A 66724-nucleotide genomic window follows, 5' to 3' on the forward strand; every position below is an offset into this window, starting at 1 on the left:
GAGCCTTGACCTGTGTTAGATAGAATCAAGCATTAGCATAGAATTATCATAGAGGGGTTGGACTCAATGACCTCCTTGGGTCCCTTCCAACCCCTAACATCCTGTGTGATCCTGTGAACAATAGAATGCCCTGTGAGGAGAGGCTGAGGGAGCTGGGGGTGTGCAGCCTGCAGCAGAGGAGGCTCAGGGCAGACCTCATTGCTGTCTACATATATATATGCTGGAAGGGACCTCGAAAGCTCATCTGGTCCAGCTCCCCTGCCAGAGCAGGATCACCCAGAGCAGATCACACTGGAAGGCATCCAGACAGTTCTCAAATATCTCCAGTGAGGGAAACTCCACAACTCCCTTGAGCAGCCTGTTCCAGTGAAAAAAAAAGTCTTCTTCAGGTTCACCTGGAACCTCCTGTGCCTCAGCTTCCACCCATAATCATTTCTGTATCTGATCTTGAGTGTCTAGGGAGGAGAATATTGTCCATCAATCACTGGTGCTTCCCTCACTCATCCTGGTGGAGGACTCAGCTTGCAAATTGGTCTTTGGGACCGAGAGTTGGGGGAAGGGTGGGAAACCCCAAGAAATCAACTTCCAGCCATAAATACAATATGGACAAGTCATAAACATTATTAAAGCAAGTCTGTCCCTGCAGGGCAGGTTTTGCTTCATAATGCTCTCCTGATTACGCTTCCGCAAAGCTGGGGAAGTGAATAGTGAGCTGATTATCCATGGACCATGATCTACATCAGTGCAAAACTGTTTCCATTGTATGGGAGAAGAGAACTTTGCATATTTACTGGAAGGGAATAACCATCCTGCTTCTCGTTCCCTTGTCAGATTCACAGTGGGCCTGATCCAAAACACAGCTATGTCAATGGGATGCTTTGTCTGGGCTCTTCTTATGCCCCGCATTACCATTGCAAAACCTGCCCTGTTTATCATCTTAAATATACATGCCATAAATGGATCTGCTCTTGACATGGTGTGTGATCAAACCCCAGACTGGTTCATAGAAAATAGGTAGATCAGTGCATAGGCAACTGAGAACTATTTGTCCAAAGGCTGAATATGAGGGGAGGAAAAAAAAAACCACCCACCCAAACCAACTGCCAAGTGACTGACTCTGTGCCACGTTAACAGAATCGTCTCTAATTGTTCTTTCTTAAAAACCCAAACCCCTGGAGGGAAATCCAAGTCCTTTTACATAATGCTCTCTTGGAGCCAGCCTCCACTTGTCTGGCTCATCTTTTTTTTTGTGAAAGGTTTTGCATGCCATGTGGCACTGCTTGCCTTGAGAGGCCAGCTCTGGTCTTTGATCAATAAGCAGCAAGAACCAGACCCTGCATAAAGATTTCTGTTGGCAAGTGTGGCACATGAAAGGCCACTTAAGCTTGATAGCAGCAGAGACTCCTTCAACAAATGCACAAGGTGCATTAGTTTCATTATTCAATCATGACAGATGTTTTCCCACCATCTTAATTAGCATTCATTTACCAAGCATTAAACCTTTATTTCTTTTCCCCTCCTCCTGTTAAATGTAAAGATCAGTGCTAGGAGCTATACATTCTGAAAGATAATTGCACCATGGAATTCTGCTGCTTCAAGAATTTATACCCCAAGCAGTGCTACAGGCTGGGGATGGAGTGGCTGAGGGCAGCCAGGAAGAAAGGGACCTAGGGATAGTGGTAGATAGTAGCTGAAGAGGAGGCAGCAGTGTGCCCAGGTGGGCAGCAGAGCCAATGGCAGCCTGGGCTGGCTCAGGAGCAGTGTGGGCAGCAGGGCAAGGGAGGTTCTTCTGCCCCTGTGCTCAGCACTGCTCAGGCCACCCCTTGAGTGCTGTGTCCAGTTCTGGGCTCCTCCATTCAAGAGAGATGTTGAGGTGCTGGAAGGTGTCCACAGGAGGGCGCCAAAGCTGTTGAGGGGCCTGGAGCACAGCCCTGTGAGGAGAGGCTGAGGGAGCTGGGGGGGTGCAGCCTGCAGCAGAGGAGGCTCAGGGCAGAGCTCATTGCTGTCTGCAGCTGCCTGCAGGGAGGCTGTAGCCAGGGGGGGTTGGGCTCTTCTGCCAAGCAACCAGCAACAGAACAAGGAGACACAGTGTGAAGTTGTGCCAGGGCAGATCTAGGCTGGATGTTAGGAGGAAGTTGTTGTCAGAGAGAGTGATTGGCATTGGAATGGGCTGCCCAGGGAGGTGGTGGAGTCATCATCCCCTGAGGCAATCAAGCCAAGCCTGGATGAGGCACTTAATGCCATGGTCTGGTTGATTGGGCAGGGCTGGGTGCTAGGTTGGGCTGGCTGAGCTTGGAGGTCTCTTCCAACCTGGTTGATTCTATGATTCTATACTGGAATATTGATGGATATGTTCCAACAATCTCCTTCTCTCTCTTCCCCCCCTGTCTTCACAAGCATATTTCATAATCTTTTAAATATCTTCCCTGAAATCTGCAGTATGAAGTACAAATCCTCTTATGTAATAGAAGTTTAATGCATCTGGATCTGGGTAACCAAACAAAAGCAATCCAGACTGATTTCTCTTTTCACAAATGAAAGAGGTTGTTAATATAAAGCATTGCAAATAGGAATTTATGAGGAACAAGCAATAGCAGAAGGGCATGGCTAAGGAACCTCGAGAAGTTAAGGGCACCACTTTAATGTTAGAAGTACAAAGTCTCTCTTCTGATTTTTCATTAGCATAACTAAGAACAAAAAAGAAAACAACTTCCATTTCCCAATAGGAATTTAATGCTAAATGGCACTTTGCATAATCTCCTTAGGAGAGTCACTCTGTGCTCCTCTTGGCTGTGCTTTGGTTCTGGCGATGACCAAAGACTTGTGGAGTGAAACAGAAAGGCAGTGAGGTTGGGCAGGGGTTGGACAACAGCTTAGTCCAAGTGGGTTTTATGTTTGCCATGAAAATAAAACTTTGTTAAAGCAAATAATGACCTTTATTGAGTAATCAGGTTGTGAATTGATACAAACTCTGCAGAAAGTGCTTGAGTTTGCTTTAGGAGGAAACTGCTGGAAGACTCCAGAGTGCTGAGAGCTCTGCCTCAGGATTCCTTTGACACAGACAGCTTGAGGGTTTGCCTTTAACACTGCTCTTGGTTCCTAGTGTGAGAGCAAAAGGTAAACACAAAGAAAGAGGTGAAGTCTTTTGAGCATTCCCTGCATTTGCTGCAGTGTCCTGTTTGGTTCCACTCTCAGAATGTAGTTTCTGTTGCTGATGACCTGGGTGTGTTGTTCTGCTATCCACTTAGCATGTGAAGCCAGGATGCTTCTCTGCTTATCTGCAGAGCTGTTATTCCCACCTTTGACAGCATTCTTTCTCTTTTTGTAGCTCTTTCCAGCACTGTATCTCCCCTTCCTGCATCCTGTCCTATCTGCAGAACAATTAAGTAGGACTTGGAGAGGCAGCAATCCTGAACCCTGCTAGTTGGCCACGCTCTGTCCTGGAAAGTCCCCTCCTCTGACAATGAGACATAGATCAACCTTTCTTCCCACTCAGCCCCTGACTTCTTTGGTAAGACCACTAAGATGGATGCTTACTGTGATAATGGTGCTGACATTTGCTCCCCAGGAATTGGAGTGAGACCATCATTTCATGTCCTATAGGTCTCCAGTAACAATCAAATGCTAATGAGTGCCAGGCCTTTAGGAGCCTGGCGTGCACTGTAGCTAGTGACCTAAACTGGGCATCCTTAGCCCATTCCCCATTGTATCTCTTAGGTATTGCTGCAGTTTGCCCCACCAGCAAAGATGTTACACAACCAACTAGTGACCACCCAGGGCTATTCTGCTTAGGCTGGGTGCCATCTTTTCTGGGCAAGTGTACAGATCATGTCTTGAGCTGTGCCAGACACACTGCTTGTGGTTCATTTTGTGCTTAGGAGCCTGGCTTAACAAAAAAGGCTGCTATATCAATACATATATGTACCAGTAGTGCTCACATTCCACACAATCTGACCCCAGGAGATGGTCCTTGGGCACTGTAATGAGGCACCCACTGCTATGCAGTGTGTTTTGGCAACCAGCAGGGCTGGCAAATCCCATCCCTGTCTTTCCTTTGCAAGTCTTTGACTTTCTTTTTGGCACATCGATGCAACGAAGCACAAGATGCAAATCCTGCCAGAGCTTCTCGTAGGATAGATGACATTTATATTGTTATGCAGTTTGCTGATCTAAACATACCATTGCCTTGCCTTGATAGCCCAGGGCAAGTGCTAATCAGCTTGTTTTGTGGGCACCATGCCATCTGAAAGGGTGAACACAAATAGAGACAGTATGTGCATCATCTAGGAGCTTTGCAAGAACACGATTCCCAGCTGAGAATATCCAAATGTGTCTGTCTCCTGAGCTTGCATGTTGGCATGTAAAAGATAAGTGACAGTGTTAAATATAATGCATTTGGAATAAATCAAGGTTCTATTCCTTAGCTGCTTCAAGCACGTTTTCATTATATAGGTCACACCATCAACTGATGTAAATTGGCAGAGCTGCTTTGAAAGCAGTGGGGTGCACTGATTTTGATCTGCTGAGCATCTGGCCCCCTGTATGTGTTCTTCATGAGAAGCTTCCCTCCTCATTTTGCCCTCTAGGGCATCCTCAAAGGCTGTTTAGTCTAAAAGGTAACATGTAAGATGAGAAGTTTGGGTCCCTGTATTGCCTTCACAGCTCTGTTGTTAACACACGATGCTGGGCAGTTTGCCCTCTTAGTGTCTGCATGCCTTGCTTCACCTACTGCACCTAAGAGTACTTTACTTAATGAGTAATTTAGTGGTGAGGACTGTAATCAAGGTTTGCTGGAATGGCAAGCATGGCAGAATAGTTCATGTGACTGCAGTGTTAGGATGGATGGATGGAGGGATACAGCACTTTGACAAAGATGTACATTGCATCCTGCTCGGGAGCAGTGTGGGCAGCAGGACAAGGGAGGTTCTTCTGCCCCCGTGCTCAGCACTGCTCAGGCCACACCTCAAGAGAGATGTTGAGGTGCTGGAAGGTGTCCAGAGAAGGGCAGCAAGACTGGGGAGAAGCCTGGAGCACAGCCCTGTGAGGAGAGGCTGAGGGAGCTGGGGGTGTGCAGCCTGCAGCAGAGGAGGCTCAGGGCAGAGCTCATTGCTGCCTGCAGCTCCCTGAAGGGAGGCTGTAGCCAGGTGGGGTTGGGCTCTGCTGCCAGGCACCCAGCAACAGAACAAGGGGACACAGTGTGAAGTTGTGCCAGGGGAGGTTCAGGCTGGATGTTAGGAGGAAGTTGTTGTCAGAGAGAGTGTTTGGCATTGGAATGGGCTGCCCAGGGAGGTGGTGGAGTGGCTGTGGCTGGAGGTGTTGCAGCCAAGCCTGGCTGGGGCACTTAGTGCCATGGTCTGATTGATTGGGCAGGGCTGGGTGCTAGGTTGAACTGGCTGAGCTTGGAGCTCTCTTCCAACCTGTTTGATTCTATGAAAACTGATCTGTGCTTTGTGCAGAGGAGTAGGAGTGGGTGCTAGGAGCTTGTAGGTCAGGATCAGAGGCCCACATAGAGGATGAACCACTCAACTGAGAGGAAGAGTTTAAAAAGTCCTCTACAAAGAACCAGGAGAAAAAAAAATCTTCTGTCACAGCTGCAGCAAGGGAAATCTTGACTGGATGTAAGGGAGTGGAACCCAAACCTGGGAGAGTGGTGGAGCACTCTTAGGGATTTTCAGAGCTCAAGTGGACAACAGCAGAATCAGCATTGAGAACAGCTGCATTTCAAGAAGAAGGATGCTTAGATGACTTCCAGCAGTGTTTTATATCCTCCCTGCAAGATAATGTTTTTCTGTAAACCTTTGTGACTCTCCTGAGCTAGTTCTGGAGTAGCACACAGATAAAGTCCAGCCTCATCCTCATCCTCACTTCCAGTGCCATCTGAAGCACCCTCAGTGCCATCCCTGGCTGGTTTATGTACTGTCCCTCTCCCTTTTTCTGTGCTTTTCTTTCCACCCATTTGCTTGCTTTTATGTTCCTCAGAGTGGCTTTTTCTGGCCAGGTTTTCATGTCTATTGCATCTAAACAATTACATCTGAAAACCTCCAAAGCTGCACCAGAAGGGGATGGATGCTTGCATGAAATAAGAGGGGGCTTTGGATGTACAAGTAGAACTCTAAGAGCTGGCTTGAATTGGTGTTGGTAATCTTGCCCTCATCCCAGCCTCTTTTTTTGAGAGATAATCATCGTTCAAAGAGAGGTTTTTCATTCACTATAGCAAACACTTTATGCTTCACTGTGTAATGTAACCTTCCATACACTCAAGGAAAACAATTTACAGAGCTAATTGCTGAACTCTGCAGATATAATCCTTTCAAGGGTTTATGTTAGATAAGAGATGATGTTAAGGAAGAAGAAATGTTCTAGAGGAAAATTATTGTTTAGGGAACATTGATTTACATGAATTAATGTTTTCACTTTGGCTGGCAGTCAAAAAATGGAAACCTCAGCTAAGCCATGGTTTTAGTGTAACATAAATGCCTCATTAGTGATCAACCCAGGGTGTGAGCTACTGTCACAGCATCACAGGATCAGAGGATGTCAGGGACTGGAAGGGACTCAAAAATATCATCCAGTCCAACCCCCTGCCAGGGCAGGACCACACAATCTAGCTCAGGTCACACAGGAACACATCCAGACAGGCCTTGAAAGGCTCCAGAGGAGACTTCACAACCTCTCTGGGCAGCCTGTGCCAGGGCTCTGGGACCCTTCCAGTCAAGAAGTTCCCCCTTGTGTTGAGCTGGAACCTCCTGTGCTGCAGCTTCCATCCATTGCTCCTTGTCCTATCCCAGGGACTTGCTTGTCCACTGCTTGCTTGGTTGGTTTTTGAGGTCTTCAAACTTCAGTTGGCATTGGGCCACACTATGCCAAAGATCTATTATTTTCCTTTTTAATTGCAATAAAACCACTACATGGAGTCAGAGCTGGGGGTGAGGGGGGACACTTTGGAGTTTTCATGGTCTGGTAGTGATAGGAGAAGGTGCAATGGTTTGAAACTGGAGCAGGGGCGATTTAAGTTGGACATCAGGAGCAAGTTCTGCACAATGAGAGTGGTGAAATCCTGGAACAGGTTGCCCAGGGATGTGGGCAACTCATTAAATAACCTGGATACTCATTAAATAACCTGACTGTCCATCCTTGGACACATACAAGATCAGCCTCCATGTGGCCCTGTGCAGTCTGACTTAGTTGGAGATGTCCCTGCTGAGTGCAGGGCGGTTGGACAAAATGACCTTTGAGGGTCCCTTCCCACCTGATGCAACCTGTGAATGATTCCTTACTTATTCACTTCAGAAAGTCCTCTCCACCCTTATATCTTTGCCTACTTATCAGTAAAACTAGGGGCAGTGCCACTGATCCTACCTGATGAGTACCTGCACGACACAACACTTGTACAAAGGTGGTGTTATTGTACTGGAGAAGCAATCATCTGTCACACACAAGCATCTCTCAGCTGTAAAGACTACAATGAACATTTTGGGCTTGGGAAGTTAAGTAACTTTTGCACAACTCAGATTTGTGGTGCTTGATGTTTTTCTAGACTCATTTCTTTGATTTTAACTCAGGTCTGTAACTGCTGTCAATCATTGTGGCTTTACTGGCCCTGTAGTTTGGGGTTGTAGCACCAAGTGTCTGTGTAAGAGTTTCAGTGCTGTTTGGAAGGTGTTAGTAATGAACTAGACATAATGTTTGAATTTAATTTAAATTCATTTTCCCCCATGTAGCTGAGTGTTGATGACAGATTGAGAGAGAAGGAAGAAACCACAGCACTGTGTTTTACAGCAGCCCAGTGGAACAAAGGGTATGTAGATTTGCTCTCCATAGTTCTCTTTAATCACAGACTCACAGAATGTCACGGGCTAGAAGGGACCTCCAAAGCTCATCCAGTCCAACCCCCTCTGCAGAGCAGGAGCACCCAGAGCAGATCACACAGGAACACATTCAGGCAGGTTTTGACTATCTCCAGAGAGGGAGACTCCACAACCCCCCTGGGCAGCCTGTTCCAGGGTTCTGTTATCCTCACAGGGAGACTCCACAACCCCCCTGGGCAGCCTGTTCCAGGGTTCTGTCACCCTCACAGTGAAAAAATTCCTCCTCATGCTTACATAAAACTTCCTATGCCTCAGCTTCCAGCCATTCTCTTCTGATTTCTTTCTTGCTTCTCTTGATGGGGTTTTAAGGGAGGTTGCAGATGAATATCCATCTAAAAAAGAAGATGATGGGTCTGGGTTTTAGCCAATGAATGTCAAAATGTGAGTTGGAGCTGTCGTTAGTCTGTGGAGTGCTGAGAGCAGTAGGAGTATGACTGTGATGATGGTCAGCAGAGCCTTCAGTTGAGGACTCACAGCTGCTGTGCTAGGAAGCTCTGCTTCTCTAGAGCTAAGGTGCATGCCTAAAGCTCAATGAGTACCTTGAGGTGTCCCATGTGATGTAGGCAGACAGCCACTGGAGAAGGCAGTTTGAAGTGAGAGGCTCTGGCTCTTGGTTAACTGTAGCGACAGGCATGTCCACTGCGGTCAGCTGGGCTCTCAGGCACGTACAGCTGCAGTGAAATACTGAATTCTCCAGGCCTAGACTCACTCACTTCTTAGGCATGTGTCAAACTTTTGGCCCAGGAACAGAGCTGGGCTCTCCAGAAGTCGATGCCTTGGTGAAATGTGGAGGTCAGAGCTGATTCCAGCACTGAGTGTGAGTTTCCTTTTCTTTCAGGGTCTGCCAGTACTGGTGAAGTCCCTTCTGTGAACCACACAACAGAAGCTGCTGTCTCTGTCACTGCTTCCCACTGGCAAGCAGCCTAAGCAGGAGCTGCCTAAAGGTGAGATGCTCAGCATCCAGTCAGCTGAAGTGATTAGCTTTTTGCTCCTTTTTATTAGAAAAGCCTTACCAATTGTGGCTTGAATTGGTAATTAGGAGCTCAGAAGCTTTGCAGCCCATTGCTATATTTGTAGAGGACTTGTACAAAGGCACTAAAAGGCTGCAGTGTATTACACAAGTCCCTTGTTATCTCTTTTTATCCCTTTCTTCCTCTCTATTCTGTTCATTTTTATTCCTTGAATCACCTCCTGTCACATCTTGTGGCTTGTTGCAGCTAAGATTGATCTCAGCTGTGAACTTACCAGGCTGACTCTAAAGGATTGCTGTGTCTCAGAGTGAGGGTCAGTATGGCACTGGCTCTTGTGAGGGTCATTGAAAGCAAATGAAGAACAGCAGGGTGGACTCAGTGTTAAATAATCATCTAACGTGGAGGTTATTCAAACACCTAATCAGAGACAGGAATAAAAGGAAGTTATCTCCTGGAATGCAGAAAGTCTGGTGGAATGAAAAGCAAACCTGGAAATAGTGAATCTGTTTTTCATCAGTAAAGGCAGAGGAGTCCTACCTGGGATTAGCTTGACCATTGTCAGTGCCTGGAGCTGCAGATAACACAGTTTCCAAAGCAACAAACTTTTCACTTGAAATTGCTGGGTGTAAAGGTGAATATCAACCAAAAGATGGACTTGAGTTTCATTGAGATCATTAAAAAGAAAATAGCTTTATTTTATTCTCCACTCACTGTCCTGCTTAGGACATGGAATTATATTTGAAGTCATAGAATCATAGAATCCAGCAGGTTGGAAGAGACCTCCAAGCTCAGCCAGCCCAACCTAGCACCCAGCCCTGGACAAGCAACCAGACCATGGCACTAAGTGCCCCAGCCAGGCTTGGCTTCAACACCTCCAGCCACAGCCACTCCACCACCTCCCTGGGCAGCCCATTCCAATGCCAATCACTCTCTCTGCCAACAACGTCCTCCTAACATCCAGCCTAGACCTGCCCCTGGCACAACTTCACACTGTGTCCCCTTGTTCTGTCCCTGGGTGCCTGGCAGCAGAGCCCACCTGGCTACAACCTCCTTTCAATCCTCCAAGTCCTAAATGAAGGAAGCAAGCACAGTCTTAGGCAGATGCTGTCATCTTCTTCCTACCCCTCCAGCAACAAAACCCCCACGTGTAATGTGCTGCACTGGGCTCTTGAGCCTGTGGGATGGGTTGTCAGTGATAAGCATCTGCACAGCTTGCAGCACATGCCCAGGGACTTGTAATCAGATGAGTCATGAGTTGCATGGGCCAAGTTTAATCCCGGAGAGAAGGTTGCAACACAGGAAGAAACCCCTGAAAATAACAGGAATTGGTACAGTATTTGGGGCGTAAACACAGGTTAGAACAGTCTGGGTATTTGCTTTAATCCTCTCTGGTTCTATTTTGAATTGCAATGTTCCTGCTTGCTAAACCACTTTCCATTTTCACTCTCTTTTACCATGACATAAGGAGGAGGGATGGATTGGAAACTGGAAACCTGCCACTTGCACCAGAATGGCATGCCACTAATTTTTGCAGGTTTTTTGAACTGAGCATTGCCACTCTGAAAGCTCTGTCAGCTTCTTCTTCTAGGATTCCCCACTGAAATCCTCACCCTCCTACAAGGCAGGACATGGCCCAGCTCACAGCACTTCTGTTCCTGTCTCTGCAGGCTGTGCTGCCTCAACTGCATCTATATCAGGTGCTTTGAAATGGTCTAGTTGAGGATGTCCCTGCTGACTGCAGGTGGGGTTGGACTGGATGACCTTTGGAGGTCCCTTCCAGCCCAGACCATTCCATGATTCTATGATTCATTGAATATCTGAGAGGGTGAGGGAGTTTGGAGGGCTCAGCAGGACAGATTCAGTGAGCCCAAACCTTACCAAAAGCTGGGAACTGTGAGTGCATCTTTAGAACCATAGAATCAAGCAGGTTGGAAGAGGCCTCTGAGCTCATCCAGTCCAACCTAGCACCCAGCCCTGTCCAGTCAACTAGGCCATGGCACTGAGTGCCTCATCCATTCTCTGAACACCTCCAGGTTTAGTGTAGACAGGATGAAAAATGACTCTGCAATGTATGGGTGTAGTTTAGCATCCTCACTACTAGTGGAGACAGACTTTTGCAAGGGCCTGTAGTGAGAGGACAAGAGGGGGAATGGACTGAAGCTTGAGGAGGGGAGATTTATATTGGAGAATAGGAAGAAAATCGTTCCAGTGAGGGTGGGGAGACACTTGAACAGGTTGCCCAGGGAGGTTTGTGGATGTTCCCTCCCTGGAGGTGTTCAAGGCCAGGTTGGATGAGGCTTTGAGCAACATGTTCTAGTGGGAGGTGTCCCTGCCCATGGCAGGGAGTTTGAAAGTAGATGATCTTTAAAGCCCCTTCCAACCCAAATCATTCTATGATTCTATTTCAAGCAGAGGTCAAGCTAAAAGCTCCAACCCACCACGAGTCCAGTCTCCACCAAGGCTTTGCCTTTGGTTTTGCAGCAGGGAGGTGGCAAGCAGCCACCTGTGTAGCACGTGGGCTGGGAAGGAAGGAGAAGTGCTTGTGACAGTCCTAGCTGGGAAAATGTCTGATGATGGAGATTTCAGTGGCTGATGTTGCACAATAGTTCATAGAATCATAGAATCAGTCAGGGTTGGAAGGGACCACAAGGAGAAGCCATGCCCAGGGACACCCAACCCTAGAGCAGGCTGCACACAGCCTCAGCCAGCCTGGCCTCAAACACCTCCAGCCATGGGGCCTCAACCACCTCCCTGGGCAACCCATTCCAGCCTCTCACCACTCTCATGCTCAACAACTTCCTCCTCATGACCAGGCTGACTCTCCCCACTTCCAGCTTTGCTCCATTCCCCCAATCCTGGCACTCCCTGAGAGCCTGAAAAGTCCCTCCCCAGCTCTTTTGTAGCCCCCTTCAGGTCCTGAAAGTCCACAAGAAGGTCACCTGGGAGCCTCCTCTGCTCCAGCCTGCACAGCCCCAACTCTTTCAGTCTGTGCTCACAGCAGAGCTGCTCCAGCCCTCTGAGCATCCTCCTGGCCCTGCTCTGGACTCACTCCAGCATCTCCACATCCTTCTTGTAATGGGGACTCCAGAACTGGATGCAGTGGTAAAGCAAATTGAATGGTAGGTAAGAGCTGGAGATGAAGCTTGATTTCAGCCCCTCACCCCCCATATTATTGACTACTACAAGGGTCCTGCTTTGCACCTTTGCTTACTTCTGCTCTGCCATCTGTTTGAGTGTGGTTTTAGTAGGCGTGACCGGTAGGCAAGGCTGAGGGAGACTCAGAATGTGTACAGTGCCATAGCAAAGCCTCTTTTACAGAGTGGTAAACAGATCTCACTTCTACTTCTTTATTTTCTTTCCTTTTCTCTGGAGCTGAACTTCGGGAAAGTCATCTCATGTCACCTAGTGAGTTTTAATGGAGGCTTGGAAGAAGGAGGAAAAGAACCCTCCTGTGTCTGCTTGTTTCTTAGGTACACCACATTACCCACAGCTGGGCACACCACTCCCAGGGCAAGTTTGTGTAAGTCCTAAAATAATTTCATTCCACTGGCCCACAAATATTCCCATTTGGTCAGCCTTATATAGAGTAATTACTGTTTAACATGGCACCACAGCTGGGCTAGGGCTTATTTGGGGTCAGGAGACATAAAAAGCTGTTTGTATATATATATATATATATATACACACAAATAAGAATAAAAAGAATTGACTCTGTTGATCTGTCATTCCAAACAAATGAGTCTAGCAACTTGTTAGTTCCCTTCTGCTTTGGGCTTGGTTTGCTTGAAGGGTTCCTGGGAGCGTTGACATCGCTACCAAAGGTCTCCAACCCTCCCATCCTGGCTCAGTGAGATGCACTTCAATGGCAAGCAATGTAATTGTTGGGTAGCCAGGTGTTGTGGTAGCACTGAGGGAATATTGTGGGGTGGCACAGGCTCAGGGGAGGGCCAGGGTTTAAGTCATGGAGAAGTGAGAAGCTCATTTTCATGAGCAGGTGAGAAGTGGGAAGAAGCATCTAGAAGGAAGGGCCTTGGCTCTGTGCTCTCCTCCAATTATGCCTTTACATTTTCTCTGCCTGAAGTGCTGCAGACAGAGCAGGCAGTTCATTCCCACAGCTGTGATGGGATGGAATTAGCATTTCTGGTTCTTTTTCAGATCATGATGAGTCCAACATCAAAGTTCCTTCTAATTTTCATAACTTTGATAGCCACATACATATATGGATGTAGTTACTGGGTGTGCACAGATGGGTATATGGCTCTGTGTGTGCAGCCAGGAAAGATGCTGGCTATGTATTAACATGTGTCATTGACTTTCTGCTGCTAAAATACACCTGCCTCTGTGGGAAATGAGTTCTTGAGCTGTTTGTTGGGCCTAACAGCACCTAAAAGGGGCTACAAGAAAGCCAGAAAGGGACTTTTCACAAGGGCTTGTAAGACAAGGGAGGAAGTTCTCAGCCCAAAGAGTGATTGGCATTGGAATGGGCTACCCAGGGAGGTGGTGAAGTCATTGCTCATGGAGGTGTTAAAGCCAAGCCTGGCTGGGGCACTTAGTGCCATGGTCTGGTTGGTTGGGCAGGGCTGGGTGCTAGGTTGGGCTGGCTGAGCTTGGAGGTCTCTTCCAACCTGGTTGATTCTATGATTCTATGATTGAAATTTAAGGAGGAGAGGTTTAGACTGGAGATTAGGAAGAAATTCTTGACAGTGAGGATGGTGAGACACTGGCACAGGTTGCCCAGGGAGATTGTGGATGTCCCCTCCCTGGAGGTGTTCAAGGCTAGGTTGGATGAGGTCTTGAGCAACCTGTTCTAGTGGAAGGTGTCCCTGCCCATGGCAGAGGGGTTGGAGCCAGGTGGTCTTTAAGGTCCCTTCCATCTGAACCCTTCTGTGTTTCTGTGAAGTTGAGAGTGTTCCATTCACTGAGGCCATTTCCCATGCAGAGTTGGTGATTCCACCTCAAAAATCTCCATCCAAATCTGTTTCACAGAAGACCCCAATATTTTTAGTAATCCTAGGAAAGAATGCTGTCCACTGGGACAGAGCAAGAGGTTGTGTGGATGAGGACTCAGGGTTTGGTTGTCTTTTTTTCTACTTCCTTTATGACCTGGGACAATTCTTAGCATTCTTCTGTGCCTCTGTTTAATAGAGAAATGGGGACTCATGAGATTGAGTTACCTTGCACAGAACTATTTAAAGATGAAATTGGAGTTTGGAGACCTTCTTATCTCTGTTACCCCCAGGTTGTGCCTGCTAAGTGTTGAAGAAGTGCACAGCTCCATCCTCTTTGCCCCTCTTGCTGAGGCCAGGGAAACTGTGGTGACTGAGGATGGAACACCTGGCAGGTAAGGGAGCAGACCTTTCTCCCTGGGTGGTGGAGTGAGCAGGCAGAAGTGAACTGACCACCATAAAAGTCACAGCAGTGTAGGCTATGGCATATCAACTCTGCCTTGCTGTTAGGTTACTTCCTGCATGTTCATGGTTAGAATCTAACTGGTTCTAGAATCATAGAATGGTTTAGGTTGGAAGGGACCTCAGAGATCATCCAGTTACAACCTCATGCCATAGGCACTATGAACAGGTCCTTCAAGGCCTCATCTACCTCAGCTTTGAACACCTACAGGGAGGAAGCATCCACAGCCTCCCTGGGCAACCTGTGCCAGTGTCTCACCACCTTCACTGCAAAGAGCCCTTTCCTGATATCCAGCCTAAATCTCCCCTCTGCCAAGTTTAAACCCATTCCTCCTAGTCCTATCAATACAAGACCTTGTCAATAGTCCCTCCCCAGCCTTCCTGTAGCCCTCTTCAGATCCTGGAAGGCCACTCCAAGGTCTCCTGGAAGCCTTCTCTTCTCCAGGCTGCACAGCCCCAACTCTCTCAGCCTGTCCTCAGAGCAGAGCTGCTGCAGCCCTCTGAGCATCTTGGTGACCTCCTCTGAACTGGCTCCACCATTTCCATGTCCTTCTTGTGCTGGGGGCTCCAGAACTGTAGTTCCTCCATCTACAGTACTCCTAACAGCTCCAGGTAAATGTCATTTAGTTACTAACAGCATGAAGTAAACAAGTCTGATCCCAGGCCATCAGGGACTGAATATCTTTCCCTGTAGATTGCTTCTTGACTTAGTCTGAAAGAGCTTTCATTTTATTTAAAAGGCTTTTATTGATCAAAAAGGTTCTGTGAGTGGCTGAAGCAGCTTAGCTCATGATAGGAGTTCTTCCTTGAGTTAATTTTTATCATCTTAGTTGTTAAATTTCATGCTTTTCTTCTCTGGAAAGGTAACTGGAAGGGAGGAACATGGTTTAGAGATGTGGGGGGGAAAGGTCTAAGTTTCTTTCCAGTCCATTAAATTCCTTTCATGGAGCTCTGTACCAGTTTGAGTGCACAATTGGGAGGAATCAAAACACAGACATCTAGACTATTACATAAGATCAAAAAGAGAACAGATTTGTTTTGAAGCTGGAGAGAATGTGTTTGTCCAAAGTCATGAACATTTTTGAGAGCTCAGAATGTTCTTCCTGTTCAGCCTCAGGATGAAACTCAGATCATACAAACTGGAGAGAGATCCCAAAATATTTGAAGCCATTTAAATACTACAGACCTAACTCAAAGCCCTTACTGAGGGAGGCCAAGCAGGGACTTGACCCTGATTTTAATGCACACCCTTTTTCTTCTGTTTTCCTCCTTTCAATTTGAAGTTCCACTAAGATTGAAGGAACTATCCCTATGGATGTTGTGGAAATGGATTTATTCAGGCCAGACACTTAGATTAGCTTTTATTTACCTGAGCCAGTGTTTTGTGTCCACCTCCTGATACAAACAAATAGATTTGGCTGTGGAAATTTCCATAGGAAAAATTTTCCTGCCTTGCCTCCTAATTGTATTATTTTGCAACAGTTGAATTCTCCTTACCCAAACCTCTTTATAATGTAAAGGAGAGAGAGCAGATGGATTGCCCAGGCTGGGAAGATGTAGTGCTCAGGGCACAGCCTGCATCCAATGTGTGTGGATCCAACAGCAGTGGATGGCTTTGCTGGGTTCATTGACCTCTTGCAGTCTGTATACATCTCTGTTAGGAACAGGGTAGGTAGAAGCTGGCCTGAGCTCCTTCTGCTGCCAGTGACTTGCAGTCCTGAACAGAAAAGGAAACATCAGTTTTTCTTCCCCAGTCCGGATGCTGACTCACCTGTGTGGTGGAAGAAAATAGCCAGAGGGTTGCTATTTCACCACTGTGCTCTCCTTGGGTCAGTCAAACTGCAGTGCTTCAAGGTCTGAGGCCAGTTCAGTAGTTACACTCATCTTGGTCATGCACTGCTGTGTGGTGTCTGAGGTCTCCATGGCCCAGAAGTTCATTTTATTTCACAGTTTATTTCAAAGCCACTGGCAGTCTCTGGCTGGTTTGCATTGGGCTTTTGTTGGTGCCAGTTCAAGCCCTTTTGGCTTGTAGTTGGAACTGTGTTCTCACTCGCCTTGGGTGCTGTGTCCAGTTCTGGGCTTCTCAATTCAAGGGTGATGTTGAGGTGCTGGAAGGTGTTTGGAGAAGGGCAGCAAGGCTGGGGAGGGGCCTGGAGCACAGCCCTGTGAGGAGAGGCTGAGGGAGCTGGGGGGGTGCAGCCTGCAGCAGAGGAGGCTCAGGGCAGAGCTCATTGCTGTCTGCAGCTGCCTGCAGGGAGGCTGTAGCCAGGTGGGGTTGGGCTCTGCTGCCAGGCACCCAGGGCCAGAAGAAGGGGACACAGCCTCAAACTGTGCCAGAGGCATAAACTGGCTGTTAGGAGGACAGAGAGAGTGATTGGCATTGGAATGGGCTGCCCAGGGAGGTGGTGGAGTGGCTGTGCCTGGAGGTGTTGCAGCCAAGCCTGGCTGGGGCACTTAGTGCCATGGTCTGGTTGGTTGTGCAGGGCTGGGTGCTAGGTTGGGCTGGCTGAGCTTGGAGCTCTCTTCCAGCCTGCTTGATTCTATGACTGATGTGCCTCTTCTCAGTGACAGGACAAGAGGAAATGGACTCAAGTTGTGCCAAGGGATGTTCAGGTTGGATATTAGGAAAAGTTTCCTCACAGAAAGGGTTGTCAGGCATTGGAACAGCCTGATTGGGGGAGTGGTGGAGTCACCATCCCTGAAGGCATTTAAAAGCTGCATGGATTTGGCACTGACAGGTGTTGTTTGGTGGTAGTGGCTTAGCAGTGGTGATGGAATTGTGAGCTCCAGGTGCATGGTTGTACTTGATGACCTCAGAGGACTCTTCCAGCCTCAACAGTTCTGTATTTCTCTGCATCCAGGTCCAAGCCTTGACTTGGGCTGCGGTAGGACTGGGGAGCTGTCCCCAGCTGCTGTGTTCCACTGTCCTGTAGCAGGGGTTTGGTGGGATGGGGACACCCAAGCTGAGAGGGCTGCTACTAGATGAAGGAACCACTGTTCCCAAATTCCTGAAAGCTGGCAGTGACCAAGCAGTGCTGGTTTGGTAGCTGACTGTCATCAGCCATCATGGTTCAAGGCAGGGAAACTTTCTCTGGCCTTTTGAAGTGTTTGCATGCTCTCTGCATGCCCTAGAAGGCCTCCAGACACCTTCAGAGCAAGCAGGTGTCTAAAAGCTTGCTGGAGAGGCCATGACTTATGGCACTGCAGGAAGGACTTCTTGCCTTTCCCTTATTTTCAGAGCCAGCTGCCCTGAGAGTGGCCAAGCTCGAGGCCTGAGTTCAGCCACGCTCTGTGCCTCTGCTTCAGTGCTCAGGCAGAATGCTGATGATCTGCTTTGCAAAGCTGAGTCCTGAGCTTCTCAGGGTCAGGTAGAGGCTGGTCTGAAACTCAGGGCTGGAAGTGCCTTTGCAGACAGCTCCCTGCAGCTATGCTTCCCAGCTGTGAGCGTGGCCAGACCACGCTTATCTGAATGCAGAGCCATGGGCAGCAGGAGCTGGAATGCAAATGTAGCACTGCACAGCCCAGCTCCTTCTCGCCAGCTATTGATTACGTGTCTGCTTTGCTCTCCCCTGATAGTAAGCCACAGGCAGAAGCCAATAGAGTGAGGAGGAGGAAAACCTGTCATGATCAGTCGATGCTGCTGGTGAGCCAATGAGAGCAGAAAGCCTGTGGATTGGGCTGGGAGAGAGCAAAGGTGGGGGAACTGTCTTAGCAACAGCAGAGAGCAACTCTTCCCCCCTCCCACCATGCAGCTATGCTGGAAAGTTCCTGATGATGTTCCTTAATGTTTTTGTCTTGCTCATGCCAAGCCTGTAGGTGATTTCTGTGACCTTGCCCCATCTGCCAGTTTACCACTTTTCTCCATGGTCCTTTGGAAAAGGTAGAAGGGAAATGTTTGGGGTTTTTTTGTCCCACTAAAACCAACTAGTGAGCCCAAGGCAAGGGGACCTGCAAGCCCTGAGAGCAAAAGTGAGGTTTCTGTTGTCTTTTTGTGGTTGGTATCTTCCTCTTGACTTCTTTCCAAGAGTCTGTTGTTGAAACAGTCAATTTCTTACCAGTCTGCTGTGACAGTGGGAGCTGGACACCTCCACTACATTGTCACCTCTGCTTAAGAGCCTTTATGTGATGCCAGGTGAATCCTTACCCCTCCAAACCCACCTCACTCCATCAGGTTGCTGGGCTCTTTGGTCTGGGAGTTAGAAGAAAAGCATTCTCAGCTGAGCCCTCCCTGTGATCTGTGGGCTGAGAAGGCCAGTCCAAGGCACCATACTGCTTTGCCTCTTAATGCTTTATCTACCTTACAGCAGGAAATGTTCTTTCTGTCTTTCTGCCTCTCTCATGGTCAACCTATCATCAGTTAAACCAACCGAAAAGGAGAGAGGCAGCAAAATTTGTCCAAACCTTTTGAACATTTACTGAAACCAAACATTGGCACTTTCAGCACTGCCTTGGAAATGACCTTCTCTGTCCTCCTCTCACCTGCTGCCTCCTCCTGCTCCTCACAGGCTTATCTCACTATTTGCATGCTGATAACAGACATAGATTTTGTTAGTCCTGCATCTGTCCAGACGGCTGGGATGATAATAGCAGCACCGTCGGGACCAATATATATTGGTCTTAGGAGGGTGTCCAATAATGTCTGGGTCAGGGAGCCTTTAACTGCAGTGTCAGGGAATTTAGTCAGCTGTCATCACTTCTTAATTAAAAATAGCTGAGCCTCACTTACATTCCACTGCTGTGTGGTAGCTCATTTGTCATCTTGTCCTCTGCTCTTCAGCCACACACGCATCCCCCACTCCCCACCTTCCAAACCAGACAATGGATAGAAATGCTTGCAGCAGGTAAGAAGACAAAGGAGGAGAGAGCAGGTAACTCGTGCCAGGAGCTGCTCTTTGGGTTTAGAGTTCAGCAGGATCCAAAGGGGATGGGGATACATGGATGGGGGTACATAGCTCTGCAGTATGAAGTGTACTGCGTGTATTCATGTTTTATATGTATATATGTTGTGATGGTTTGGGTGTTACCTGCCCCTCCCACTTGAGAAAATCACCCAGACTAGGCTCAGTCCATCTGGAAATTGAATGAAGCTTTTTATACTCACAGCTTAGCACAAGATACAAGCAGAGATTTACAATATAGACAGAAATAGACAAGTTCAGAAGTAACACAGAAACACAACAGCCCTCCCAGAAACCTGAGTCCCCAGGAGGGGCTCCAGCCACCCTTCCACCTCCTTCCCACCCCTCTACCTTACCCCAGACATTGCCTTATGCTCAGGGGGGCCTAGGAAGCAGAAGGATTAGTCAGGCAGCAAGTTCATAGGCTCACAGGATGTCAGGGATTGGAAGGGACCCAAAAAGATCATCCAGTCCAACCCCCCTGCCAGAGCAGGACAATACTATCTAACAGCGATCACAGAGGGACACATCCAGACAGGTCTTGAAAGTCCCCACAGAAGCCAGCCCTTGCACAAGAACGTGTCAGGAAATAAATCAAACAGTAACTGTCCTAAGCAGTAACAGTCCTGAGGCTACCAGAAAATGTCCTTGTGGACAACCCCACTTATATTTTCCCACCTTGAGTTTCCTGCATCTTCCTCTGGTGCAGTACTCACCATGCAGGTTTGGGTTTTTTTCCCTTCCTATATGATCCAGGCAGACCTTTCCCATGTACATAAGGTGCTGGGATTCCTAATTCCCTGCTCAATGGAATTTACTGGTGTCTGTGATTGCTATCACCTTCCAGTAGACTTCACTAATGTGTTTGTGGTATTCCTAGGAGGACAGGAAGATTGGAGGTTACACAGAGGTCCAGGAGCTGCAGAGGGAAATGAACAGCATACTGTAATATCATTGCAGAGAGAAAATGTATCCCCTTCCCCCCTAAAAAAAAAACCTAATTTATTGTGGTTCTACTTAATGCTTGGAGCCAAGGGACAGGTTTTGGCATAGGAAGAATGTTTCTGGCTTCCTTTTTTCACAAGTAAATCAAAGGTGGAAGGGCATGAAGCTGACTAACTTCCTGGAGTGGAAGTTGCATCCGGATTAACATATTTAATTGTCTGTGATTGACCTATCTTCCATGGATTTCACTAATCCATTTTGGAACCTCCTTCTATAGTTGGCCTCCACGGCATTGGGTGATGATGAATCCCACCATTAAATCACAGGTTGTTTGAAAAGGGTCATCCAGGATGTCCTGTACACTGCTATCAATCTGTCCAGCCAGTAAATGAATGGCTGTGGTCAGGGCTTTAGATTCCCTCAGCCCAAATTGCTGTTAATTCCCCTCAAGACCACATCCATCCCTTGTAGTCGAGGAGGGGAAGCAGCACCAAACCTCCTGTGCTTCAACACCTGCCTTGGGCTGCATGGAACCAGTGTTAGCTCCCACAGAGGGCAGCTGCTACAGTCCCACCTCTAAATGGTGATTTGGTTTTTCCTCATTCAAAGATACTCCCCTCAGGACTGGGCTCCTGCTGACTTGCCTGAAGATTCAGTGATTCTTGCTGATGTTCTAAGAATGTTCTGTTTCCTGCAGAGGAGAAAATTCACTTGCAGCTTGTGGGACATGCTCAGTGCAATTTAAGATACTCTCTTCAATCCAGCCAGTTGTTTTTAATGAGTCCAGTCCAAGAAAGCTGCAGCACAGCTTGTAGGGATAAGCAGGGAAGCCCTCTGGTTCACCTCAATGTTGTTTGGGGATTTGGAGTGATTTTGAGGTGTGCTGGTTCAGAAAATCATAGAATCAGCCAGGTTGGAGGAGATCTCCAAGCTCAGCCAGCCCAACCTAGCACCCAGCCCTAGACAATCAACCAGACCATGGCACTAAGTGCCCCAGCCAGGCTTGGCTTCAACACCTCCAGGGACAGCCACTCCAGCACCTCCCTGGGCAGCCCATTCCAATGCCAATCACTCTCTCTGACAACAACTTCCTCCTAACATCCAGCCTAGGTCTCCCCCTGGCACAACTTGAGATTATGTCCCCTTGGTCTGTTGCTGCTTGCCTGGCAGAAGAGCCCAACCCCACCTGGCTGCAACCTCCCTTCAGGTAGCTGCAGACAGCAATGAGCTCTGCCCTGAGCCTCCTCTTCTCCAGGCTAAAATCCTGAGCAGCAGCAGCAGCTCATCTGAACCCCAAAGCATCAAGCTAAGGACAGACCTTCATGTTAGTAGAGACATTTCCAGACTGCAGAACTGTTTTAAAGATGCAATTAAGCTCTGACGACTTCAGCTGTATTTTCAGCCTCTGATTAAGGCCACGATGCTAATTAAACTCCTGAATTATTAAAAATGCAAATAGTCAGACCTGTGTGCAACAGCAGATTTGTGTTTCCATGTTCCAGGACAGCAGTGGGAATATTTGGCAGAGTGCTTTGTGGCCACTGTGTTTTTTTCCTTTATAGGTCTTTTTGTTTTGGTGTTGGGGTTTTTTTTGTGGGGGGGAGGGGGTTTGGGTTGGGTTGGTTTTAATGGCTGCACTCCACTTGATGCAGAACTCAGTGTCAGCTGCTAGGGTAAATGTCTCAACTGCCTTGCAGAGAGACAAGCAAGTCTGATGAAAACACAGCAGAAACTTGGAAGGAGCTCTTGGGTCTCTTGACATCCAGACTGTGGCATTTCCACTGACTGGGCTGTTGGGATTGAAATACCATTTGGTCCTCAGAGAATGACTCAACTTTCAGTAGCAAAACTTTCAGAGCTGCATTTAAGTTACCTACTTTGTTGTCATAGCTCAAGAGCAGGATAAATTATTTAGACCTCTAGCTGTCCTCCCAGATGCTGTCCCTTTGGCATTCCCTACAAGGAATCCAGAGCAGGGCCAGAAAGATGATCCAAGGGCTGGAGCAGCTCTGCTATGAGGACAGGCTGAGGGAGCTGGGGGTGTGCAGCCTAGAGAAGACTCCAGGGGTACCTTAGAGCTGCCTTCCAGTACCTGAAGGGATCCTTAGTGCCATGCTCTGGTTGGTTGTCTAGGGCTGGGTGCTAGGTTGGACTGGCTGAGCTTGGAGCTCTCTTCCAACCTGCTGGATTCTGTGATTCTATGATTCTAAGTACAACTAAGCTTTGCAGGTGAGATGGAGCCCTGTAGGTTGGGAGCTGAGGGAGAGAAATGCTGCTCTCCCTCTCACTAATGTCACTGTGTACTTAGAACATGTTTATTTTAAAAGGTTTGCTCAGCTCCCAGGCTGAGACCTCTGTCATCTTCTGCAGCTTCTGCATCGCTGCCTATACCCTGCTCAGTCTTTTGGACATTGCAGCCATTCTTCTGGTGAGGGCCTCTGGGTCTCAGAAGTGTCTGTCCCATCCTGTAGCCCTTTTGCCTTGCCAATTTGGAGGCTCTGCTGGATCTGGCAGTGTTTGCAGCCAGTACCAGCTGGGATATGAGAGGGATATGTCAGCAGGTAGTCTAGTTATATCCTGCCCAGAGGGTACTTTCTTCCTAGTGCCTGTTTAGTTCAGAATGAAGACACACATTAACCCCTCCCAAAAGCCCTTGCAGAAGGCACTGTTCAGATGCAGCAAGTGCATGTTATATTTCATAAACTGGGGCCCTTGCTGGTGTGAAGTGACAATTTCTTGGAGTCACTTCCCAGGTGAAAATCTGATCCAGTGCCTACAGCTGAGTCCAGCCAAGGGCAGGTGTGTTGCTAAAGCTATGCCATTTTTTGCTCCCTGTCTCCACTGCCTTTTAGTGAGTTAAAAGAAAGAAAAGAAGTGGTCATGACTTTACCTATGACAGTTCCTCCTCCTGCTATAATAGGCTGCAGGTGTTTCACAGCCAGCCCAGGCTAATAAGGACAGACATTCTGGCCACATGCCAGGATTCTCAAACTGTCCAGGGAGAGAAGAAAAGACAAGGGCTGTGGGTGGAGGGCTGGGAAGGAAAGCAAAAGAAAGCAGGGGAGTCACTCCATGCTGAGGTTTTGTGCTTCTGCCTCTCCTGGAGTGAATACATCAGTCAGAAATCAAAGGTTTGAAAAGTCATTCAACCCCTCTGAATTAGAAGGTGAACCATCTGCATGCCAGGATGGAGCTCTCCTCAAAGGCTGCAGGCCAGGGCTGATCCCAGTGACACCAGGGCAAGCCTGGAGTATCTCTACCAGAGTTACAACCCAGGATCTCAAGTTCTGGCCTGGTGCTTGTGTCTTTCTGCCAGAATAACGTTTTGGATTCAGCCCTTTAGTGTTGTATCACCATAGAGACAGAGTCCTCTGTCCCAGAGCTGATGGGGAATCACTGTGGGGCTGTCCAGTGTTAATTAATCCTTTTTAGGCAACATTTGAGCTCAGTGGAAACTGCAAAGACAAGGCAGCTCATTCAGAGCTCTGAGGCTTCTCATCCTCTTCAATTTTAACAGTATGGCTTGCTCTCAAGTCCCACATACCACAGCAAATCCCTTCTGTTTCCTGGAGGTTAGAGCAGTGATGGAGGGTCAGTGGGAAGGGAAGATGTGCTGTATGAGAACTGAAGCTATGCTTGGGTCCTTCCAGCTCTGCAGATAATGCTCCCTGGAAAGACTGAGTTGTGATGCAGACTTCCCAAGGTGCTGTGTTTCTGTGTGTGAGCCAGGCAGCAGCCAGGATGAGCCAGCACAAAGGAAGAGCTGGATCTGAGGTCTGGCTGGCTTAGACCTTTTGACTTGTATTGCTCTAAGGCACTGCAACTAAGGGTGAGAGATAGATCTCTAAATGAACCTCTCCTGCTGTTGATTGTGTGAATGCCTTAGAATCATAGAATCAGCCAGGTTGGAAGAGAGCTCCAAGCTCAGCCAGCCTAACCTAGCACCCAGCCCTGGCCAATCAACCAGACCATGGCACTAAGTGCCCCAGCCAGGCTTGGCAAGAACACCTCCAGCCACAGAGAATCCACCACCTCCCTGGGCAGCCCATTCCAATGCCAATCACTCTCTCTGCCAACAACTTCCTCCTAACATCCAGCCTAGACCTGCCCTGGCACAGCTTGAGACTGTGTCCCCTTCTTCTGTTGCTGGTTGCCTGGCAGAAGAGCCCAACCCCACCTGCCTAAAGCCTCCCTTTAGGTAGTTGTAGCCAGCAATGAGGCCTTGGAGTTGTCATCTAGGCTGCCTTAGGCAGGTCCTTAAAGGTAAGTTAGATATGTCCAGGCCTAAGGACATGTCCATGGGGAGAATCAGATCCCAAAGATAGTCCTTCCTGACTACAGTTAGCCATAGCACAGGGTCATAAAGATGCTCTGATCCCCATAGCTAAATGCTCATATTGAATGCTCCCATGAAGCCAACCTGAGTGGATATTCTTGTGCACTGCTCAGTGCTTCTGTGTCTGGATTTGCCTTCTTGGACACAACTGCAGTCACACTGAGCTGCATCCTGAAAGACTGACCCAAAACACATCACTCGACTAACCAAGTGATCTGGGGTCCAGGTCTATTGTTAATGGACACATCTGAGGTGAATTTACATCACTGGATGTAATACAACAGATTTCAGCCACAAGCTTTGTATCCAGATTTGTTTGGAGCCAGGATTTGGTTCAGGCCAAGTGTTTTGGTTTTTTTGTTTACCTAAGGTTTGGGTTTGGATGTTTAGCAAGAAAAAACCAACCCCTAACTGATGGATGATAATTATGTCTCATTTCAGACCTCCTTTTGGCAGCTGGATGGGAGGGAAATGCCACCAGAAAGGAAGGATTCCTGAGGCAAGGTTCAAGTTGCATTTGAAGGGAACACAAGAGCTGTGCAAGACACACATCACCACCACCACAGGTCAGTACCTTTTCCCAGGTGGCACTGTCAGAGCTCTGTGAGTAGCATCTCTGATAACTCGGTCAGGCTCTGCGTATGGCCTTAAAGGTGACAACAAAGTCACAATTGACTGGTACCAGAAAGGAATGGCACAGTTGCAAGGCTTAAATGATTTTAGAAGTTGATATTAGATCAAGTGTTTTATGGTAAGCAAAGAAGCTTTGCAATGGGGCAGACTGAGTTGGCTTTGAGTTTTTTTGCCTGATTTTTTTGGACAGCCTTTGGGGTTTTGCACTAAGCTTGTTAGGTAGTTTGCTTGGGGAATTCTGTGAACTCTGGCTCCGTGTTTGCAGAGTGCTGAGGACACTCTGACATCTCTGAAAACACAAATAATTATAGTGGTAATGAGCAGCAGCTTATCAGAATCTTTTCTGGTGGCTTGGCAATCTGTGAATTCCTTTGCTCCCTGATTCACTCTTTGAAGTATCCTGCGACTTGATTCCTGTCTTTGGATGCCAGTAATGTGCAGCTAAGCTCTGGGGCACTTCCTAGGAAGCTAAATGCAGTCTGCTTTCTTTGAAAGAGTTTCAGGTGTCTGGCCAGATCTGCAGGTGGTGCTAACCTGTGTTTTAGGTGTCTTCAGGAGGAGTTATTCCTTAATCTGGCAAGCTGGGTTTGATCCTCCCAGTTAGAAGCTTAAGTTCATTATGGTTCCCATGACCAGAATGCAGCTTTATGATGGCTTCCTGGTGCTTTGATCATTCCTTTGGTTAACTTCAACGTGGTTCAGACATATTCATAGCATAATGGGATTGGGAAGAGACCTCTAGTCCACCCCCCCTGCTAACACAGGTATGCCTAGATTAGGTTGCACAGGAATGCATCCATCTGCGAAAAGAACCCAGGTGCCAGGGTAAAGCATTCATACTGCTTGTTTGTGGCTTACTTTGAGACTGAAAACTTTTTAGGTGCATAGAGTTCCATAGTGCAAATGCACTGGAGCAGCTCCCACTCTCTTGTACTCTATGTACAAACTCCTCAGTTGAAGGCAGAACAGAGGAAATGGCCTGAAACTGTGCCAGGGGAGCTTTAGGTTGGATATTAGGAACAATTTCTGTCCTGCAAGAGTAGTCAGGCATTGGAACAGGCTGCCCAGGGAGATGGTGGAGTCTCCATCCCTGGAGGTGTTCAAGAAATGTTTGGAAATGGCACTTTAGGACATGGTTTGGTGGCCATGGCGGTGTTGGGTTGATGGTTGGACTGGATGATCTTAGAAGGCTCTTCCAACTGAAACAGCTTTATGATTCTATGGTTAGAGTCACAGAGGCCACAGTCTTATGCTCCCCCATCATACCTTTGGGTGAGTGGCAAGAAATAAATGTGTGTAGAAGGCAATTTAGATTTCAGAGAGATTGGAAGTTGCTCTGAAAGTATCCAACTCTCCTGCTGATCACAGTGAGAGCTGAGGACAGCAGAAAGGGGACAGATTCAGGACACTGCTGTGCAGGCTTTTAAACGTGCTGCAGAGAAAGATGTCAGATGTCTGTGTGGAGTGTCCTGGTTTGGGAGCTGTTGTGGAGATGGGATACAGGACCCCATGTCTGTTGGTTGGCAGGGACATTGCTGCATTTTCTTTTCTTCTGAAGCTTATCTAAGGGGAGGAAACTCTAGACATTATCTTTTTCTGAGTGGAAAAAGTGATCTCAAATACATATGCTTGAAGCTAACAACAGCATGAGCCAGGTTAACTTGCCTGTGAGGCCACAAAATCTGACTGAGCCTAATTAGAAACCAAGATGCCTCCCAGCACTTAAAGGTTCCTTTTAAGATTATGATGAGCTGACAAAACTTATTAGTGAGAGGTGGAATTGGTATGAGCCATGTTTGGCATTTTACTACTTAGTGGCAGCAACAAGAGGCCCTGCACAGAGGTCAGAGCCACACATGTATGAGCCTGGATGAACTTCTTTCACCTGCTTTCTAGTGTTTTAACACTGGTGGCTAAGTTAGTTGCACAAAGCTCTCAGAGGCAGTGAAGTGGACTGAATCATCTTTGGAGATGTTGATGTGTTGTGGAGCCCAAGGTGATTATGTTCTAAACGAGGGGTCTCAATGAGTTGCCTGCACCTTGCTGGGAATGCAAGCCAAGGTGCACTCCACCCATCACAGAGAGACAATGCATGGCCCAGGGGAACTGGAAAGGAGGATGCCAGGTTCTCAGGAATGATTTGCAGAGGAGAGGCATCACAGCCTGCCAGCTGCTGAATGCTGCTGGGTAGTTTGCAAGCACATGTTGAGACTGTAAAGAGCTGAAGGAGGGCATGGTAGTACTTCTCTGTGTTCCTTTCCAAGGATTTATTTTGCTCTGAGGCAGTGCTCCCAGCACCACTCGGCTGGATTCCTCTGCTTTCCCTGCTGCACATGGTATGAGCACAGGCATTGCACTGCCCGGCGGAGAGATCCAGCCAGCAGCCTGGTGGGGAAATCCAGCCAGCAGTGCTGGAGCAGGGCTGGATCACTGTTGTACAGCAGGGCTGATTGATGCTGCCTGGCAATGGGACCTACTGCCTGCTAAATGCAATCCTCTCCTTCCATGCCAGCAGGTGCTTTGCCTATCTGGGCACTGCCAAGCTTCCTTCCTCTGTTCTGGCGCATTCCAGTTTTCCATCCCTGCTTGTGCCTTTGTTCATCCCTCTGCCTCTCTCCCAGCCCTCGGTGTCTGCTCAGAGGCTCGGTCCTTTGCTGTTGTCCTGCTGCCAAACAAGTGGGATGCGATGGAGCTGCCTCTGCATGGGGAGGACTCATGCTCGCTGGCTCCACCGTCTGGACCTGGCCCGGAGCACAGAGCACAGCAACCCCTAACAGGTCCCCTTGCTTTTCCTCCAAGAACACGATTAGAGGTTTGAAACTGAGCAGACAGCTGGTATACTCTCCCAGGGTAGCCTCTGTGTCTGGGCCTCCATTGTTTTTGTCCAAATCATATCTGATTCCTTTCCAAAAGCGTTTCAGTCCATAAAAGCAGACCAGGTGCCTTTTGGTTGCACTCAATTCCTGACATCCTAGCTATGAACAAAAGCATTTGGGATCAGGCTTAATATCAGTACAAAATTAATTTCAAACTGGGATTTTTTTCCCCACCCCTTCCCAATTAAAGTATTTGAATCTTCCCTTATGCTTTCCAGATAGGAAACTGCCCTCGTTCGCTTGAATCCTTGCTCTTACACTGGATTTATTGCATCCTCCTCTGCTAGATCTTCAACACTGCTTCATGCCATGCTGCAGTCTCTGAAAGCTGACTTCTATGTTCATTCCTTGCTCCTTGACCTCTCAGGGATTTTGCACAGGGCAGAAGTGCCAGCAGGTCGGGTGACAGGTTTTGCTGCACTGTGCTTTCCCGTTCTGCTCAGTAGTTTCCCAGGACAGCACAAAAAGCAGAAGAAACTAAACTGGTGGAGGTGTTTAAAAGCTCAGGTGGCCTCTGAGCATTGGTTTCGTTCTGTAACCTTGTTAACTGCCAAGCTCAGTGTGCTTTGTCCTCCAGATTGTCCTTGTCTAAGCAGCATGGGCAGTGCCAGTGGCACCAGGGCTACAGAGGGGCTCCTGATGCTGCCAAGGAGCAGGGCCCTGGTTACGGAGCAGAGCTCTGCCAACCTTCTGTGCTGGGGAGTTTGCAAACTTCCACAAAGCATCTGTTTTACTTCAAATCATGGATTGCACTGAATAGTCCTTCTGTCTGCTCGCTCTCCAGCTACTAAAACTGGCTCTGAAGAAGCCAGAGATAAATATGACAGCCACTGTTATAGAGTATCCCCTGGATACTACAGCCTGACCTGTACCCACTGTCTATCTTAACACTGTCAGTATTAATGTTTATATTGCTGTGTCAACTTCATTTCTTATCATGTAACCAGAGAGGGACCAAATGAACGTGGAAAGCTGTTCTGTACCTCTGCATTCAGGGTCATTTGGAGGTCCACAGATGGGACAGGCACTTTGCCACTGAACTGTTTACCCTGATGAGTGCCAGGATATTCTATGTATCATTCAAGGGGAAAACAATAGTGTTTGACATGACAGGAGAGCATTACAAGGGTAGTCTACAGACTGGCAAGTCTGCCTACCCACAGTTTGTGTTGTTACAGCAGGTTTTGCAGAGGCAGGCTCTGCCTACAAGAGGAAATGGCCCCAAGCTGCACCAGAGAAGGTTTAGGTTGGACAGGAGGAATAATCCCTTCCCCAGAAAGGTTGCCAAGCCCTGGAACAGGCTCCCCAGGGCAGTAGTCCCCATCCCTGGAGGGATTTCAAAGCTGTGTAGATGTGGTGCTGAGGGATATGGTTTAGTGGTGACCTGGCAGTGCTGTGTTCATAGTTGGACTTGATCTTAGTGGCCTTTTCCAACTGAAAAGATTCTATGACCACCTTCCAAACTCACAGAGGTTCTCAGGGCAGGTTCAGTAGCACCAAGCACAGCACTGTGTACCCTTCATGTGCATTGCTAAAGGGGCTTCATTTTGCATTGCAGAAAGTCCTTACCTTTCAGTGGTGTGTGTCTGTCACTGGAAGAAGGTGAGTTTGCATGGGACTGTATCAGTAGCAAGGGAATGTCAGCGCTCCCCTACCTGGCGTTACTGGCCTGGCAGTGCCTGGCCCCAGCAAAGTGCTCTGAAGAAGAGAGCTGTTTCTTTGCACCTCTGAGCAGCAGGGCTCTGATTCCTGAGTAAGGGTTCCCTTTGGTTCAATCTTATCTTTGGAGAGTGGGTAGTTTTGCAGATGTGCCCCGTTTCCTTTGTATTTAAGCCCAGGAACCAGACAGAAGTGCTTATGTCTCTAGTACTCGCAGTTCAGCTGCTGGAGTGTCACCAGTTCAAGACGTGACCCAGCCAGAGCTACTGGGAGCCCAGCTCTCCTGGGCTGTCTCTGGACAGTGTTTGACTAGACTGCTTTTATCTCCCTGCTCTGTCTGTGGGAGTTGAATCTTTGTACAGAGACTGCATTGCTTGGCATCTAATCTGCACTAGTTGACTCAGTCAGCCTCAGAAGGCAAGGGAGGGAGGGAGATAAGTAGGAGGAAGAAAGGTGGGAGTGGAAAAGAGCATTATTTGAGGGGACAGCAGGAAGCCAGGGCTCATTTTCATCTTGGGAATTGCTCAGGACATGACCAAGTGAGTGTCTCCTGACCCCCTCTTGTCCTCTGGCTTGGTTTTGTTCCCCTGTGGGACAGGGAGAAAGGATATTTGGCGGGGCACAGCTGGGGGAATCCCAACATGGGTGATGCCCTTAGCTAATGTCACTAGAAAGCCAAGCATCTCAGGCTGGGGGGGTCACCTTGACCTGCCACGACAGCTCAGTGACAGAGATTTTCTTGGTACTCTCTTCTGTGGATTTCCACTGAAGATCACCTGCTCAGTCCAGTCCCTGCTCGTGTCTTGAGAGAGGCTCTCTGCAGGGAGCATATTTTGGTATCAGTTTCTTCATTATTGTTTGCTTTTTTTTCCTCTGGGATGATGAATCAAAATGGAGACTAAAGGAGGTTCCTTGGTGAGGGAAAAGGAAGTAAGATAAAAAGCACTGCTGCTTTTGGGTGGAAGGGATGGGCATTGTTTCGACCTGCAGGCTGAGAAGAGAGGCCGTTGTGGAGGTGGAGCTGTGAAGCAGAGCAGGAAGGAGAAGGTGTAGAGCTGTGTGTCCTTTCAAGTGCTTCAGGCTGCTCCAACATAAAAGTCACCATGCAAACGTCAGACACTGCTGTCTGTTGTTCTTAAACTCGGGGTTCTGCTCACACTTTCAAAGATCAATAACCCCACAATCTCTAAACAGCAGAGCTGAGATCACAGGATGCTCATTGCATGTTCCATGTACTTCGGGGATAGATTTCATCTCTCCTTTGTCTGCCCTAATTAAATCAATAAGTGGCCTTTTATAGTCACCTGTGTAGCAGGTGACAAGTTGAGCTGCTTGAGGTCGCTGGAGAGGGCATCCCAGCAGCCTTTGAAAAAGAAGAGGATTTTGATCCAGAATAGTCCTGATGTCCTAGTTTCCTAGTCCCTTGAGCCAGCTTGTTCCTAGAACAGGGCTCTGAAAGCAGACAGAAAAGAGCAGAAGTGAATTGTCTTCTCTCAGGGATGATCTAGGAAACCAGGTATAGCTGTTTGCTGAAATCCTTCACCATTTCCTCCAGCTGTCACCTGCCTTGTGCCTCCCTTGCTTCTCTCATTTATGTGTTAGCAATGCTGTGATGCTTAGCTGGGCAGGGTGTGTGTTCACGCTGCACTACAAGTTCAGTTCCTGGTTGTGGTGTAGCAGCTCCTGGATGTCCCCAGGCATTGCTGGGGACTGTATTGTGCAGGTTGCTCTACAAACCCAATGCTTCTTTATCAAGGTGAGATCATTTGAAGTGGAAGTGGGTAGAAAAAAACCCTCTTTATTCCAATTCCTCTGGGTCCTGTGGTTGTTTGAAATCCGGATCAGCTCCAAATCGATCCAAACTTTACATGCAGTACATGTTTCACATCAATTCAGCCCTAGCCTGAGACTGACACAGCCTCATTCTCAGAGATGAAAGCAAATGCAAATCCATGTGCTGTGGTTTGTTCTCCTGGCTTAGCCCATTTTCCCCCCAGGATTGATGCAAGGGCATTTGCAGGTGCTTTCTCTGTGCTGGATCTTGTTTGACATTGGGGCTTGGCATGCAGATGTTAGTGGCCACTGTGACTAGCAGAGCTGGGCTCTGGTAAGGCTGCTACTCACCAGCAGGTTTTTGCCATGCTCCAGGGATAAGAGGGTGTGTGCAGAAACCTCCCCCTTGTCAACTCCTTCCTTCCCTGGCTCTCTGTGAGACAGTTCATCATTCCTACAACCTCATGCCTTGTTGCAGCACTTGAAGATTATCAGTACAGAATAAAGCAGCAGCAGCAGGATAGGCTTTTGGGTGGGTTGATTTTTTTCCCCCCTTTGCTCAGGGGTATAAAAATGGTATCTTTTAACCTGTCAGTGGTGCATTTACAACACATCTGAGGTTTGAAAGAGCCTGTCCAAAAAAGAAACCCAAGAGTAATAAGAGTGTGTTAGTGGAGCCAGTAGGCATTGAATAGTCTCTGTGGTGGCAGAAAAGCCTTAGGCTTCAACTGATTGCTAATTATGTGGCTCTATTCCTTTTTAAGAACATACCATGCAGCAAGGTTTGTGAAGGAGGTAAAGTGTGTTAAGCTGGGGAGAGTTACCAGTTTTAGGGGGGGTGGGGTGTTGGTTTTCATTTATTTTTCTATTTCCCCCCTCCCCTTCCTTTTTTTTCCTCCCTCCTCTTTTCTTTTCCCATGCCTCAGTTTAGTGTTACAGACTGGGCTCTGCTAGGAAAATGAAGCTACATTCCCAAGTTCTGCCATCCATCTCTTAGAGCCACTGTGTGAGGGGCACAAGTTATTCCACCTTAAAAAGAAAAGAAACAAGGGGGGGAAAAAAGGGAGGGGGGAGGTAAGGAAAAGAAAGAGGGGGGGAAAAAAGGCAAAACCCACGCTGTGCAGAGGGAGAGAGTTACAGAATGTGGGCCCCCTGCTTTTTTCAGAGGGGGAATGTAAGCAGATCCTTGCTGAAACTGCTGCACTCAGCAGTTTTCGGCTTGTTTTAATTGGCCTGGCCTGAAAGAATCCTGAATGCTGTACCTGTGCCAATGAAAATGCAAATGCTTCCCCGAGACGAGGCACTGGGAGTGCCTGTGCCCCAGCTCTGATAGCAGCAGCAGGGGCATGGAGACACGAATGTGGTGGGAAATGGGGAGGCCTTGATCTAACTCAGCTTGGAAAACAAAGGGCTTTGGAAAATGAAGCGTGAATAAGGCAGAGCAGGGCAAAATGTAAGGTACCTGCCGCAACTCCTGCAAGCCCAGGAGCTTTTCTGTGCTGCTCCATTACCCTCTCACCTGGCATTGAAACTTGGTGTCTCCTTCCTTCTGTTTTGGTTTGTTGATTTGTTAGTCACTGCAGATGGTTTCCTGCCAGAACGAAAGTTGTGCTTTCAAGTGCAGAGATGCTGTCACTGAGGGCATCCCTACAGCCAGCGGCTGTGGTGGTGTAAGGTACCACACTGGGGACCGTTTTGCTGCAGGACCACTGAGGTTACAAACTGATCCCAGACTCTTGCTACCTGCAGGGAGGAATAGGGTGGGAGATACCAGTGATGTCTCTGCACATGCAGCCTGGTGGAGAGGCTGTTGTTGAAGCAGTAGTTGATGGCCTCTGTGTGAAGATTTGAGCTCTTTCTCCTCCGTGCTGCTGTAGCCTCGAGCACCCTGATCTCAAAGGCTGTTTCAGCTCACACTGCAGCCAGATTTTATAGGTGACTTTGCAGCTGACTCAAAGGGATATCATCAGAGCCAGGAATCAGGCAGTGCCTGTGTCTGCTAAGGTGCTGGACTTTGTCTTTAACTGAGAATTCTCATGAGGCTAATCAGGTTGCTTCTCTAAACCAGTCAGACCTTTTCCCTGTCTATCTGGCACAGCCTCATGCCCCTTAGTACTGAAAATTCAGCATCACCCTTATTTGATGAGGTCTCATTTCCAACTCCATGCTGCTATTCTTTGTGTTGCTAGTTCATAACATTTCTGAATCAGTTCAGTTTCATGGTCCTCCATCCAGACCTGCTGCAACGTAAACCAAATTCTCCTCCATAGCATCAGCTCGGGGCTGGAGTCAGAGTTACTGCCAGGACTCTCTTTGTGTTCTAAGATTAATACCTGAAGAGATGATTGCTTAATTCTTTGTGTTTGTTTTCTGAGGCTTTTTAACCACAGACTGTCTTTCCAACACTGAAAAAGAACAAGGCCAACCCAGTGGTTTCCATTTCACTTCATTTTGAGAGTAGGTGCATCATCACTAAATTGTGGTGTGTTTGTACAAGCATGGCTATGGATCCTCCTCATGTAGTCCAATAGTTCATATTCTGGCTTTATGCTGGTCATTCCCTTGAGATGCTGACTCTGCACAGAGCTGTTCTTCATCCAAAACCCTCTGGGGTTTTTTTGCATCTATGTACAGCTTCATGAAGGCAAAAGAACTTCAAACTAAACCAAACCACCACCAAATCATTTTGAACTAAGGAGTCTCAGGCATGTCCTGTGTCTTGATACTCCCCACATGGGCCTGGGGACCAATATTCTTTATCATTTAGTGTGTGGGTGGTGAGATACTGGAACAGATTGCCCAGGCAGGTCATGGATGTCTCCTCCCTGGAGGTGTTCAAGGCCAGGCTGGATGAGCAATGTGGGCTAGTGGAAGGGAGATTGGAAAGAGAAGATCTTTAATCACACAGGATCACAGAATTAGCCAGGTTGGAAAAGACCTCCAAGATCATCCAGTCCAACCTATCACCTAACCCTTCTAATTAACCCATGGCACTAAGTGCTTCATCCAGCCTCCTTTTAAGTACCTCCAGGGATGGTGTCTTCACCACCCATCCCAAAGCCAATCACTCTTGCTGTGAAGAACTTCTTCCTAACATCCAGCCTGAACCTGCTCTGGTGCAGCTGAGGTCCTTTCCAACCCAAATCATTCTGTGAATCTGTGAACATGCTGAAATTCTTCATATGCTGGACACCTCTCTGTGTGGCCATTCCAACTCCACAACATATGTGTTACATATTACAGCCACACAGCAGCATCTCTCTGCAACTACTTGAAGGGACATTGTGGAGAGGCTGCTGCTGGGCTCTTCTCACAGGGAGTTGGAGACAGAAAAAGGGGGAATGGCCTCAAGATGAGGCTGGGGAGGTTTAGATTGGACATTAGGGAAAAGTTTTTTACAGAGAGAGTGGTCAGAGACTGGAATGAGCTGCCCAGGGAGGTGGTGGAGTCACCAACTCTGGTAGCAAAGCCTGGATGGGGCATTTAGTGCCATGGTCTTGTGTTTGGACAGGGCAGGGTGATAGGCTGGACTGGATGAGTTTGGAGGTCTCTTCCACCCTGGATGGTTCTGTGATTCTGTGATTTATTTCTCTTCTTAAATGCATGGTATACTAAGTCCCAATATGTCTCTGTGATGTGGTGCTTGGGGCTAAGGTTTAAGGTGAACCTTGTAGAGTAGGCTTCTAGGTTGGACTTGGTGATCCTGAAGGGCTTTGCCAACTTGCATGTTGCTGTGATTCTGTGACCTTCTTATGCATCCCTAAACCAGACCTCCTCACAAAGGGCACATTCTAAAGTTCTGGCATGAAAGACTATGAAAAATTACCTGGCTCAGCTTCTTTTTCTGCCTCCTGTCAAATGACAGCCCAGTTGTGAACTGGGGGGAAAGGATTCATTTTCAATAAATGGTTGATCAATTCTTTTCTGCCTCTGCAACTCCCTACACAGTAAATGAAGATGCATTTTTTTTCCCAGACAAAAATCCAGCATCTTAGGGTATTTAAAATTAGCCCTGTATACATTTACAGAGTAATGATTATTCTGCATTTCATCTGAGGCAATTAAAAAGCATCAGGATGACATTTAAGGTGATATTTTTTTCCCCCCTTCCCCCTATGTTAAATAATTATAAATAATAATAATGATTAAAACAAATTATTCTGTTCCTCCCAGTCTGGATCAACCTTTAGGTTAATAATCTAAATCATTAAAATTCATCTGTCTCTCAAAGGATTGAGTAGTTTAAAAAAGAAACTGGAGGAACCTTTCAGCAGAAGGGTGATTGATAATTACCAAAGCAAAGATGTTTTGTGCTTAAAAATTGTGAAGGCTCAGCAGATTGATTTGGGTTATACATTGGTCAGGCTGAGGAGGTATTTCCAACAGTTCAACATGTTTTATCAACTGACATCCTCATCATGGGATGGTGCAGATTAAGTCCAGGCTTGCTTCTTAGTAGATTGGCTCTCAGGAATTTGTGGTTCAGAGCTGTAAACTCATTGTGTGACCTCAGGTCACTGAGGGCCACTTTTGGAGATTATTATTTAATTACAGTGGGAGTTAGGCTCTTACATATCATTTATTTTCCCCCTCTTTTTTTCCCTTAAGTTGCCTCTGTGAGTGAGATTTCACTTGACTAAGTTCAGTCATCTAAATTCCAGCTGTCTAGACCAAGCTACTACTGCTCAAGGGAATAACTAGTGGTATCTATCATTCCCTTCTGCTTTAGGGTGGGTTGATTTGTCCTCACATCTCTTTAGTTGTGACACAAAGCACCTAAACAATTGGATCATCATAGAAAGGCTTAGGTTGGGAGTGACCTAAGAGATCATCCACTCCAAGTTTCTTGTTGTGGGCAGGAATGACTTAGGTTGGGACTGACCTAAAAGATCATCCACTCCAACCTCCTTGCCATGGGCAGGAATGACTCTCAACTAGACTCAATCTCATCCAACCTGGCCTTGAATATCTCCAGGGAAGAGGCATCCACAGCCTCCCTGGGCAGCCTATTCTGGAGTCTCACCATCCTCATACTGAAGAACTTCTTTCTAAGATCCAGACACCCACATGATAAGTCATTCTGCAGCCTTCCTGTAGAACCCCTTCAGGCAGGTCTAAGGTGTCCCTGGAGTCTCCTCTAGGCTGAACAACCCCAGCTCCTTTAGTCTATCCTCAGTGGAGGTGCTTCAACATTTGAATCATCTTTGTGGCCTCCTACAGTTCTGTGTCTTTCTTATGATCAGAACATCAGAACTGGATGCAGTATTTGAGGTGAGTGCTTCACAAGAGCAGAGTAAAGGGGCAGAATCCCTTCTCTTACCCTGCTGCCACACTCCTCTAGGATATAATTTGCCTTCTGGGCTACATGAAGGCACTGCCAGCTTACAGTGAGCTTCTCATCTCACCACGACAATCAAACCCAAACAATTAGATATTTATGCCTCAAAACTAAATAAGACTCAAGTTGTGTCTCATCCTCTATAACCATCAGCACTCTTTTCCCATCCACATTGCAAAGATAATGTGGTCAAAACTCTGAAATACTCTTTTAGCCTCCTTATTGACAAGAGCAACCCAAGATGACTACCTGAAACATATGTGGACTCTTTTGGACTTTACATGTCTTGAGATGATTAGAGGCTTGCTTGGGCACAAAGAGCTAAAGAAGAATGGATTTCCAATACAGAAAGGAAAGATAAGGCTCCCCTCTGGGCTTTATTGGATTGTGAATTGCTCCACCTATTTGCAGAGTTTCTCAGAAGTAGCCTGTGCTCATCCATCTTCCCCTCCTCCCTCGGGGCTATTAAATCTCTTCCCACCCTGCTAAAACCAAGCCTTCAGGATGTCTTAGTAAATTGCTGTTCTTGCTGAACGTGCCTATGCTTTGCAGGAGAACAGCCCCACCAAAGTTAGCAGGGCCAAAGAGTTCCCCATCTACAGAACACAGAATTAGGAGGCTCACTCTCTGTCTTCCTCCCTCCCTTTTTCCCTTCTTCCTCCCTCCCTCCTTCCCTCCTTCCTTCCTTCCTTTCCTCCTTCCCTTCCTCCGTCCTTCCCTCCCTCCCTCCCTCCTTCCCTTCCTTTCTTCCTTCCCTCCTTCCCTCCTCCTTCCTTCCTTTCCCCCTTCCTTCTCCCCTTCCCTCCTTCCCTTCCTTTCTTCCCTCCCTCCTTCCCTCCTTCCCTCCTTTCCCCCTTCCTTCTCCCCTTCCTTCCCCCTTTCCTTCTCCCCTTCTTTCCCCCCTTTCTTTCCCTCTTTCCTTCCCTCCTTCCTTTCCCCTTTCCTTTCTCCCTTCCTTTCCCCCTTCCCTCCCTTCTTTCTCCTTTTCATTGCTTTGGGGTTGTTTTTATGGGAAGTTATTTGTCTTTTTGGGGGGAGGTATTTGAGGTTTTTTTTTGGGGGGGGGTATTTGTTTCTTTGGTTTTTGTTAGATTTTTGTTTAAATTGCTTCTGGCATTTTTTGTTTGCTTGCTTGGGTCTTCGTTTGACTTGGTTTTGGTGAATGAGTTTGCTGGGGGGGTTGTTGGGTTTGCTTGGGCTTGATAGTTTTGGATTGTTTGCTTGGGGGGGTTATTGGTTTGTTCTGCTGGGTTTAGGTGGTTTGGTTTGGTTTGGTTTGGTTTGTCTGCTGGGGATTTCCTTGGCTCGGGTGGCTTTTGTCTCTTTGGGCTTTTTGTTTGTTTGTTTGGCTTGTTTGGGGTACTTTTGTTTGCTTGCTTGGGGGGGTTTATTTGTTTTGCTTGGTTTGGGTGGTTTCGTTTGCTTGCTTGGGCTTTTTGGTTGGTTTGCTTGCTGGGGATTTTTGTTTGTTTGCTTGGGGGGGGTTGTTTGTTTTGCTTTGGGTGTTTCGTTTGCTTGGGGCTTTTTGTTCCCTTTGGTGGGGTTGTTTATTTCTTTGCTTGGGACTTTTTGTTCACTTTGGTAAGGTTGTTTGTATGGTTGAGGGTTTTTGTTCACTTTGGTGGGGTGGTTGTTTGCTTGGGGCTTTTTGTTCACTTTGGTGGGGCTGTTTGTTTGCTTGGGGCTTTTTGTTCACTTTGGTGGGGTTGTTTGTTTGCTTGGGGCTTTTTGTTCACTTTGGTGGGGTTGTTTGTTTGCTTGGGGCTCCTTGTCCCTTTGGTGGGGCTGTTTGTTTGCTTAGGGCTTTTTGTTCACTTTGGTGGGGCTGTTTGTTTGCTTGGGGCTTTTTGTTCACTTTGGTGGGGTTGTTTGTTTGCTTGGGGCTTTTTGTTCACTTTGGTGGGGTTGTTTGTTTGCTTGGGGCTCTTTGTTCACTTTGGTGGGGCTGTTTGTTTGCTTGGGGCTTTTTGTTCCCTTTGGTGGGGTTGTTTGTTTGCTTGGGGCTTTTTGTTCACTTTGGTGGGGTTGTTTATTTCTTTGCTTGGGACTTTTTGTTCACTTTGGTAAGGTTGTTTGTATGGTTGAGGGTTTTTGTTCACTTTGGTGGGGTTGTTGTTTGCTTGGGGCTTTTTGTTCACTTTGGTGGGGCTGTTTGTTTGCTTGGGGCTTTTTGTTCCCTTTGGTGGGGCTGTTTGTTTGCTTGGGGCTTTTTGTTCACTTTGGTGGGGTTGTTTGTTTGCTTGGGCCTTTTTGTTCACTTTGGTGGGGTTGTTTGTTTGCTTGGGGCTCCTTGTCCCTTTGGTGGGGCTGTTTGTTTGCTTGGGGCTTTTTGTTCACTTTGGTGGGGTTGTTTGTTTGCTTGGGGCTTTTTGTTCACTTTGGTGGGGCTGTTTGCTTGGGACTTTTTGTTCACTTTGGTGGGGCTGTTTGTTTGCTTGGAGGTTTTTTGTTCATTTTGAGGGGGGGTTTGTTTGTTTGCTTGAGGTCCTTTTTGCTCGTTTTGGTGGGGTTTGTTTGTTTGGCTTTTTTGTTCATTTTGGTGGGGTTGTTTGTTTGCTTGGGGTTTTTTTGTTCATTTTGGTGGGCTTTATTTGCTTGCCTGGGGTTTTCTGTTCATTTTGGTGGGATTTGTTTGTTAGCTTGGCTTTTTTTGTTCATTTTGGTGGGGTTTGTTTGTTGGCTTGGCTTTTTTTGTTCATTTTGGTGGGGGTTGTTTGTTTGCTTGGCTTTTTTTGTTCATTTTGGTGGGCTTTGTTTGCTTGCCCGGGGTTTTCTGTTCATCTTGATGGGGTTTGTTTGTTTCCTTGGCTTTTTTGTTCATTTTGGTGAGGTTTGTTTGTTTCCTTGGCTTTTTTGTTCATTTTGGTGAGGTTTGTTTGTGTCCTTGGCTTTTTTGTTCATTTTGGTGGGCCCTTTTGTTTGTTTGCTTGCTCGCTTGGGTTTTTTTGTTGTTGTTCATTTTGCTGGGTTTTTTTTTTTTTTGCTTTTTTATTTGTTTGCTTGGGTTGGTTGCTCTATTTTCAATTCCCAAACAAATTTCTATCTTCCCATCTAGCTTTGCTGCTCGCATCCCCTCCCACATTCCCTCCCTCCCCTGTCGCCTTATCTTCTTTAGGTGTGCGTTGCAGCTCAGGAGTGCTGCAGCACTTCTAATTCCAGCTCAGATTGAGCATCCAGTGAGGCTCCTCTCTGCAGCCCCAGCAGGCAGCGGTGGCTTGCTGCAGACAGGGCTGGCGCTCCCTGGAGAGCAGCCCTGCTCAGGAAATGTAGCTATTTCCGCTCTTGGCTGCAGCCAGGAAATGAGGAGGCAGCACTGAAGATATTTTCTGAACTTGACAGGATTTTCTTGGGCTTTATTTTCTTTCTTTTTTACTCTTCCCCCCCCCCCCCCACTCCTTACTTTGGAGCTAGGACTGCTCAGGCTGGCGCATCCCACAGCGAGGGGTTTATTGAAACCCCTGGCCCAAGGAGGTGATGCCTGAAGTTCAGGTTTGTGTCAGATCCCCCCCAAGTTCAGCTTGAAGGTTTGGGATTTGAAAGCAGCTCAGTGTGAGCAAACCATCCGAAGGTTTGCAACCAAAATAGTACACATGACCTCAGAAAGTGTTTCTGCTTGCTGCTGCTGCTGCTGCTCTTGTTTGCTTCTTTGTTTGATTTTAGTTTGCTTGGGGTTTTGGTTGCTTTGAGCTTTGGGGGTGTTATTGATTTCTTTTCGTGTGTGTGTGTGTGTGAGTCTTCTTGTTTGTTTTTCATTCTGGGTTTGGGCTTTTTATTGACAGAGAATTAAAGAGTTTGGAGTCTCTTCAGAATGCAGAACCTTCTGGGTGTTGCACTTGTTGAAATTCCCATCTGCTTCTGCCACAATCCAAAGGGTTTCAGATCCCACGCTCTGATACTGGCCCACTTCTACTACATTAATTTGAACTAGGCTTTCTTAAAAGGAAGCTCACAAGAATTTAAAGCAGTCAAGGGTTTTAATGGAACTTTTAATGGAAGATGTGTGGCTAATCCCCTAGATTGTTTAAAAAAAAAACCTAAACCTCCTCCTTATTAGTGTCAATATCCTGTGAATTTACGCTGCAAGCAGAGGTTACAACACTGCAAGTCAGCATTTGCAATGAAAACAAAGAAATCATAGGAGCCTAGAATCAGCCAGCTTGGAAGAGACCTCCAAGGTCATCCAGTCCAACCTAGCACCCAGCCCTAGCCAATCAGCATAGAATCAGTCAGGGTTGGAAGGGAGCACAAGAATCAGCCAGTTCCAAGCCCCCTGCCTAAGGCAGGGACACCTCACACTAGATCAGGCTGTCCAGAGCCTCATCCAGCCTGGCCTTAAACACCTCCAGGGATGAGGCTTCCACCACCTTCCTGGGCAACCCTTGGCTGGCTCTCACCACCCCCATGCTGAAGAACTTCCTAACATCCAGTCTGAATCTACCCATTTCCAGCTTTGTTCCATTCCCCCCAGTCCTATCACTATCTGACACTTAAAAAGTCCCTCCCCAGCTTTCTTGTAGCCCCCTTAAGATACTGAAAGGCCACAATAAGGTCACCTGGGAGCCTTCCGCTCTCCAGACCAAACAGCCCCAAATCCCTCAATCTCTCCTCACAGCAGAGCAGCTCCAGCCCTCTGCTCATCCTTGTGGCCCTTCTCTGGACACCTTCCAGCATCACCTGGAATCCTTCTCTTCTCCAGACTGAAGAGCCACAGCTCTTTTAGCCTGTCCTCATAGCAGAGCTGCTGCAGCCCTCTGATCATCTTGGTGGTCTTCTCTGGACTGGTTCCAAAACTTCCATGTCCTGCTTGTGTTAGGGGCTCCAGAACTGCACACAGTACTCTAGGTGGGGTCTGAGGAGAGCAGAGGAAAGGAAGAGAATCCCCTCCCTTGCCCTGCTGGCCACACTGCTCTTGCTGCAGCACTGGCAGGGGCGCTCTCCACTATACCAGACTGCTCAAGGTTCTTTGCTGGCAGATAAAATGGGAGCTACCTTTGTCAATGTGTTGTGTTGTGGTAATGCTTCAGAAGCAGAGTTGCAAGCCATGGGGCAAAATCTTGCCGCTGCTTTACAGAGCCAAACAGGAGCTGGCCTAAGTGTGCATCTTGCCAGAGTTTACTCTAAATCTGTGACTTGCTGTGGTGCTCTGGCATTGCCCTGCTGTGTGGTGCTTTGCTTTCCACAGGTAGATCTGTGTTTAGGCTGGCAGAGCACATTGGGTGTCCTCCTGGTGCAGCTCTGTTGCTCAAAGCCTGCGGACTCTATGCCTGAGGAGACAAAACAGGGAAGGAGAAAAGGGAGGAGCAGCTTGCTTGTAGTCATCCAGAAGGAAAACATCAATCTTCTGACCTGCAGTACAGTGCTTGTTCCCTTAGCACCCCCTGCCTCACAAGCCATGGCCCAGATCTTCGTGTGTGTGATAGTCCCACTGAGTTCAATTGTGGCTAAGGAAACACAAATATTGTTGCTTACATGTGGCAGAGTCGCTCAGGCACTAATCAGATGAAAACCAGAGATAGCCATCTCGGCCCTATTAGCTGCATCACACAATTCATCACTCAAGTGGGTAACAGGGCTCAATTAGGCACTTGTGAGTTTGGCTGGGGCCTGCAGGAGAGTGCTGCCTTGTGTAATTCTGTTTGGTTTGGGTTTTATATAGTAAAGCACAAATAACATTTGCTCATGAGACAGGCGAGGGACACACTGCCAGAAATAGAGGCTCCCGACGCTTATACAGGATGTTGCTGTGGTGTTATCATATGATTCATCCACTATGAGTATGAACAATTGGTAACCTCAAGACACTCTCACTTTCACGCCCTCTGACACACATACCAGGGAGGACAAATACCCTCAAGATGAGTACAACGTTCATCTTGGGATGTTAACTCGTAGAGGTTCAGTGCATTTCAGGTTCGGATGGGAAAGCCTCAACTTTGCCATCCAGCTCTTGAGCATGGGGATGTGAAGGAGGTTTTTCTGTGTGCAGTGTGTTGTGCTTGCTCAGTAAATCCTCTCTGGAGGCTGACTGACCGTAGTAATAGAGGCTATAAACGTGGTCCCTGGTGAGAACCACTGAAATAAGAAATGTGGGAAGGACATGGAACTGCTGGAGCGGGTCCAGAGAAGGTCACAAAGATGTTCAGAGGGATGAAGAAGTTTCCCTATGGGGACAGGCTGAGACAATTAGGGCTGTTCAGCCTGGAGAAGAGAAAGCTCCAGGGACACCTTAGAGCAAACTTCCAGTAGCTGAAGGGGCTACAGGAGAGCTGGGGAGGTATTATTTACAAGGGCTTGTAGTGATAGGATTAGAGGGAATGGATTGAAGCTTGAGGAGGGCAGATTTAGACTGGAGATTAGGAAGAAAGTCTTTTGAGTGAAGGTGGTGAGACACTGGAACAGATTGCTTGGGCTGATAATTGAGGCTCCCTTCCTAGAGGTGTTCAGGGCCAGGCTGGATGAGGTCTTGAGCAAGCTGGTCCAGTGGGAGGTGTCCCTGCCCATGGCACGGGTTTGAAACTGGATGGTCTTTAAGTTCCCTTCCCACCCAAACCATTCTCTGAGTCTATGAAATCAATTAAGAAGAGACTAGACTTGGTCCAGATGGGCTGACATAACTGAACTGGATGCAAGAGGTAAAGTATCTGGTAAAGCTGGATGACCAAAGACATTCAGGTGCTTGCAGGAGTGTTGTTCCAGTGAAAGTCACAGGATCACAGGATGTTAGGGGTTGGAAAGGACCTCTGGAGATCATAGAGTCCAACTCCTCTGCCAGAGCAGCATCATACAATCTAGTGCAGATTTCACAGGGATGCATCCAGAGAAGGCTTCAAAGTCTCCAAAGGAGACTCCACAATCACAGAGTTAACCAGCCTGGAAGAGACTTCTGAGGTCATTGAGTCCAACCAATCACTGAGCCCTTCTAATTAACTAAACCATGGCACTAAATGCCTCATCCAGCCTCCTCTTAAACACCTCCAAGGATGGGGACTTCACCACCTTCCTGGGCAGCCTGTTCCAAAGCCAATCACCCTTTCTCTGAGGAACTTCCTCCTAACATCCAGCCTGAACCTGCCCTGGTGCAGTTTGAGGCTGTGTCCTCTTGTTCTGTCACTGCTTGCCTGGGAGAATCTCTCTGGGGAGCCTGTTCCAAAGCTTCTTTGTCTGAATGTAAGCTGGCAGCTATGCATCGGTAGAGCAGTAACAGCTTGCATTTGAGAGCAGCTGGACTTTGTGACTCGTAGTTGCAAACTTGCATGTCCTGAGCGTGCCTTGCCTTGGATAGCAGCTGGATAATGGATGAGCTCCTCTGCAAGCCCTTCTGCTGTAAGCGTTTTGTCGTCTTCTGTACCTTAATGCTGATCTTCCTCGTAAAGGGCTGAGGGCCACCGCTGGGGTGCGGTTTGCAGTCCGTTCTGCTGAGCTGCATGGAAGTGCATTGCGCTTGCAGAGGTTGAGCCGGGCGCTTGCTTGCCCTTGGTCACCCATCTTTCGCTAGCCACTTTGCCTTGCAAACTCGCAGCACTAGATGGCAGTGCAATGGCAAAAACCTGCCCTGCGCTGCCGGGCGGGGAGGCAAATGTCACCTGAAACAGTGGGAATTGGCATGCAAAACAAGCAGACCTTAAAATGCCTCCTCAACATCCTTAAAGCCCCGGGATGCTCTCCCTAAAGACCTGGGACAAGGTCTTTGCTTATGACCCAAAGTCATAGGAGCTACACCAAGCGATGCTACGCGCAGGTTTGGCCCCTGAGAGCTCACAGCATGCTGGTGGCTTGCAGGTATATGATATTAAGGCAGGAAATGTGGGTAAGGGTTAAAATGCAGGAAAGGGTAAACAAAACAAAACAAAAGAACAGGCTGGTTGGTGTTCAAAATTCAGTTTTCACTCAGTGCTTCCCCACAGGACAACGTTTGGAGTTGCTTTGCAGTCACAGGCTTTGGTGGTGCAATAAATTAAGCTGTAGGTCATCTCATTTCAGTTCTCTTGAAAGAAACAAGACAACAACAACAACAAAAAAAGGACTCTGCAGCATTCAGTCCTGTTTTGTGGCCCAAAGGGGAGTTGAAATGGTATTGGTTTGCTTTTCTGTAGGGAGAACTGTGTCCCGTGAGCCCATGTAATTGGAGTGTATGGAGTTCTTGTGCTTGCCTGTGTTTTTCCAGGTCTGGATTAGCACCTTCATTTATGAGCAAGTTTTTAACAAGGAGGAAAATGTCACAGCACAGCAAAATAAACATGGTAAAAATCAATGGCAGAAAGGCAATCTCCACCAGGCTAAACATCGTCCTCTTTGGACGTCATGAAGACAGCTGTTGACTGAGAGTGAGATCTGAAGGTCTTTGTTAGGAAACGTTATTGCTGAGATTTTCACTGTTTGGATTTCCTGTTTTCCTCACTTCTGAACCCTTTAGCTTTTGTAATCTAAGCAAGGTCAGGTCTGGTCATCCGTGGGGAAACAGACTGACCGTGAACAACAAGGCTATGTGCTGCGAGAACGGCGCTGGGGAGTCAGTAGGTGAACGGTTGGGTGGGTTATGGAGGCAGCCAGGATCCTCAGCAGAGTCTGCTCTGACCTTCTGTCTAATGCTGGCCATAGGACTTCCCTAGCTAGGTTTAAAGAAAAAAAAAAAAAAAAGGCAAAATCTAGCCTTGATTTTAGAAAGTTGAGTGCTGCAAAACCACCCACTGGCCTTCAGAAATGCTCCCAGGGGTTAACTGCTTTTGGCTGTTAAAAATTAGTGTCTTATTTTGGTCAAAATCTACTCAGCTGTAACTGCCTTGCCACTGCAGTTGCTTATTCCCCTCTCTGCAGACAGAAGAGCTCTCGTGGAAGTCATTTGTAGAACTTCTGATGCCCAGTTATGATACCCTCCAAAGGATTCTCCAAGAGGCATCATCTTCCAGAAGAGATGTGAAAGTCAGACTGAAAACACCTGATCTCTATCAGAACCCATACTTACTGAAGAATGTGTCAAAATGCATTGTTTGGACCACCCCCAAAGTCCCCTTCCAGTACCAGTGCCCTAACTTTAACAGTCCTGATCTGAAGCTGTGGCCCCCTGCATGCACACACCTTTGTGTCTCCACGTTTGTGGAGCAAAATCATTGCTGTCTGCCAGTCCAGTTCTTTGTGTAGAGCCTGAAGGAATGACTCCCATAGGGTACTGAGTTCATTCTGACTCCTGCCCATGCAGTTGGCCTTGTTTCACCATCCCTGGAGTAAGAGCAGATATTCTGCTTAACCGGCATCAATTCTGCTTAGGACTGTCTCTGCCAGCATCACTCTTTTCCTTTCCACCACTCATTTTCTTGCTTCAAACACTGAAATAGTTTAGATCTGCTCTGGAAAGTGGTCTTCACAAAGCTGGGATGTTGCCTTCTCTTCCTAGTTCTGCATGGCCTGTTTTCTCTCAGTGATACCTTGGCTTTTCTCAGGGTTATCATGGCACAGCTCATCCATGCTCTCAAGGTCTTTCGTGGTAGTGAAATCCTTAAGCTGCAGCTGTGACTGAGTTCAGTTGTTTTGAAGGTCAGCTGGGAGGACTTCCACAGGGTAGCATAGAATGGCTGGATTTGTTCCAGAACCTCCACCAAGCATCTTGGTTTTCACTTTCAGATTCATGGGTATAGAAAGTGCCGTGCAGACATCGTAGGACTCGATTCTCTTCTCACTTACAGTGCTGGCTTGAAGAAGGGCAGAGAAATCACCTGGGCTATATCAGTGTAATTTGTGTGTTTGGGCTCTTGGCTTGCTGGATGTATGCAGCTTCAGTCAGGGTGTCAGGTATCTGGAGGTGTCAGGGCTACTCTGCAAACTCAAGTAGGATGCTGAATGAGAGGACCCAGGGTCCTGCTGTCCTCTCAGTGTACGTGCCTGAGTGGGGCAATGCACCCCATCTCTCCTTCTGCAGAGCAGGTGGACTGGGCAGCAGCTCCAGTTCTCCCACTCACTGACCCTCTTAGCAGTGTTGCTGCAACAGGACATTGTGATTTACAAGGCCAGGCCAGCAGGAAATTCCTACCTCCGCCCCCCGGAGAGAGGAGGAAGCAGGAGAAGTTCTGTGACTCAGAGTCATGGCTGAGTCACTGCAGACAGGGTTCCTGGGGTGGTTGGTGCTCAGCTCCCACTAACCTTTACCTTGACCCTGAAGTGCAGCTGGGATGAACTTGCACTTCTGCACTGGTGCCTGGAGTTATTGGGGGGAGGGGAGGGAGGGGTGTGTGTGGAGATGAGAAGCTGCTGGTTCAGTTAGTGCTGAATGCATAACTTAGGGCAGGTGCCTGGCAGCTTATGATCATCAGCAGGGTATTTATTTGGGATCAGAAAACATCCTTAGCTGGACAAGTCTCTCATCTGTCTTTGGCTTACCACAGACTTGCTGAAATTGGATGGGGTCATTTGCTGTCTGGTCGCAGATAATAAATCAAAGGGCTGGAGAAAGTGCAGGAGAAAGGGCATGAACTGACCAAACATTTAGCTTATTGTAGTAAGCCTCAGCCCAGCCAAAATGAAACTTTCCCAGCAAATTTTCACTTATCTCAAACCCAGTTACTCCCTGTAGGCAGCTGAGTAGTTCAAGTAAATAGAGGTCACTTTACCTTGACTAAACAATGACTTTGCTATAGTCAGTGCCAGCTATGTCACAGTTACAAAATGTACTTTAAAGGCTGGCTGGCAGCAGGCTGCCAGGGTGAATGAACCAGTCAGTCTGGTCTACTTTGGGCAGGATTTAGGATGCTTAGTTAGATGAAGCTGTGGTCGGATCAGCTGATCCTGTTCTTTGAGTGGGGATATAGTATGCAAACGAGCAGCCGTGTACAAGGAGGAAGCGAACAGGAGCTGGGGGAGTGGAGGAGGGATGGCTTTCCTCTGATGTCAAAAATCCCATCATTCAGTGCTCACAGTGAAAAAGACAAGAGGAGAAGAATGTGGAGAGAGAGAGGGAGAGAGGCAGAAGAAATGAAGGGAAAGGACACACTAATTTTTCTCCCTAAACCTGTAGGCTAACACTGTCCACCCTAATAGGATGGAGACACGAGCCTGATCCCGAGTGCCAAGTTCTGAACAGCCTTCCAAGCCCCAGGGATTGTTTCACAGCCCCATCCCGATCTGGACTTGGTTAGTACTGTCTTGATATAAATAATCAGGTAGATAAAAATTGTCAAGAAACTTGCTGCAGTTTCCTCAGGGCTCTCTTTGTGTTACCTTTTATTTCTGGCAATTGGAATTTTCTGCTGGCTGGCTGTGTTTGTCAGAGGTGTTAGATCTCCAGCTCTCCTAGGATTATCTGCAGGGTTGGGAGGAAGGACCAGAGCTGGCTGGAACCGAATTAGCTCGAGCAGCAGACGCAAGGAGAGCTGGAGTTGCCCTGGAGCTCCGTCCAGGTTGCTAATTCTTCCTTCCGAGGGGTTGGTTTCAAAGAGATGCCAGATTTGTCCTTCGTGCCTTTCGCTGTCTGCCGTTGCCTGTAATTAGTTTCTCAACTAGGGGGGAGGGGAGGGAGGGGAAGGTAAAAAACAACCCCACACATTTTTTTTTTTGGCAAAGGGTTGTTTGCCTAAGCAATTAATGAAGTGCTGATTTTAAAAGAATTTGAATGAATCCTCTTCCACTCCTGTGTCAAGCATGGATTTTGTATTAATCACTGCGCTGCTCGCCGGCTGAATAAGCGCTGAAAAAGATGCACAGAGTAAAAATTTCCTCAGGAAATGAATCAGACAAGGAGCCTATGCCTCATCTTGCCTCCTACCAACGAAGAAAGAGAGGATTTTGTCAATGGTGGGTCAGTTTACAAACGTGTCCTTTGCAGTGTGACTCAGAAGCAGTGATACATTTTGCAGCAATGCAACCACAGAGGCAGTTTAAATCCAGGACCGAATGCCAGCTAAAGATAAATAGAAATGAATCCTCATGCCTGTAATAGTAATGAGAATGAAAATGCAACCTGTCAGATCTGCTTGTGTGGCAGCCAGCTCTTGCTGCTTTTTAAACCAGTGTTTAAACTCTCGCTTTCATGGGAGCAGAGTAATCCCTTGGGACATGGTCTTGTGATTTCCGTTTGCTGATAAGCAAGGCAGAGATGTGGATTACAAGATGCAGATGGTAGAGTACCTACCCTGCTGTAGGCACCTTTGCTACACTGGAGTAAGGATGAGGAGGAATGGGTTTAAACTGGCAGAGGGGAGATTGAAACTGGGTGTTAAGAAGAAGGCACTTAGTGCCATGGTCTAGTTTATTGGATAGGGCTGGGTGCTAGGTTGGACTGGATGATCTTGGAGGTCTCTTCCAACCTGGTTGATTCTATGATTCTATGATTGTTTGCAGTGAGGGCGGTGAGACACTGGCACAGGTTGCCCAGAGAGGTTGTGGATCTTTGATCACCTTCGGTGCTTCTGTGCTCCACAACCTCCCTGAAGGTGTTCAAGGCCAGATTGGATTAGTCCTTGAGCAATCTGTTCTAGTGGGAGGTGTCCCTGCCTGTGGCAGGGGGTTGGAACTGGATGATCCTTGAAGGCTGCCTGGGGAGGTGGTGGCGTTGCCATCCCTGGAGCTGTTCAAGGCAGGATTGGACGTGGCACTTGGTGCCATGGTCTGGCCTTGAGCTCTGTGGTAAAGGGTTGGACTTGATGATCTATGAGGTCTCTTCCAACTTTGGTGATCCTGTGATACTGTGATACTGTCTCTTCCAACCTCAACCATTCCATGATCCTAAGGAGAGGGGCCAGCATTCCAGCAGAGTACAGCCTTCAGCCGAATGTGAATGCTCCCAGGAGAGCATCACCTCAGTGCCAGGAGGGGATAAAGGAGTCAGGAGCAGGTGGGATGCAATGCTGCTGTCTCTGGGACTGGCTGCAATGTGTTACAAGTGCTGAGATCTCCAAAAATGCTGAAGGAGATTTTCTAGTTCTTTCTTCTTTCCCAGGAGCAGCAGCCTGTGTTAGTGTTAGAGCTCTTAAGAGATGTGTAAAAACTGTTGTCACAAAACTACTGTCAAGATTTGTTGTTGTCACTTTAATTGTGGGTGAGATAATGGAATTTAGCAGAAAATCTGATCTGAAATACAGCAGTTTGAATACTTTTTTTTCCCTGCTGCCACTTCCCCCAGTGTTTGCTGAGACTAACTCTTGTAAGTGTGGTAGCACTCATGTTGTTATTTCACTTTACTTGAGTTTCCTTGTGGTCACCTCTCGCTCACCAGGCTTTAAAATGTTGGGCAAGAGAACAGACGTGGATCAGATTCTTAGGGGGGGCTCCAAAGCCAATGGCACTGTCACCATTTATTGCTGGCCAAGATCCATCCATTGGTATCCTAAAGTGTGATAAGATGAACACCTGAGATGCTGCAGGTCTATTTTGCTACAGATAACATCCATCCTTGGAAAGCCTTTTGTATGAAACAAGTTTAGAGCCACAGATTGCAGCATGTTTCTGTATTAGTGTATGTGCAGGCATTCAATCTCGAGGCTCAAAGACCATCACGGCCTGCAAATATTGGAACATTCCTTTGTCAAAGTGATGGCACTCAGGCAGCACCCAAAAAAACCCCTCAAACATTTGGAAGTGGGATGGAGCAGAGAATGGCAGACCTGGAGTCAAATAGAAGTGTTCTGAGTCACTGGCCAGCACTTTAAGATCAGTCCTCTTCTCTTTAGGATGAAACAATTCTTACCAAAAAAAAGAAAGAGCCAGAGGCTCTTGATTATCCATGCAAAACAGGCCAGGGCTTTGATTTGTAAGGTTTTGTCTGACACCATTTAAATGGATGAAGCTCAATTTAGATTCCAAAAGCCAAATCTAAATTTGATGGGTGAGACATATACCTTTCCTCTCTTATCCTGAGGCATCGTTCTCCACCCTTCCCTTTACCTCCTCCAAAAAACAAAGATGCTACCTAATGCTTTGAACCAAGAAAGCATATTTCAAGATCAGTGTGGAACAATTAAACCAATGATCTGTATGCTTCAAGGAGAAAACTGAGCTGCAGTAGCTCTGCTTTGACAGGTCTTTGGAGGATTGCAAGGAAGTTACACCCACTTCATTCATGATAATCGGCTGTTTAACGCAGAGCTGCTCAGTGTTATGAATGAAAGGGAGCATGTTTTGGCTTGCAGAACAACTCACAAATCTAATGCTTCACTCATCAGATAACCAACCACATTAAAAAACCAAATCCAAACCCCACACCAAATCCAAATCTGACTTCATCCTTGAAATGAAATTAATGAATGCAGGAATCAGTGCGGGGGGGGAGGAGAAACCCACCCAACACAGCCAACATCTAAAACTACAGGGAGCTCCTGAAACATTTTACCTTGCCTTGCTGTCAATTTGTGAGTCACTCTGGCTGGACAAGTTGGGGGGGGGGGGGGGGGGGGAGGAAATATGCAGCCTTTAAATGCAGCTTTTGATCAAGGCAAGAGCAGGTCTTGGTGGGTTTTATGCATTTGATTAGAACATGATGAGCTGCTGGGTTTCAGATTGGTTTGGTGGCAAAGGGCAGACAGAAGGGAATAGCCTGGAGAAGAGGAAGCTCAGGGCATAGATCATTGCTGTCTGCAGGTGCCTAAAGGGAGGCTGTAGCCAGGTGGGGTTGGGCTGTTCTGCCAGGCAGCCAGCAACAGAACAAGGGGACACAGTCTCAAGCTGTGCCAGGGCAGGTTCAGGCTGGATGTCAGGAGGAAGTTGTTGTCAGAGAGAGTGATTGGCATTGGAATGGGCTGGCCAGGGAGGTGGTGGAGTGGCTGTGGCTGGAGGTGTTGAAGCCAAGCCTGGCTGGGGCACTTAGTGCCATGGTCTGGTTGATTGGCCAGGGCTGGGTGCTAGCTTGTGCTGGCTGAGCTTGGAGCTCTCTTCCAACCTGCTTGATTCTATGAATCAAATATTAAAGGCATACAGAATATATGGATCTATAGAAGTAATATATATTCATTGGGATGGGGTTGTAGGGGCTCTGTGCTCTGCCTAAATGGCTCTGCTGATCATAAATCCATTGATTTCTACTTATTGAACCCAGCCTTGTGGAATACCAGGCTTTTCCTAGGTATTGATCCTGGTGGTCCTTTCCAACCACAGTGATTCACAGTGATCAGATGTTGTGCTGAGGAATTTGGGTTAGTCAAGGACTTGTCAGTGTGAATTGGACTCAAGGAGCTTGAAGGTCTTTTCCAATCTAAAAGAGTCTGTGATTCTGTTGTGCAGCTGCTGGAGCTGCCTTGCATCAGTTGTGCCAAGGGAAGTATAGGCTGGATGTTAGGAGGAAGTTCTTCACAGAGAGAGTGATTGGCATTGGAATGGGCTGCCCAGGGAGGTGGTGGAGTCACTGTCCCTGGGGGTGTTCAAGGAAAGACTGGATGAGGCACTTAGTGCCATGGTCTGGTTGACTGGATAGGGCTGGGGGATAGGTTGGACTGGATGATCTTGGAGGTCTCTTCCAACCTGGTTGATTCTGTGATTCTATGATTCATGCTTGGCCCCACTGGGTTTCTAGACTCTGGAGAGTCTTGGATGATAGTAGGACTCCTTAGAAGTTATTGCAGGTAAATCTAACTTAGGATCTCTTGAATTAAGACAATTTAAGGCTATATTTCTACCTCTCCTTATTCCCAGCTGCTTTGCTAATAAAATAGCTCATTGAAAGAGCAAAGTTCACATCCAGCCCACTGCATCCTTTACCAGGCCATCATCATCTGCTTGTGCCTGGGCAGGAAGGAGCACAGTTAGTTACTCTGATCAAATAAACACCCACAGGAGGTTGCAAAACGTTTGACGTGGAACTAAACTGAGTGTTTGTTAATTGTAGTTTTGGAAGAAATATTTATAATCATTTCCCTTTCTGGTTCTCATCTGGCTTCAGGGCTAAAGTGTCAGATCCAGATATAATGATGGTTTTCAAATGGCATTTTTCAAAGCATTGCTTGTTTTCACCATTTGTCTTCTGAGGGAAGTACATCCTCAAGTTTATCTGAGAAAGACATGGTGATAGAGGTTGATTGAGTGATTTTACCAAGAATGGGTCAATGGTAAAGACTGGGATTAGCTTTCTAATCCAAAAACCATTACAGCAGATGTGTCTTTTGAGCCTAGGAACATCGAAGCATATCTCAGTGCATGGGTAACTCCAGACCTGTAGGATTCAAGCACCCCACAGCACTACATCACCATAAGCTGGGGCAGTGCTTTCTGTCTTACCCTTAGAGTCCTGCAGAGGGACCTGGACAGGCTGGATGGGTGGGCAGGGGCCAAGGGGATGAGACTGAACAAGACCAAGTGCAGGGTTCTACACTTTGGCCACAACAACCCCAAGCAGCACTACAGGCTGGGGCCAGAGTGGCTGAGAGCAGCCAGGCAGAGAGGGAGCTGGGGGTGCTGGGACAGAGGAGCTTAAGAGGAGGCAGCAGTGCCCAGGTGGGCAGCAGAGCCAATGGCATCCTGGGCTGGCTCAGGAGCAGTGTGGGCAGCAGGACAAGGGAGGTTCTTGTGCCCCTGTGCTCAGCACTGCTCAGGCCACCCCTGGAGTGCTGTGTCCAGTTCTGGGCTCCTCCATTGCAGAGAGCTGTTGAGGTGCTGGAAGGTGTCCACAGGAGGGCGCCAGAGCTGCTGAGGGGCCTGGAGCAGAGCCCTGAGAGGAGAGGCTGAGGGAGCTGGGGATGTGCAGCCTGCAGCAGAGGAGGCTCAGGGCAGAGCTCATTGCTGCCTGCAGCTCCCTGCAGGGAGGCTGTAGCCAGGTGGGGTTGGGCTCTGCTGCCAGGCAGCCAGCAACAGAAGAAGGGGACACAGCCTCAAGCTGTGCCAGGGGAGGTCTAGGCTGGATGTTAGGAGGAAGTTGTTGTCAGAGAGAGTGATTGGCATTGGAATGGGCTGCCCAGGGAGGTGCTGGAGTCGCTGTGCCTGGAGGTGTTGCAGCCAAGCCTGGCTGGGGCACTTAGTGCCATGGTCTGGTTGATTGGCCAGGGCTGGGTGCTAGGTTGGACTGGCTGAGCTTGGAGCTCTCTTCCAACCTGCTGGATTCTGTGATTTTAATAGGATTTTAATAGAATCATAGAATGAACCAGGTTGGAAGAGACCTCCAAGCTCATCCAATCCAACCTGTCACCCAGCCCTGTGATAGATGCACCAGAAGAGTCCATGCCTTAGCTAAGAGCTTGGAGAGTGTCTGTAGAAGAGGTATTGTAGCTTTGATGGTCTTTGGATCCATTTAACTTCACATTGCCAGTTTGTGGTCCAGTGTAGTAGTAATAATTCTTAAGAGTCTCCAAAATCAAAGGTAAGAAAATAGGAAATGGGAAAAATTCCTAGAAAATAAGACAGTCCTGGAGCAGCTTAAAAAAAGTAAGGCCTAAGTTTCCTACACTTGAGTGTGAATTATTCCTAGATTCTTAGAATGCTTTGGGTTGGAAGGGACATTAATTAGGAGAGTAATTGGCTTGTTCAGGAAGCCTAGGAGAGTGTAATGTTGCTTTTGGTGTCTCCTGTGCTGCCACTGCAGTATCATACAGACAGAGAGGCTGAGGCAGCTCTTTTGTATCTGCAGAAATCCCAGAGAATCAGAAGAAAGAAGCAACTGATGGAATTTCCATTATGCAGCCAGGGTATGAGGCTGAGAAGGTGCAGTCTGTAGGTGAAGGATTGATGGGAGAGCCATGCATCCATAGGGCTGCGAGGAGGATGAGGGGACTGGAGCACTGCCTGAGGAGGAGAGGCTGAGGGACCTGGGGCTGCTTAGTCTGGAGAAGACTGAGAGGGGATTTGATCAATGTTTATCAATATCTGAGGGCTGGGGGTCAGGAGCAGGGGGGACAGTCTCTGCTCACTGCTGCCTGGGGTAGAGCAAGGAGCAATGGATGGAAGCTGCAGCACAGGAGGTTCCAGCTCAGCACAAGGGGGAACTTCTTGACTGGAAGGGTCCCAGAGCCCTGGCACAGGCTGCCCAGAGAGGTTGTGGAGTCTCCTTCTGTGGAGCCTTTCCAGGCCTGTCTGGATGTGTTCCTGTGTGACCTGAGCTAGATTGTATGGTCCTGCCCTGGCAGGAGGGTTGGGCTCAATGATCTCTTTAGGTCTCTTCCAACCCCTAACATGCTGTGATCCTGTGGTCCCTTCATACTTAAATACTCCAAATACTCAAATCCAATACATGCATTGGACACTGTGCTTGCATTTCTGGCACTGACCTTTCTCTGCAAGAGTGAATTTGACTTGAAAGGAAGCTAAACAAAATCAATGGGAGAAAAGTCAATTCCTTGTGAGGATCTTTCAACTGTTCAGTAGCAGAGAGTCTCTGATGGAAGGTGGGAAACCAGTTTGTGCTCATCCTTTTAAAACTAGAATAATTCCCAGGCCAATGTTCAGCTAAAGACAGGCTCTCACTGGAGCCCTTTTCACTTTGCAGTCAGATAAATAAATGAATAAATGAAGCAAGGTGCCCTGTGGGGAAAATGGTGAAGTCAGAGCAAGGCAAAGGTGGGTTGAATGGTGCCTAGGAAGGGAAAGAGTGTGAGGGATCACTTCTTTGTCTGCTGCATACAATAAGCTAATGTCCTTCTTTCTTTTTTTCTGCTCTGTAGAGCTGTGTTTGGGGAAATGAGGAGCTGAGCAGATCCTTTTTTATTTCCACTGGTTTTCAGGGTGAGTGAACTCTCTTGTCTTCACTCCTGCTGTCATGTCCTCTGCAGCTGAGAAGTGTGACTTAGGGTTCAGAGGAAAATCTCTCTTGTTTTAATCTTTGCACTGATAACACTGTGCTTAATTTAGCAGCAGTGAGGCAGAACATTTGGATTTTGTCATCCATTTCCAAACCCATTGTTGGCTTATTGCTTTGTTCCTACCCTTACTGCTTGGTTTAGCTTTACATTTTATTGTAAGTGCCAAAATATAAGTTATTGCCAATGTGATGATGAATTAACTAATACTTTCCTCTGCCCCAAGATGGGAAGCCTTTATCTGAGCAACCTCTTAATTATTATTTTATTTATTGCTCCATGGCTACCTCTAAATGGATTTGAGTTCTGCCCTCCTGAGAAATTTGGGCAGGAATTTATAGTCACAGAATGAAAGAACACCAAAGGCACCTTAAGCTTGTGTGTCTTAATGTTGGGATAATGTTTATCTATATTTTGCAAGCCCCAAGCAATATATTAGTGTCGTTGTCAAAAGTGATTGCTAGGAGTCCTGAGGCTTTCCAGCATGCTTGGAAATGCAGAAATCAATAAAAAACTTGGGTTTCAAGGGGCAGGGAGAATTGCTCAGGCATTCCAGAGGTAGCTCAGCTTAGTTGTCCAAAGTTAAGAGAGAAGCTGTGGGAAAAGCACAAATGGGAGACTTCCAGCTTAGCCAACCTATCCATGAGGATACTCTGCACTGCTGGTAGTGGTACAGATCCCTTCTTTCATGAGCTGGTAAATGGCTGCAGACCTCTCATCTCAAGTTAGTGTCTTTCCAGCAGGAGATTTGGAGTTGAAGAGAGAGTTCAGAGCTGCCTCCCACTGTGGGGATTGTTATTCAAAGTGTCATAAATGCACAGAATCGCAGAATTGAGCAGGCTGGAAAAGAGCTCTGAGATCATAGAGTCCAACCTCTCACCTAACCCTTCTCATTAACTAAACCATGTCATTAAGTGCCTCATGCAACCTCCTCTTAAACACCTCCAGGGGTGGGGACTCCACCACCTCCCTGGGCAGCCCATTCCATAGAATCATAGAACATAGAATCAACCAGGTTGGAAGAGACCTCCAAGCTCATCCAGTCCAACCTATCCCCCAGCCCTATCCAGTCAACCAGACCATGGCACTAAGTGCCTCATCCAGACTTTTCCAATGCCAATCACTCTTGCTGTGAAGAACTTCTTCCTAATGTCCAGCCTGAACCTTCCCTGGCACAGCTTGAGGCTGTGTCCTCTTGTTCTATCCCTGGGTACCTGGGAGAAGAGACCAACCTCAGCCTCCCTTCAGGTAGTTGTAGACAGCAATGAGGTCTGCCCTGAGCCTTCTCTTCTCCAGCATTAAGACAAGAACATAGATGGGAGTAGTTTCATTTGAATAAATGAAAGGGAAGAAGGAAAACTGAGTTGACCTGATAATAAATTTATTGGTGGTGAGATTGGTTACCTCATTCCCTTGCAATTAAGGTTAGACAGTAGGAATGAGGTAAGTGCTTACTTTATGGCACTGCTGAGAATCTTGCCTGTGGGCAAACATTAATGCTGTGGAAGTGAGAGAGATTGCACACACCAGGTAAAATTCCCACCACAAAGAAATGGCAGGGCACCATGTAACAGACAGTGCCTAGAATCTTGGAATGCTTTAGGTTGGAAGAGACCTCAAAGCTCATCCATTTCCAACCCCCCCATAGGCAGGGACACTTACCACTAGGACAGGTGACCCAAGGCCTCATCCAACCTGGCCATGAACACTTAAGACTTACAGAAGCACTGTGAAGTGTACCAAAAGATGAACTGACCCAGTCAAAGCAGTTGTGAAGGGCTTCATCTCTGGGGGGATTGTCACACTTCTCTTTGCACTGAGATCCATCCCTTTCTACCTCTCCTCTTAGGTATGTTCTACAAGAGGGAGCACATGTCTAACTGATGTCCCCAAGTGCTGTTGCAGATTACATATGCCTGCTGTGCCACATAGTGAACAGTGTAGGCAGCCTGATAATTAGAGCATTGTCTTGGTTGGAAAGGGCCTTTAAAGTCATCGAGTCCAACCATCAACCCAACACCACCATGGCCATTAAACCTTGTCCCCATAGTGCTATGTCCACATGTTTCTTGAAGGCTTCCAGGGATGGCCACTCCAAATTGATGGCTTGCAAACTGATCAGTAACTTTTGTGCATGCCTCTAGAATAAGCATACCAGCTTTGTTCTGCTGCTCTTGAATTCTGGGCCCAAATGTCTTCTGCTTTTATTAAGCCCTGTGCATGGATATGTTGGCACCTGTTAATCCTCTGGATTCATTGGAGCTTAAATTAGAAGTGTACAAGCTTTTAGAAGTCTTACAGCTCCTCTTGACTTCAGTGGGGTTATTCTGTGCCTGCACGGTGTGAATAATAAGCTGTTTTTAGAGGGGCTAAGGGAAATCAATGATGGATTCAGGGAGTGCAGGCAGAGGTGTCCTCCTTTTCTCTTCTCCCCAAAAGAGGATCTTTTACAACCACACCATTTTTATCTCACCCTTGCCATAATATATTTGCCTGAGCTTTCACAAAGCCAGATGCAGAGCTTTGGGTTTGACAAGATGAAGGAAGAGTGATAGGTGGCAGCAGCAGTCATGGTAGCATCTTCATTTCATCGAGTGCCTCAGGAGTTAGTGCAGGCACCTCAGATGTGGGACACTCTGGTTCAGTTACCTTCCCTGCCTTTAGGAAATCTGAACCACATCCAGCTTGCAGGAATGTGTGCTCAGCTCCAGCCTACCTTAATCTTCTTCCACTTTGCATGAATAACAAAGCATTGAAGGGGAGGGTTCACCTTCCTACCCCCTCCAGTGGTTGTCATGATCTGGCTAGTGAACTGTTTTATTTCAGTGACTATTCAGGTTGAGACTTGAGGACTTATTTGTGTGTTTTAACTGCTAGCTTTTTACTGCAGAAGGGATAGGTAGCCCTTGAAGCAGAGATGGAAGCCAGCTTTCCCCTTTGCCAGGTGAGTGCTGCCAGGCAGCACACCAGGGAGCTGTGCTCCATCTTTCAGTGTCCTGAATCTTTCCATCTTTATTTTTTTCCCCACAACTTTAAGAGGAAGTGCAATGAGTGACTCTAGAAAGAAGCTGGCAGCCAGCTGGTTAAGGCAGTGAACTCTAAAGACTGGAGAGCCTAAATGAGCAACATCAGCTTCTCCTCTGGACCTTTCAGCACTGCTCTGCTGCAGAAAGGGAGGGTGCTGTGGTTTACTTGCAGGGCTTTGCCTGCCAGTGGCTATGCTCATTGCACTTCATGCAAAGTGGGGCATGCATGGCAGCAAACTGGGTAGCTAAAATCTGATGTTTTGAGAATCACTTTCTTGGGCACCTCCATTTTCCATATTTCTGCCTAAGGAATCTGAGTAACTTTGCAGAGCAAGCCTGAGAATATTGAGGCAGATTCCCCACAGTGTGAATTTTACCTGCAAGAGTTGTAGCTCCTCTGAGGTTTTGATGAGCCTCTTTGTAAGCCACAGAAATGGTGTGGGCAGTGTACTGGTAGTGGTTGCTCACCCTCTTACAAACCTTAAAGGGAATTCCCAGTAGATGCAAAACAGCCCTAGAAGGGTTTGTGAAGTGGTTTCTTAACTTAAAGCAGTTGCTTCATGTTTAGAAGTTATGCCAATGGACCAGTGGCCAGCTCTGCATTTGGAGGGAATTAAGCTATGCCTCTGGGCTGTGCCATGGTGGCTTAGCACAGGAGTTCTCCTCTAGGGTTATGGAACTGCTGGCAAAACCAGGGAGATGAGAGCTGTTGGAGGGAACAAAAAGCAAACATCATTTGAGGCTGAAGCTGAGAGGAAGTCAGACTGATGTCTCAGAGGAGCTTGGTTCTTGCACAACACTCTCTGCCTATGGATGTTCAGATAAGTGTGGAAAGAAGAGAAAGGAATAAAAATTTAAAGTCTCCTGAACAGAGAGGAAATAGGAACAAGGTGTCCAAAACTGTTAGAACCATCTGGTTTAGGAAGATGAATTGAATTAACTCTATCTTGCATTAATATAGCTACTTTGTATTAAGACCTTTTCACCCAGAAAATAATGTCTGTGATTTCTGTTTCAAGTTGAATGTTCCTAATATGTGACTTGGAACTTGGATGATATTTCTGAGCCCTTTCCTACACCAGTAGCTGGTGAGCAGAATAGCAGTGCTTGGGGGAAGTCTTCCACTGTGGCTGAGCACAAAGGTTTCTGTGCTTTCTTGAGCCAGCAGTGTGCACTTGCAGCCTGGAGAGCAAACCAGAGCCTGGGCTGCAGCAGGAGGAGTGTGGCCAGCAGGCGAGGGAGGTGATTCTCCCCCTCTGCTCTGCTCTGGTGAGACCCCACTTGGAGTACTGCATCCAGTTCTGGAGCCCCCATTACAAGAGGGATGTGGAGATGCTGGAGTGTGTCCAGAGCAGGGCCAGGAGGATGCTCAGAGGGCTGCAGCAGCTCTGCTGTGAGCACAGCCTGAAAGAGTTGGGGCTGATCAGTCTGGAGCAGAGGAGGCTCCCAGGTGACCTTCTTGTGGCCTTCCAGCATCTGAAGGGGACTACAAAAAGAGCTGGGGAGGGACTTTTTAGGCTCTCAGGGAGTACCAGGACTAGGAGGAATGGAGCAGAGCTGGAGGTGGGGAGATTCAGGCTGGACATGAGAAGGAAGTTGTTGAGCATGAGAGTGGTGAGAGGCTGGAATGGGTTGCCCAGGGAGGTGGTTGAGGCCCCATGGCTGGAGGTGTTTGAGGCCAGGCTGGCTGAGGCTGTGTGCAGGCTGCTCTAGGGTAGGGTGTCCCTGGGCATGGCAGGGGGGTTGGAACTGGCTGCTCCTTGTGTTCCCTTCCAACCCTGACTGATTCTATGATCTCTGCAAGCTTGTGTTAGCCCTGTTGCAGGAGTACCACTACGTCTACACTGTTATTATTGGGAGGTTTGTAATGCACAGAGGTTTCAGGCATGCTTTTGGGGTGAAGTGAAGGTTAACCAAGGAAGGAAAAGCCTGAGAAAGAGCTGCTAAGGGGTGTGCTCAAAGCCTCAGCAGGATCCCATGAGCCTTACCAAAAGGCAGCCTATTTGTCCTTCCTCTAATGGAGAAACCAGACAGAGGGATATGGCTCCAGAGAGGCTTTCCTTCTTTGAAAGAGTCTTTGTCCAGGAGGAAGAGGCAGAGATAGTAGTTTTAGACCCTGCTGAGGTCTGTCCTAGGTCTACATGCCCTCCTAGGGACTTAACTTTCTCCTAGGGACTGAACTTCTCTTTCTCTATCTCTATGCTCTTTCCTAAGCCTCTATGCTTTTCCCCTAAGCCTGTGCTCTTTCCTAGAGTTCTACCCTTTGGATTCTTCTCTTGCTGAGCAGGCTACAGTGGCAACAGCATCATCATTATTAGCGTATTTACAACACCAGGGAGAACAGAGTTACACACTGCAGTAGCAATTGAGGCACACAATTAATAGGACATTTGCAGCATCTGAGAGAGGAGGCCTGTGGCTGCAATAACTGGGCAAGACTCAACGTTATTAGCATCTTAATCACATCAGAGAGGAGGTTTGGAGACTCCAATAGCTGTGGAAGCTCATGGTTGCTAGCACATTGGCAACATGAGTGAGGCAAGGCTCATGATGTTTATTATATTGCCCATCAGTCCATGTCCTGATGCTGCTCAGTCATGCGTGCTAGGAACAGCTTATCCATGGTGCTTAGAGAACAGTATGCCAAAATCCTCCTGTAGTCCATCAGCAAGGCTGTCAGAAGACCTCACAAGACTGTAAAAGGAACAAAGCTGTATTAGTATTTGTCTCTCCTTTTGCTTTCCAACAAGTGGGAATATTCACCATGATTGAATTGTTTGGGCTTTGTAGGAGGCTGAGAACTTAACAAAGGGACTTTGTCACACAAGATGGGATGCCAGGGGAGTTCTCCCTCTGAGATGTTCACATACCTCTGTTCTGGGTGTCACAAACCCTGTGAGGAGAGGCTGAGGGAGCTGGGGTTGTTTAGCCTGGAGAAGAGGAGGCTCAGGGGTGACTTCATTGCTGCCTGCAGCTACCTGAAGGGAGATTGTAGCCAGGTGGGGGTTGGCCTCTTCTCCCAGGCAAGCAGCGATAGAACAAGGGGACACAGACTCAAGCTGTGCCAGGGTAGGTCTAGGCTGGATGTTAGGAGGAAGTTCTTCACAGAGAGAGTGATTGGCATTGGAATGGGCTGCCCAGGGAGGTGGTGGAGGCACCGTCCCTGGAGGTGTTCAAGAAAAGACTGGATGAGGCACTCGGTGCCATGGTCTGGCTGACTGGATAGGGTTGGGTGCTAGGTTGGACTGGATGATCTTGGAGGTCTCTTCCAACCTGGTTGATTCTATGATTCTATGATTCTAAGTCAATCACAGTGCAGCACTACCTAACAGACAAAGAAAGCACAGGGAGTGTGTCAGCAAGTCCCATGTGGTTGGGGATTTTTTTTCTCTCACAGAATCAGGAAGGCTGGAAAAGACCTCAGAGATCATCAAGTCCAGCTGATGAGCTAACACCACCACACCAGCTAAATCATGCCACCAAGTGCCACATCCAATCTTTTCTTTAAGACCTTCAGGGCTGGTGACTCCACCACCTCCCTGGGCAGCCCATTCCAATGCCTCCTCCCTTTCCACCCTTGCTTGTGGAAATAGGGTGGGAGTGCCACACGCCAGGCTTCTAGTGAAATAGTCTCTCTGAGCCATGCTTATGAGTGTCTACTTGCCATAAGCTTTGTGCCTTGCTCACTTGTGAGCTTTCCAAGGTCCTTTGGCTGAGGTAGACGTTGAGAGGACAAGCACATTTAGCGCAGGAGTCAGGTGTGGGACAACAGACTCGCTCCCTAGCAGAGATCCGTCAGTCCAGCTCTCTTTCAAATGAAACACAGATGTCCTGACTTCTAGCCTGTGCCTGAACCACGAGACTAAAGGGAGGCGAGAGTATACATTTTATTTGAGCCCCTTGTTACACTGCTGGCAATGCACTGTTAGTTTCCAGCCCTGTTTTGTGTGCTCTTAGCAGTCCGTTTGCTCTCGCCGCTTTCTTCCTCGCTCAGCCGGTAACCAACAAGCTCCCAAACACAATGGATTCCTTTTTGTGGTGAATCCCCTACTCGATGCAAACATTTGCTGGCCTCATTTCTTTGGGATACGTTTCAATGGGAAGAAGAGGGGAAAGTATTCCTTGTTCCTAGTGAAAAATGGCACTGGCAGCCTGGGTGATTTTGTCGGCCGTGTGGCTTTAAGTGACGCCTTTGCCATCTGTTCTGTCTGCTAATTATGAATGCAAAACAAACGTAGCCCACAATTGCTTCATGTAGAATAAGGGAGATGGCAGTGACCAAAATAGTTTTATTTTGGTGTCAGATGCTCTTTTTATTCCTCCTGTCTCATCCTAATCTAAAGCAGGTCTGAAGCACTTCTCTCTCTTCCAGTTTGCAGCAGCAGGCATCGCTGTGACAAAGGAGAACACCTTCTACGTGCTCATCGTAGAAGGGACAATCTCACATGAGCAAGGAGTGGGATAAGACTACATTTCTTCAGCTGGGAGCATTGGTTCTAGATTTCACTTTTTACTTCAATTATGCTCACCTGAGGACTTCAGTTATCTCCAAGAGAGACATCAGGATGTCTCCAGAAAGTTTGACAGCAGGGTGTCTGTTCCATCCCTGTTTCCTCTTACCAGGAGCAAGTTTTGTAGCCATAGCTGAACTGCAAGGTGGCAATGAATGAGGCATCCTATGAGGAGAGGCTGAGGGAGCTGGGGGTGTGCAGCCTGCAGAAGAGGAGGCTCAGGGCAGAGCTCATTGCGTCTGCAACTACCTGAAAGGAGGCTGTAGCCAGGTGGGGTTGGGCTCTTCTGCCAGGCAAGCAGCACCAGAAGAAGGGGACACAGCCTCAATCTGCGCCAGGGCAGGTTCAGGCTGGATGTTAGGAGGAAGTTGTTGTCAGAGAGAGTGATTGACATTGGAATGGGCTGCCCAGGGAGGTGCTGGAGTCACTGTGCCTGGAGATGTTCAAGACAAACCTGGAGCACTTAGTGCCATGGTCTGGTTGCTTGGCCAGGGCTGGGTGCTAGGTTGAAGTGGATAATCTTGGAGGTCTCTTCCAACCTGTCTGATTCTATGATTCTATGGTTCCTCTATTACTGTGTCCAGCATGCAAAGAGATGAATTTCTCCTGGTTTTTGATTGTGAGCCTAAAGGCTTTTCTCCTCAAGTGAGCCACTGTTGATGGTAGGTGAACCATCTCCATTAGTGACTGCGTGGAGACTGGATTGTAAGACTCCCCCCACCATTTGCTAGTGAGATGCTGCCTGCTGTTTAGCATTTCCTAAGTTGCTGCTGACTTTCTTCAAGCCAGGGCTGTGGCAGATCACAGACATAGCATGAGCAGCACAGCCACAGATTGAGGTGACCTAGATTTAGCAAATGGAGATGAGATAAAATGCTCTCTGCACTCTGTTCTAAGGGGATGTGCAGCCAAAAAAGCTGAAGTGCTGCAGCAATTTCTCTTTGAGTCATCTGAAACTAAAAGAAGCAGGTTTTTCCCTGTTAGGTGGCTCTCTGATATGTGCTCTGCTGTGACCCCATTTGTTTCACTTGTCCTTTCTCTAGTCTCAGGCCAAAGAGGAGATGAACAAGTGGCCGTGGGTGTCATGCATGTGTCTGTGTCCCGCCAGCGAGACTGCCTGTGCTCAGATACACATCTGCTTCCTTTCAAGCCTCCTTGCTCTGGTATTGAGCATGTAGACACATGTCTCTTATCCCTCCTCCTTTCCCTCCCCAGCCATCACCCTTGCTATGATAATCAACACGTTTCATTTTACTTTCTGCCTGCTTCTGTGTTGAAGGGAACTGGGATTGTGCTATTTTCATGCCCACTGAAAAGCAGTGTTCTGCACAGTAGTCATCCTCCCTTCTTCCTCCCTACATATCCTCTCCAAGAAAACTGGTTGGCTTGTGCTGAAATATTCTCTCTCCAAGTTATTTTGAAACTCTCCTCACTACTTTCCAGTTTTCCCAAAGTTCTCATTATTTCCTTTTCCCCACTTTGAGGCTCTACAGTGAAGGAGAGGCAAGGCACAGTCTGTCAGTAAGAGATAATCTATCTGCAAAAGTCTCTTTCACCATTTTCAGCTCCCAGCATAACACAGCTATGGCAGAAGTATGGGGAGGGCAACATGAGTTGAATGCCCAGGTCAGATATTACAAGCAGTGCCACCCAGCAGACAGGGCTCAGGCTCTTTCTCCCTGTCTTTGAACATTGGGCAGTCAAATCAGGAACCTCTCTTAGGCTGGAGGCCACCTCTCCTGCAAAACAACTGCTGAAAATTCTTCAGGATCTTCCTGCATGGGAGTTAAAGACTTTGTTGATGTCCTAGGCCTGAAGGATGATCTTGTGGTTTGAGCATTTGGACTGGACCCAAGAGATGTGAGATAAATTCCAGTCCCTGTTGTGCACTTCCTCTGTCAGCTTCTGAAACCCTCCTCTGCTCTCCGTGCTCCCATTCCCTGCCTGTAAAACATCATCCTCTGCTCTCCCCATTTCACTGCTAAACTTGCAGTGCTGAAAGCTCCTGATTGATGACACAGGTAATGTTCTGAAAGCCCTAACTTCAGGGTTACAACAGTCCTGTAGCCCCCATGTGCCTACAAGGGGGAATCCATTTGAAAAGGCAAAGTTTGAAGGACACAAGGATTAATGCTGTTTCCTCAGCCCGGTGGCAGCGAGGAACAGCTTGGGTCAGAGTGGGGTAGCAGTGCTGGGAAATGCAGCTAGGGTACATTTTCCCTTGGCTTCGATTAGATGCCCATGGAATGAATGTCCAAGAGCAACAGTAAAAGGCTAGTAAAGAATCAGAGGGCTGGAGCAGCTCTGCTGTGAGCACAGACTGAAGGAGTTGGGGCTGTGCAGGCTGGACAAGAGGAGGCTCCCAGGGCACCTTCTTGTGGCCTTCCAGCATCTGAAGGGGGCCTAGAAAACAGCTGGGGAGGAAGTTTTTAGGCTCTCAGGGAGTGGCAGGACTGGGGGGAATGGAGCACAGCGGGAGGTGGGGAGATTCAGCCTCGATGTGAGGAGGAAGTTGTTGGTGATGAGAGTGGTGAGAGGCTGGAATGGGTTGCCCAGGGAGGTGGTTGAGGCCCCATGGCTGGAGGTGTTTGAGGCCAGGCTGGCTGAGGCTGTGTGCAGCCTGCTCTAGGGTAGGGTGTCCCTGGGCATGGCAGGGGGTTTGGAACTGGCTGCTCCTTGTGGTCTCTTCCAACCCTGACTGAGTCTATGATCCTGTGGCAATATTTTAGGACGTTTTGAAGGCAGCAGTTCTGATTGTTGGATGATTTCACAGAATCACAGAAAAGGTGAGAAGATGTTTGGAGAAGTGCTTCACAAATGGCAATCACAATCTGAAGGAGAAGCCTGGGATGAATGTTTATCTCCTTGATACCTGATGTAGAAATATTAGAAGAGAAGAGGGAAAGACAGTTACTGGAGACTTGTTAGGTGTGCTAACATCTATTTTCCCTCTGTTTCTGTGATCTATTTGATACTAAATGAATTTGTACCTACTTGTAGGTTAGTGTGCCTAGAACAACATACAGAATCAAATGTCCTGGTTTGGATATGGTGTTTCTTGTTTGGAGGTTTGGTGCCACACAAACATGCCAGCAGTCTTTAACAAATCATCTTCCTTGCACGACTCAGATCACAGATCCTAGGATGTTAGGGCTTGGAAGGGACCCAAAGAGTCCAATCCCCCTGCCAGAGCAGGACCATACAATCTAGCTCAGGTCACAGAGGAACGCATCCAGAGAAGGAGACTTTGGAGATCCAACTTTCAAATTCGATGCGATGCCAAACTTTTTGTCTTTGCTCTGCCTCTCAGAGGGCTGCTTTGCTTGGAGCTCAGAGCCCCAGTGGCCAAAGGAATGAGCCTTCCATGGAATAATGCAGCAGGAATGTGTAGGTGTGCACACTCGCTCTTCCCGGGGGGCACTGGCAGGCAGTGGCAGCTCCTGGCAGGGCTGGGCAGCCTGGGTGAGCCGCACGTGTGCCCGCCGTGGCCTCAGCAGCCTGCACAGCTCCTGGAGGAGCTCTCATTTAAACCTGAACAGCAATTTTTTCACTGTGAGAGTGACAGAACACTGGCACAGGCTGCCCAGGGGGGTTGTGGAGTCTCCCTCTCTGGAGATATTCCACATCTGCCTGGATGCACTCCTGTGTGCTCTGCTCTAGGTGATCCTGCTCTGGCAGGGAGGTTGCACTGGATGAGCTTTGGAGGTCCCTTCCAGCCCCTGGCATTCTGTGTGTCTATGATTCTGATGCTAGTCAGGGTGTGCTCAGTCTTAAAGAAGATGCT

At 47.7% G+C, this 66724-nt stretch overlaps 1 long non-coding RNA gene across 1 annotated transcript; it reads left to right on the plus strand.

Annotated features, from left to right (window-relative positions):
• Positions 1 to 8711: 8711 nt before the first annotated feature.
• Positions 8712 to 55319, plus strand: LOC135191183 (uncharacterized). Its single transcript, XR_010308754.1, has 4 exons — positions 8712 to 8812; positions 14079 to 14180; positions 24868 to 24992; positions 55269 to 55319. It is a non-coding gene; the product is annotated as an uncharacterized LOC135191183 (long non-coding RNA).
• Positions 55320 to 66724: the final 11405 nt, after the last annotated feature.

The sequence above is a fragment of the Pogoniulus pusillus genome, chromosome 38, assembly GCF_015220805.1.
Source record: "Pogoniulus pusillus isolate bPogPus1 chromosome 38, bPogPus1.pri, whole genome shotgun sequence".
NCBI lineage: Eukaryota > Metazoa > Chordata > Aves > Piciformes > Lybiidae > Pogoniulus > Pogoniulus pusillus.